General features: G+C 34.9%; 1 long non-coding RNA gene across 3 annotated transcripts; it reads left to right on the plus strand.

Annotated features, from left to right (window-relative positions):
* The first annotated feature begins 5,251 nt into the window (after positions 1–5,251).
* On the plus strand, positions 5,252–30,908 carry LOC140611698 (uncharacterized). 3 transcript variants are annotated; one of them, XR_012012843.1, is made up of 7 exons: positions 5,252–5,435; positions 5,792–6,004; positions 7,825–9,606; positions 18,709–18,808; positions 27,294–27,391; positions 30,218–30,348; positions 30,770–30,908. It is a non-coding gene; the product is annotated as an uncharacterized lncRNA (long non-coding RNA). The 3 variants fall into 3 exon arrangements; XR_012012842.1 differs by lacking the exon at positions 27,294–27,391; XR_012012844.1 differs by lacking the exons at positions 18,709–18,808; positions 27,294–27,391.
* Positions 30,909–72,089: the final 41,181 nt, after the last annotated feature.

Consider the following 72,089-nt stretch of genomic DNA (forward strand, 5'->3'; position numbering starts at 1 on the left):
CAAAAGATTGTATCATTACTCTTTGTGGCCAGTGGATTTGGAGTCTTATTTCATTTTTGAATAACATTTGCTTGGTGACATTTGCAACTGAAAGGGAGAATATATTTGGATGAATAAAAAAGAAAATATTAACAAATCCTGGAGTAACTAACAAAGTACAATTGTATCTATATTGTCCTCCCTGCCAAATCACACAGTCATATTAACTCAGGTTATACGTTCAAAGAGCTCACAAATCAGCAATTTTAATCATTTATTTTCTTTTTAAATTGTGTAAACTCACTTCTCTTACATATTTTTCTTATGAAAAAATTTCATTCTCAATATGCATAGTAAATTATGTACATACAGCATAGTATGTATAATAAACATATGAAATGGTGAATGAGCCAATATATTAAAATAAACAATGTTATTTTTTAAAAGCCATATTTATGTTTGATTAAATTATATGAGCGAAAGTAATAACCATCCAGCCATGCTACATATAGTCTAACCTCGGAGTTACTCTATTCATAAGAAGTGTGTGACCAATAAGCTGTTTTTGAAAAGGTATATAATTCTTTGCTCCAATGTCTTGGCCTTTTGTCCTAATCACAGTGGGTGTTCTAATTTCATTTGCCAGAAATTCCTCCTGGATGACTCTTCCCACCACTGGTAACTCCAACAATGTAGAATCGTTATGGTCCAAATCATAAGATTGCTTGCACTGGCGTGGACCTGGGCTAGAGATACTGCCCTCTCAGAGCTATCGGTTTTCATGCCATCCAGTATATGAGCTGGAGTAGTGTCCCTAGCCTGAATTCTTGGATCACTCCTGGTATCAAGTGGCAGAGACTGGCTTCGCCAGAAGTAGATACTAAGATGAATTTTGATGTGCAAAATATGGGATGCCCTACAATGGGCATGGAATTTGTACGAGGTAGCTCATTGAGACTGAAGTAGATTCTAGATTCTGAGGGGTTGACAGTTGGAAGAATCAAGCAGGTAAGCAGCTGGTGGAAGGAAAATCTCTCTGATTACCACATCCATTGTAGACCATTGCTGACTGTATTTCCTAAGCATGGAAGGCTATTTCCCTGATTCATTGTAGGACTTGCTCCTGTTTGTAATTCAGGTATTAGCTAAAATTTCACTGTTTCAAATAGGCCCTTCTAGACCAAGTAATTTAAAGTGGATTAACATTCTGTCCCTTTGATCTTTATAATAGCACTCTTTTTGTTGCTGTTTATGCTAACACTGTGTAAATATGGTGATTTTTAATCATAGATTTGTCTACTTTTCTTTCTCAAACAGACTGGATGTTCTTGAGGTCAGTGCCTGTGCACAACATAGGATCAGATAGAAGTGGTTGTGTAATTTGCTAGGCCGAGTGTAAAATTAAAATGTGGAGCTCCAGGGTGCCTAGGTAACTCAGTTAAGGTGAGTGTCTGACTCTTGGTTTCAGATCAGGTCATGATCCCGGGGGAGTGAGATCCAGGTCCAGTCAGGCTCCCCATTCAGTAGGGAACCTGCTGGAGATTCTCTCTGTCTCCTACTCTTTCTGCCCCTCTCCCCTTCAAAATAAATAAATAAATCTTCAAAAGAAATGTGGAAAAATTTGTTTAAAAATTACTAAGAATTTTAAGACAATAACAGCACAGCATTAGACCATGTGTGAGGTACTTCTGAGCACAGAGCCCTGTGTGACTGCAGGGGTTGTATCCATGAAGTCAGGCTTAGACCTGGTAGAGAGCAGACACTTACTATGTAGGTGCTAAATAAACAAGTAAATTATTAAAAGAATCCACTGCTTTGAAACATTAAGAATAATTAAGAATAACTTGAAAAATTAACTGCTTTGTAAATGGCTACTTATTCTGCCAGAATACTATTGATGATTGTTTTTCTTATTTTTCTGATGAGTCTATTTTCTGAAAGAAATTTATTGATTTATTTTTTTAAAGGATTTAATTTATTTATTCATGAGAGACACACAGAGAGAGAGGCAGAGATGTAGGCAGAGAGAGAAGCAGGCTCCCTGGGGGGAGCCCGATGTGGGACTCAAAACCAAGATCCTGGAATCATGAGCTGAGCCGAAGGCAGATGCTCAACCCCTGAGCCACCCAGACATCCCCTGAAATAAATGTAAAAGAGACATCTTTCATCTTGAGCCTCACAAGTAAGGTCAATACACACTAAAATTATAAATGTTTAAAACTGAATATACTGATTTTTAAAAATCATTTATACTCAGATTCTGAAAATGGATTTTTTGGTCTGCAATTATTATTTTTCCTATTAAAATATTTGTGTTGGGATCCCTGGGTGGCGCAGCAGTTTAGCGCCTGCCTTTGGCCCAGGGCGCGATCCTGGAGACTCCGGATCGAGTCCAACGTCGGGCTCCCGGTGCATGGAGCCTGCTTCTCCCTCTGCCTGTGTCTCTGCCTCTCTCTCTCTCTCTCTGTGACTATCATAAATAAATAAAAAAAAATAAAATAAAATATTTGTGTTGATATATGAAAAGATAAAGATTCCATCATTTATAAAGTGCTTAAGGTCAAATATATTTGAAATTTTTATGTTCTTTATCTTTTTCTTTTATTGTTTAGTATCTGACATCTTTTACATAATATAACAATTTGGAGATTTATGCATGTTAGTATGTGTATCATTAACTGATTCTTATTTTATTGCTGGGTCACATTCAATTGTATAAGTATACCACTATTTATCCAATCTTTTGATATATATTTGGATTATTTCAAGTTTGTGTCTGTTATTACTAAATTTGCTGTAAATATTCTTTCCTAAGTCTTTTCGTGGAGATATATTTTCATATCCCTTAAGAAAATACAAAGGAGCTGAATTACAAAGTCATAGAGTAAATATGTAGTGAGCGTTATAAGAAATTGCCAGTGCATTTCCCACATGGTTACTCTCCCACTTGAAATATTTTATTTCAGAGATCCAGTTGTTCCACAATTTTTTTTCTTTCCATATTTTTATTTAAATTCTGGTTCCACACTTCTGTGACATTTGGGTATCAGTGTGTCTGATTTTTCCCATTGCAGTGGAAATTTCATTGTGTTTTTGTTTTGGATTTCTCTGCTCTTAGTGTATCTTGAGTCCTTCCACTGACAGAAATTTCATTAAACATTTTTTTTTTAATTTTGTTTGAAAACTCAAGTTGTTAGAGTAGCAGAATTTTCTGAGAAAAGCTTGAGTTGTAACTTGATTTAACTTGTCTGTGAAAAAAATATATTTTAAAGGAGAGCAATGAAAGTCTATTTCAATCATAAAAAGAGGTAACATGTAGGATAATTGCCTTTTGAAATGTAGAGAACATTCATTCTGCATTCAGTTAACTTAGTATTCTAACTCCAAGAGTTTTCCACTTCAATCAAAGGTTTAATAGTCCATGTAAATTAAAGTATATTACAATTCTATAATAGGATTATAAAGAAAAATCCATTTTGTTTTGGTTGTTTTACTAGGTGTTACAAGACAACAGGGCTTATTTCAACAAACTTGAGAATGTTTTAACTTTTCTTGACTAGTCCAGAAAATGAGCTATGAGACATTTAATTATGATATCATGCAAATGTGTGTCCTAATTTAAAGAAGATAAAAAAAAGGGATCCCTGGGTGGCGCAGCGGTTTAGCGCCTGCCTTTGGCCCAGGGTGCGATCCTGGAGACCCGGAATCGAATCCTACATCGGGCTCCTGGTGCATGGAGCCTGCTTTTCCCTCTGCCTATGTCTCTGCCTCTCTCTCTCTCTCTGTGTGACTATCATAAATAAATAAAAATTAAAAAAAAAAAAGAAGATAAAAAAATACTGGGAAATGGTTCTAGGATTAAAGTAGCTGATGGTTGGGATAAAACTGAGGAGATTACATTATACAATTTTAACAAATGTAATTTCAATTTTGGGGAGTCAATGCAGTGCCTTCAAAATTACTAAAACCAACAGACACATGTGTACATATAAACACATCTGAATGAACATTTTTATACTAAGATAATAATATGACTTTTATTTTCAGGAGTTAATCTAGACAGCTAAAATATATTCTCAGGATTTTTTGAAGTGTTATTCTACTGACACGCTTTGTGAAATTTCACACTGAATGAGGGAAAAAATCTAAATTAAAGTGAAAAACATAATATACCAAAAAAGAGAGAAAACAATTGATCTTCCTTTGACTAGTTGAAGCAAGTTATATGAAGCTATTTCCATATTGAATTTTTAAATAGAAAGCTTATCCCCAATTCCCATGAAACAAAATGTTTTTTAAAAAATGAGTGAATATGGTTTTGAATGGTATAAAATGATCAACTTTTCTGGATGCCAAATTATTAAGTTGCCCTGGGTGGCTTCAGGCTTTTCTAGCCCTGAGCTAAATATACAGTAGACAAGTCATATTGAATCATTTCTCCCACCAACCACAAACAGGAAATTGAATTTTATGCATAAATATATATCTTAAAATTTTCAAATAGTTACTTAATTAATAGATTTTACTGAGTTACACAGAATTCAAAAACAGATTTCCAATCTTAGTCAAAATCAGTGGCATTGGCTTTTCAACAGATATGGAGCTGAGGATGGAGGGACGGGGGATGATCAGGCTCCTAACAGACCTCAAGGAGACTCTTGAAGGTTTGAAAGAAAGTAAGGAAATAGTTAATTGGGGTCTTTATGTTATGTATTGGTGGAAAGTTTGGCAACACCATAGTCTGATAATATGAAAGATAGAAAGGACTCCTAATGATTTATGAGTGAAGTGATTTCCATGCAAAATTTTAGAGCACCAACTGGCTTCTTGTAGCTATACAGAAATGTTCCATACAAAACAGAACCGTTCAGTTTTCAAACAAATGTAGAGATACTATAAAGAAATGTGATGTACCAGGCCTGGAGGTAAATTTTTTCTCATTCTCAACCTCTTCAGGCAGTGAGATTTCTCCTTGTAGAAAATGGTCTCAGGGCAAAGATCAAAACCAAGTTATTATCTTGAACTTATGACAGGTTTAAAAGTTTAGTACTTGTGAATTTTGTCGAATTGGGTGAATTTTAATTTGAGACACAGGAAAAATACAACATTTTAAGAGAAATTATAGCAGACTTCACTGAAAATAAGTACCAGTTCAAAACGAAGAGAACTTTGGAATTCTGATTTCTTATGGGAAGGAAGCCAGTTTGAAAGCTACTTAGTTGCATTCACATGCCAGTCTCCTAGAAAAGGTAACTCAAAGGTAACTCAAGGGTATAAGACAAATTCACAGACAGCAGAACCAAGAGCATTTTTCCAGGGAGAATGACTATGCCCTGAGGAACTGACAGCATGTGTACAGATAGATTTTTAAATCTATGGATGAGTCATGGCAATATGCCTCTCTCTTTGCCTGTAATTGAATTGGGTGTCTATCTTCCTGGTTCATTCACATCATTGTAAGTTGCATGTACCAGGGCTAGTTCATTTTCCCTGTAGTTCACAGACCTTTAAATTCAGAAGAACTGAAGCACCCATGGCATGCAGTCTGCACCTGAATTTGATTTAGATAATGAGATCCTGGACCTCAGTGCTATAATCTGTGAGGTTTTGAGGATTTGGGGAGTTGATAATATGGGAGGGATGGGAATAATTTATGGACAGATGGCAGATTGCACTGATTAAAGATGGCCTCAAATTCTATTACTCCAAAAATTCTTCTTCTTGAATCTGAGCTGGGCTTGTGACTGTCTTGACCAATAGAATGCAATGAAAATGTTAAGGTAAATAGCAATTTCTGTTTTTCTTTTCCAAGACCCAAGCTAAAGCAGCCACATGAAGAGGCTTACTTGGAAGACAACTTAAAACCTCAGCAGAATGTCCAATCAACAACCAGCATGGACCTGCCAGTCATGTGAGAAAACCATCATGGAAATGGGTTCTTCATCACCTTTCAAGCTGACAGGCCTGGTTTTGTACCTGACTTTAGCTAATAGCTGTGCAAACTGTGTTGTTATTTAGCCTCTAGGTAAGTTGGCTTCTTCATTCCTTAAAGTTTTATGAGGATTTTATATTTTAATGCATATAAAATACTGAGGACAATGTAGTAAGTGCTTGATAAATATTAATTAATAGGAATATTTAAATACCAAAAATGTATTCTAGCTCCATAAAAAGAACTATGAAAATGCTACTCCCAGGAGCAAAGTAGTGTCAGAAAACTTCCTTAACTCATTTTAGGATGTTATTCTGACCATTTGTTGCATTACCTACTGTTTAGTAAGCTGAAACTGTCCTACGAGGGCTTTTAGGATGAAAAATCAAAGCAAAAAGTACCACTCCAAAAGAAGTTTGTATACCTTCCCATGAATGATATAACAGGAGTTTATAAGATATCTGTTCAGTCATTCAACAAATACTTTTTGAGCATTTTCTATGTAGTAGGCCTAAGTGCCCTGTCAAATTATATTGGAACTTAAAAGAAAAGGGAAAATGTATGATCTTACATAAATGTGTATGTTAGTTTTTATCATTAATTTTTCCAGAACGTTATAGCAATTTGGAAATAATGAAAAAAAATTAAGATTTTTATTTATTTATGAGCGACACAGAGAGAGAGAGAGGCAGAGATAGAGATAGGGAGAGAAGCAGGCTCCCAGAGCCAGATGTGAGACTGGATCCCAGGACCCTGGGATCACAACCTGAGCCAAAGGCAGATGCTCAACCACTGAACCACCCATGTGACCCGAAATATTGAAATATTTTAAAGTAAGCTATTAAAACTCACAGTAAGTTTAAATATTTTATATATGCTCACAAATGAATTTATTATAATTTTACTTTCCTTTTAATATAAGTGAATTCATCAATAATCTTTTCAAAACTTACTTCTTTAGGAGAACACATTGGCCTAAGTCACAGGGTTGGCACATACAAAGGCCAGTTTCTCTGCTAAAGACAAGTTAGCTTCCATAGATGATTTATTACAAACATCTCACACTGAAGATAATTCATGGTAAAAGTTTTATTTCACGGGCTCTCATATTAAATCCTCTTTCACACACATGCATAATACATATATATGGGAATATATGTATGTGCACATGCATGCAGAAAAATCTATATAAATTATTATAAATCACATGTATTCAAACATTTCTTTTAGGCCTAGTGAGAATAGGTTTATACTTTACATTTATGTCATTTTAATTAACAGCTAGTAAAATAGTAGTACACCCTAAATTTAATATTGTTATGGATTCTCTGAATACTGTTTAATGGGCACTTTATTTAACATAACAGTGTCTACTGCTCCCTATTCTCTTACTTTTCTTCATGGCCTTTAGCCTTATCTCTTATATTGTTAGCAAGTGCTTGCTTACTGTCCATCCTCTTACACAAATGAAAATTTCTGTAGAGAAGGGGCTTTCTTGGGGATCCATGGGTAGCTCAGCGGTTTAGCTCCTGCTTTTGGCCCAGGGCGTGATCCTGGAGTCCCAGGATCAAGTCCCGTGTTGGGCTTCCTGCATGGAGCCTGCTTCTCCCCTAGCCTGTGTCTCTGCCCCACCCCACCCATCTCTCTATCATGAATAAATAAATAAAATCTTTTAAAAAATTTTTTAAAAGGAAGGGGCTTTCTTATTTTAGTCACGACTTAGTACCCAGTGTCAGGAATCACATCTTTCCCATTACAGATACATAAGTGTTCATTGAATAAATGAATGAATGAGTGTAATAATGTTTGCTCCTTCCAACCATCTGTTCTCCTTTCCTCTTGTTATAGTATTTCAATTTTCTTTGGGAATTTTTATTTTCTTGTTCTTAATCCATATCTTACCCTGTTTCTAGGAACCTGGGTGCCCTAGCCATCTCCAGTTACAATGATCAATATGCAGACACTAGAGCCAAGAGAGCCAGTAAAAGTCAGGACAAATCTGGAGTTTCTGTTGGGAAGAAGCTATATCTACTGGACTTGACTCTGCCAGCATATCGTCAAAGCTAAGCACCAATAAAACTAATAGAGTACTGATTACATTGCTTACGTCTGCATACGCAGCCAAGCTAAAGACAATCTGCCCAGTTATGCCAATAAATAAATTGTCTTTTTTGTTGTGGTTGTTCTTTACTTTTTTTGGCTTGGTTTTGCCTAAGTCATTTTGAGTTGGTTGCTCTTTCTTACTATTATTTTAACTATTGTTTTATGTATATATGACTAGAGAATATTACATATCAATTACAATGTGGTCTAATTACTAAAATTAATCCATATTAACATTCCTCAAGGTAAAAACTGAAGCAAATTTAGACATGAAAAATACATCCCAGTACAGTTATTTTTTTTATTCCATTTGAACCTTTAGAGTATTATGTTAAAGAGTAAAGACAAGATTTTAGGAAACAATATTATATTTCAAGTCCAGAAAATTATCCTTTTTTATGTTTATTGAACAATATCTGTGATAGTATTCAGAATTCAAATTATAAATGATGGTACTGCTACTGCCCTGACTTGGAAATATGAAGGCAGTCAGATGTGAAACACCAATGCTGTCAGCATCATTATTCATACAGAAAACCAAAACAATGAGACAGTTCTCTGTTGTTAGCCTCTCTTTAATCGCTTTTATATGGATAAGATGGTCTTTTTAGTAAGGACACACACACCATTAACCATTTTTAACTTCCAATTGAACAATATATTATGGTACTTGTAGCATCAAATATCTAAGTAATTACTTGTGAATGTTCATACCTGTATCATAAGGATATGCAGGAAAGTAAACAGTTTAATATGTAACAGTAAAAAAAAATCTGTTTAATTTTATTCATACTTAAGTCTAATGCTTGAAAACTATTTCTTTAGAAAATATTTTTCAATTTATTTATTTGAGAGAGAGAGACAGCATGAGCTAGGGAAGGGATGTGGGGAGGGGCAAAAGGAGAAAGAGAGAGGGAATCTCCCATAGCTTCCCCACTGAGCAGGGATCTCCACATAGGGCTTGATCCCAGGACCATGAGATCATGACTGGAGCGGAAGGCAGACACTTAACCAACTGAGGCACCCTGGTGCCCCAACTCTACGTATTTCCATGTGGAGGGTGAAACTAAGACATCCATGATCCCTACCATTCTATTAGGGGAGCTATTTTGGAACTTAAGAGTTTCTTCTGTTGATACAGGGAGAGGTGATTATTCCTATTGAAGAGAAAACACTAAATTGAAGTGGTGCAGAGGCTAGAAAGAGTACAAGAAGAAAGTGGAGATGACAGTGGAAAAGAGAATGTTTCGGGAAGAGAACCTTCTTTTTTTTTTTTTTTAAGATTTTATTTATTTACGCAGAAAGAGAAGCAGAGACACAAGCGGAGGAAGGGAAGAGAACCTTCTATGGGAGACTCTCCTACCTACTAACAGAGCCTGTTATACCGTCTGCCCTATGAAGTCTAACGTGACAAGTGACAAAGTGTCCCCTCTGGTTCATCTCTACTGGGAGCTTTGCAAAGATCAGCTTGAACTTCAATAAAAGAAACATGCATGCCAGTATATTTGGGTTATTTCTGGGCAAATTTCTTCTGTCATCAGAAGCCAATGGTCGACAGTGAGAGATAGTTTCCCAGGCAACCCCAGAGATGAGTAAGGCCCATGCTTCTAAAGTTCTAACCTGGGTTGAACTTGAATACTATATTTAAGGAACTTATTGGCTGGATAGTATGTTGTAAAAAAAAAAAAAAAACACTGACTGGTAGTCAGGAGACACAAGATATAGCTCAAGGTCTTCTGATAAGTAGTTGAGTAACCTATAAAACTGGTCTCATCTGCAGATGATGAGACATTGCTCTTTTGACATCACTTTTAAAGAAAGCCCTAGCATCCAGCACCATTTATCACAGAGAAACTGAACTAGTATCAGGGTGCATTTTCATACTCAGCAAAAGTACTTTCAAAGACACAAAGGAAATCCCAAAAAATAGCTTGAAGCAGAATTGTTGGCTGTGTAAAAGGAGCTCAAATTTACCTGAAATATGAATAGAGAAGGGCTACCAAAATGACAGTAATTTTGTGGCTCTAATTATAAAATTGTCTGAATTACAGTACTATTCTTCATCTGCACTATTCCAATAAGATTACAATACAATATATCCATGAATTATTTTCTATATGAATTTTGAATTTTTAAAATTATCTACAAAAGAAACATATGATTTGCCTTTCAGAGATTTTTTAAAAAATAGTTTTTCAAATAACTTCCTATAAAATATATCTCTTCCCTTATCTTCCACCATATACACAAATTCCCAAACTTCTCAAATGTATTATGTTTATATAGTGAGATGACATATATACACCCACTACATTCAGGTGGGGAAAGAAGGCAGCTCCATTCATTTCTATGACTTATTTACTGTTCCACATGGCCTTACTTCTACTGAATAATGATTGAGGAGAGAAGAGACTTTTAAAATGTGCCAGTACATTAGTCTCTTTCAGTTTAAATCTCTTCCAATTGCAATCTTCTCTTTGGAATATCTTGGTTTGAATAAAATTGCTAAGATAAAAACCCATTTTTTTCATGAAATATATATTAAAGTATCTGTCATTTTATCTCATTTGAAACTTCAGAGCATTTTGTTAAACAGAAAAGTAAAGACAGACTGTCTCAGCTTCCCTGTGTTCTTCTGCAAGATGATATTCAGGAAGATGGGGTTTTTATAATCTTAGGAAGAAGGCCCACATACTATCTAGTTTTCAATATTATGCTTTCTGCCTAGATCTTCTTTGATTTCAGAGCCTGGTTCAGACATCCCCCTGATCAACTGCATAATCCTAGATGCCTATTAACTTTGGAAAGTCTTTGTCCCTTATGTTGTTTTTGTTCAGACTGTAGGTATTCATGGTTGTGTTGATCCTCCGCTAGTCGATTGATCCTTTCAGCATCTCTGTTTCCTCACCAAAGAAATAAGAACTTCAAGCACCAATAATTCTCACCCTTCTGCAGGGTATAGTAACCAAGAACATGGCCCCCAATTCATTTGTCCACCTCTGTCTGTGCATGATTCTGATCCAATGTTGGAGTTTTCAAGTGATTGGCCACACAAGATGTGTTTGAGAATCATGCCTAGCAATTTGATATACACAGTTGCATTGTTATATTTTTCTAGATGTGGCCTAGCTCTATGCTTGCTGCCCAAGGTTGATTTTCAAGATAGTAAAGAAAGACTGAGGCATCTTATCACATAACCCTGCTTCCATCCTCCTCTCCTTTTCCAATCCACTGTAGTGAATTAGTAAGCTTTTCATTGTTCCCTACCGGGAAGGAAATTTCCTTCCATCATGTCTTACTCTGTTCCAAGGTGATATTAGCTGTTCCCTTTTCTGAGAATCATCCTAGCAAAAGAAGTGAGAGGAAAAGAATCTGGCATAGTGTGGAGAAAAATTTCAGAGTCAACTCTAGTAGATACACGTAGTTGGCTGCATGTAGATATGTATAAACTCATAGGTATAAACTCAAAATATGGATATGGATAGACAACATTCTTTTGTATCTGAATGTCTCAATGATTAGAAGGTGTGTCCCTTTTCTTTGGAAGAATCTGGCTCAATCTATCTTAATAACCTGGAAATCTTTTTGAGAACTCATGAATATGAATTAAATTGTCAGTGTTCAAAAGAACATGATTTGATTCCCTTCTTCTCTGAAATCAGGCATTCATAGAGAATGGTATTTAAATGACAAGTCATAGGATAATTTGTGGCAGTCAGACGGCTTTATTGTCTTTCCCAGCTAACCCACCAGAGGGAGGGAAATGCATATATAAGGCATTTATAATCCCGTCCTTCTAGATGCTGATTTACTTCAGCAACAATGGGAAATTGGCCTTTTGACATGGAAAAATTATTTTGTAACAACAACAACACAAGGGCCAAAGCAATAACAAAGGCTTAGTTATAGGAAAACAATCGAGGATAGTTTTGTGAATATTATCTGAAGATAATTTAACAGACAATTTTTCCACAAAGTTAATTGCTACAAAAAGTAAGGCTGCAGACAAACAGCTAATTGGTATAAACCAAAAAGAGATTCTAAGAATTTCTTGCCTAATGAGGTTTCTGCAACATGATACAAAAAGTCTCAATGTTGCTTAGAAAAGGCAATTTTCCACCAAACCTTCGGAGAACTTGTAAACCTCTATTTAACCTGGTTCATTTTATTTCTTCTTATTTTTGAACTTCATAAAATCTTCAAAGAACAATTTGTTATTAATCAAATATAAAATGTTCTTTCCAGCTCACCCCCTCTCCATCTTTCTTGGAATTCCACCAAGGCAGAAAAGCCTGACAAGTAATTTTAGTCCTCCTATCTCCTCCTTCATCTAAACTGGTATTTACTGTTCAATATACAGTCCAAAGCAAATTCCCTATTATTCTTAAGACATAATCATGGAAGTGTCTGATTTGAAATGCAAGCAAGGATGATAAAAAATACAAGTAGGAAGTTGATAGACAAAATTCCCTTATTTTTTACTTAATTTGACTTCCAGTTTATTCAATTCTCCTAAAAAGAATAGGAAGAGTAAAAGGAGGGTAGTGCAAATATGGAAATGACCCTCAAGAAAAATGGACAATTCTTCTTTTAAGCACATTCCTCTATGTGTGTAAGTTTAAGATAAGGAAACACAATTGCTTCTAAAAATAAAAAATAAAGATTAGGATTCCTTCTTTGTATGCTCTTTTAGTTTCAGAATCTATTCTCCTCAAAAAGGAAAGAGATTTTCTTCAGGATTCCATTGTTTTTAGAATAATGTTCTTGACAAAATAATGAAACTGATATGTGAAACATGTCAAATGCTCATTACTGATGGTAACTCTAGGGATTTTCTTTTCTCTGTTTCTTAAACATACTAGACATAAATGACAGAAAGAGACACCTACCTCCTTAAGTTATCAATGAGGGAACAAAGGATATTGCAAAAATAATTTTATGAACATATTGTGTTTGAATAGTTGAATATTCTTGGCTACTTTCAATTTATAATATGAATGAAATAAAATGACAAAAAATGAAGATTATTGTTAAAATCTAATAAGATTAATAAATAATAGTATGAAACACCTAAAGTTATCTATAAATTTATGTGTATAAGTATACTAAAAATATAAATTTATACATTTTATATATGCCATATATAAATTTTTATGTACATATATATGATGATATATGTATGTGTCATGCAGATCTATCCATTTTTATATATACAAATTTTGATATACATAATATAATTTTTGATATATATGTAGATATATATGATGCAGGCATATGATGTATATGTTACATAGATATGCATCTACATATCTCTCTATATATGTATATGTGTTATATATACATATATAAAAAATTCTGGTGGATTATGTGTATATCAAATTGTGTGATCCTTCAATACTCTATTTGTATTGCCTCTTTATTATCTAATCTACTAAATTTGGGGATTTTTAAAAAATATTTTATTTATTTATTTTTTAAATTTTTATTTATTTATGATAGTCACACAGAGAGAGAGAGAGGCAGAGACACAGGCAGAGGGAGAAGCAGGCTCCATGCACCGGGAGCCCGATGTGGGACTCGATCCCGGGTCTCCAGGATCGCGCCCTAGGCCAAAGGCAGGCGCTAAACCACTGGGCCACCCAGGGATCCCTTAAAAAATATTTTAAAGATGCACTTATTTATTTGAGAGAGTGAGAGAGTTGGGGGAGAGGCAGAGGGAAAGAATCTCAAGCAACTCCCTGCTGAGTACAGAGCTAGACATGGGATTCAATCAAACAACAATAAAATCATGACCTGAGCCAATATGAAAAGTTGGTTGTTTAACCAACTGAGCCACCCAGGTGCCCCTAAATTTTGTTTTTATTGGTTTTGCAATAACTATCTTCTATTCCCTAAATAGCATACATTGGTCTTCTGTATTTAAAAAGTCTGAAAATTCAAATTGGACGAGGTTAAAACCAATTATAGTGTGTGTGTTTTGTTTTGTTTTTTTTGTAACTAGTGTATCAGGATGAAATCTTAAATAATGTGACAGTGAAAGATAATTTCAGAACAAGAAAATGAACATATTGAGAAACATGTTACAATTTTAGATCTAATAAGAATCGCTTTTACATGACTTTATTTTAAAAATAAAATATGTCAATGACCAAATAAGGAAAAAGGGAGTATCTATCATACTGAGGACCTATTTCACAGGCACACTAGAGGATTATTCAAATTTCTAGAATACACCTGTCTTCAAACTCAGCATCCACAAAGATTACATGTCCACTTGCTCATTTCTGTGCAGTTGACAAGATAATTTCAAAGGCCATAGTTTTAGTGTTCTGTAGGCCACTGATCCATTTTTAACTATTTAAAAATTATGATTATAAATACAGTTTCTCAAATGTTCTCAAAACCTTGCTTGAGATTTTACTTATTTCCTCACTATTGAGTTCTAAACTTTGTCATGGTCATTCCCTATTTGTATGAGAATTAGGGTTTTAATTTTTTTAAATTATAATTTTATACTTCTGCAGAACCCACCAAGATACTGAAATCCTCCAGTTGGATTTATCTGATGAAGCCAACCAAGTGCACTTCATGGACAATTGATGCTCAGGCACATTTTCTTGGCTTTCAGAGTGATTCCCAACTAGGACCAAACTTTACCCTTGTTCACATTCTATTTCTTTAGTTTTTGTTGTTGCTTTTGTTGTTACTGATATTCTAATTTCCTGGTCTTTGGTTCGGTTTCTGGTTAAGTCTGTTACTCCTTCCCTCTTTTGTCTAAGTCATGCTTCTTGCTCTCTTTCTACAATAGGGACCAGTGAGTCTATCTTGTCTCAAAACATTGAGATGGTCTTCATTGCATGTTGAGGGAACTCTAAGTAAAAATCTGATTTGTTCAAGGCCAATACGTTTTTCTTCATTAGTGGCTGCAGCGTGTGGGAATCTGGTTTTAGGACAATTTGGCAATTTCTATTGACATATTAAGTGCCTATTTTTTGTTGGAAAAGGAACAATAGAAGATATAATTTATAAGTCTAGTTTTGATTATTTTGCCTATTTTGGGGGGGGAGCTCAGACAATTAAGAAAATATTTTCTGCCATCTGTAAGTAAGAACGGCTCTCAGCAATCTGATCCAATTAGTTTTGTATTTGGCATTTACTTATGATCCATATATGAGGTTGGACAAATGAAACTATAAGCACTCTGTATGCCTACAATTCAGAAAAGCCTTTAACTTTTTGTGTATGAAATATTTTCCCACTTTCATAGGTATTAAATATTATTATTACTACTAAAAGTAACAAGATATGTTCTGAGTAGCATAAAGAGATTTTTATGTACCTCATGAATCTAATAATCCCCACCAAGTATCTAAAAAAATAAAGAAAACAAGCATCTAATTCTTTAAATGTGATAGCCTTTTAAAAGATTGCTTCTTTCAGAAACTACTCGCTCAGAAGAAGCTTTATGTAAGAATTCAAATAAATATGAGAAAAGTTGAAACTCTGGACAAGTCAGATTGATTTCATAATTTTTTTCTTTCAAGGGAATAACTATTTTTTCTTTGTATAAAGTATAATATAGGGCAGCTCTGGTGGCTCAGCAGTTTAGCGCCACCTTTGGCCCAGGGCCTGATCCTGGAGACCTGGGATCGAGTCCCACGTCGTGCTCTCTGCATGGAGCCTGCTTCTCCCTCTGCCTGTGTCTCTGCCCCTTTCTCTTTCTCTCTCTCTCTCACATACTCTCTCTCTCTCTCTCTCTCTCATGGATAAATAAATAAAAAATCTTTAAAAAATAAAGTATAATATAGAATTAAAAAAATAGTCTGTATTTTCACTAAGAAACTACTTAACCTGTTGAGTCTTTAAACTTAGTATATTGGTTTGCCTGTTAGTTAAGATAAGATAATATCTACTTATTTATGATGTTGAAATGATTAAATTTTATTGAATTAAATGAATGTGTAATTATGAACACATTTTATATAAAGAATAAATGTCTCAGAAGCATTGAGCTTAAATGTAATTTCGAAGACCCTTAGTTACTTTCAGATCTCACACTAACATTAAATAGAGGTAATTTGTGGATATGATTTTGATAACTGATTTTGATATTTTCTAAGTAAGCTAGAATACTGACATTTTGGTCACTAAGTAATTGATTATGTTTGTGTATGTACATTTGTTTCTTTGTGATGTTACAGAATGCTCATTCTTATGGATCATATGGATGGATACATTCATTTTGCCAATTCTAAAAGATGAGGAGGAAATATGGGAGGATGTAGGACAGCATATCGTGTGTGCTTATGAGTATTTTTGGTTTGCTAAGATACTTTGTGTGGCAAACAATTACCAAATATCTACCTCCCAGTGTGCTCTGTGAAGCAGTTAATATTTTGAAGACGAATTATAGTTAAAATGGGTGATTAAGACTATGCTAGAAATAATAGTAGCAGAAATGTTTCAATGGGTATTCAAGGCAATGGAAAGTGTTTTTTTTTTGTTTTTGTTTTTGTTTTTTTTTTTTTTTTTATCAAAGACATTGATTCTAGGAAATTGGTAAATTGTCTAACCACATAGAAAAGAAGATTGTGAAAATCAAAACCTTAACAGATATATAAGGTTGTAAGTAGTGGAAAGAAGCTTCTACTCATCTGGATTTATTTTATTTGTAAATGATGAGTCTGAAAAGAAGCAAAGAATTGTGTTAAAGTTTAATAAAATTTTTTCAGTTTCAATAGATTTATCAATCAATGAGAATTTTATAATTTTAAAAAGGAGCATGTGAATATTTTAGTGCCAAATATATATATAATAAATACTATATATATGTGTGTATACACATATTATATATATATATATATATATATATACACACACATACACATATATACACACACATATATATATCATGAGTTTTACTGTTTAAGATCAGGTTCTGTTTCTCATAGCATGTCTTTCTCCAGACTTCAGATTAATTGGTTCCCCTAAAACCTCATTTCTCTAACACATGCAAGAAAAGTTGTTAGTATTTGTGTTTTTTTTTCAGCTTTTTTTCTTTATTTAAGGGTAGAAGTGATATTCCTACAAGCTCTGTACCACTGCCCTGAAACTGGAATTCTTAAGTCTGAGCATTTTAAATACTGAATTTATATATTTTTATAAGCATCTTTTATGAGAAAATGGGAATATATTACCTATAAATGATCAGAAATGTCATGGGTCATTTTTGAGTTATATCTATAGACAAGAAAAAAATTAACCCAACTGAAAAAAAATCATTTAAATATTTGGAAGCCACTGCCTCCACCAAAATAGTCCTGTACTGATGCATCCCTCAAGTTTACTCTGGTTTAATGCAATAGGAACTTTTGTGAATTCAAACCACAGATCAATAAATTGCATTTGTTCACTCAGTACTTTATAGGAGAAGAAAGAATCTGATGAGATTTAATAATTCACTTATGTATTTACTCAGGAATGGTTCATTAAACTGAAATTGGTGAATTAACAGTGGTTAAATAAAAAATAATGGAAGTAAGAAATATCTAAAAGAATTGAATCGCAAAAAAGCCCAGTCAGAAAATGGAGCTGTTGGCAGGCCTGTTTTCATTAGCTTCCTGGCTGCAGTGAAGCTAAGTCCCAGTGAAAGTAGTAGTGCGACAAAGGTAACGTTGGTGGTCATATTGGCCTTGCACGGCTGCTGCTTTGCTCACCTCTGATTCCACATCCCTCCTTTGAGGCAGCTTTGCCTTTCTATTTCCTGCAAATGGTTAAGGCAATGTCCTCTGGAACTTTCCTTCTGCATAAGTCAGGGGGGATTTGTGCCTTTCCCCCTCTTTTTGCTTTTTGTTATTTTTGTTGTTCCTTTTATTTGTCTTGTTTCCATGTGCTTGATTTCAGTCCAGTTCCATGTGTTAGGAGATTTTTTCCTGAAAAAAGAAAAGTGTCAGGAACAAATGATCGAGTGGCCTTCGGTGCAGATGTGATGATTCCTGTGATACTAATTACACAAACCTTTTCCCATAGTTTCTATATCACTTGTGTTACCTGCTCAGATCTAGCTTAAATTTGGAGTTACCACTATTATTCATCCATTGCCTGATCCCTCCCAAGTGAATGTGGCACGGGAAAGAGGTCCTAAAGGAAAGCTTACCAAGTATGGCCCTGAAGGTACAGCTAAACCGTTTTCCAGATGGTTTGGATCGGTGTTTTTTGACATGCGATGTGAGAGGTGTTTATGATTCTCTCAGCTTCGCTAAGATGCTGATTCATCTGTCAAACTTTCCATTGTGTTCTTGGGTATCCTGGATACCACAGATATAAAAAAAAAAGAAAATCTTTGGACAAACTTTATGGCTTACCTCAGATTTGGAAGACTTAAGATGACTCCCTAAGTAGGCTTCTATATTGTGGTAGAGAAATCCCGGGCTTTAGATTCGGAAACACGCCTTCAAAACCCCAGCTCTATTACCTATAAGCTTAGTTACCCAGAGCAATCATTTCTCCTCTATGACCTTCATTTTCCTCATGGATGAAACAGGAGTAATAATAACTATTTCGAAAGAGTCATTAGAAACTTAATATAAGAATACCTATTAAATGCCTATTACAAAGTTTAGAATCCTGAAAGCATGCGATGTGGCAAGTATTATTATTAACCATATTGGAATTATATTATTATTTTTACTCAGGAAGCACTCTCATACCTATCCCCCAGTGGACAAGTTGTGAAGTATTTGTTCTACCATGAAACATTTATGCCTATGATGTGCCTCTAGCCCATCCTTTAAAGTAAGTTGAATGCTGAACAAACAAGCACACTTTGTTAGAAAGGTAATTTTGATATTCAGGGAAATTTTCTTCACTTCTCTTAAAATTTTGAAGCACTTGGGTGGCTCTGTCTTGGTTAAACGTCTACCTTCAGCTCAGGTCATGAGACCAGGGTCCTGGATTCGAGCTCCACATTGGGGTCCCTGCTCAGCAGGAATCCTGCTTCTCTGTCTCCCTCTGCTGCTCCCCCTTTTTGTGCTCTCTCTCATCCTCTCTGTCAAATAAATAAAATATTTTAAAAAACATTTCATAATATTTTCATCTGCCACTCTTCATATCTTTTGGTGATCCCCTCAAATACATTAAAAAAAATCAAGACAAAGTAATAAATGTTAGTCATTGTATGTTATGCTAAGATGCCACCAGGGCAAAACTATTGCATGCATGAGTAGGATATAAAATTTTGCTCTGAGTGACAGAGCTAATTAGCAGAAATATGTAAGTTTTCTCCCATTATGGCTTCCTATCTCTAGTGATCTTAGGCATTTCACTGGGCTCTCAGCTGCATCTTCAATTATGTATTTGACACTTTTCCTAATTCAGTTTTCAAGGTCTCCCCCAGATTCTTGTTATTCCTCCTTGACTCTGCCCCATGGCTTGCTTTTGGATTGAAATTTAACATAACACCATCCTACTGATCATCCAAATGGTGTCCTCCTTGCTGGGATCAGTAGATTTCAAGGAACATCAATACTCTGCACAATCTTAGCTCCACAAGTACTTTAAAGGAATTCTCTGGATCTCTCTCTGAAACACCATTTTTCTGTCCTTGTGTAGGAGAGCTCAGTGTTTAACTGAGGCTAACCAACCTAAGTCGGCCAGCCCCCCCCTCTGTTGATCACCTCAGGGGCACAGGAAAGGTGTCCCATGTGGTGTGATGTTAGGGACTAACTCAGGTTTTGATGACATCTTCTCTTCTGCAGGTACTATGGATTTTAAACTCTTCATATGTGTTTATTCACCTTCTTCTCTCAAGGACAACTTTTCACAAGTAATCTCTTGTTTCTCTGGAGTCCATACTTATTGTTATTTAAATACAGTTCCTGGGATGAGGGATTTGGGTGTTAACTCAACAATACAAATTTTCTACATATTTTACCTCTGGAAGGAAACATGAAAGAGTGACTGTATCTCTGGCAGGAGAGTTCATTCTTGATTTTCCATCATATTTTATTTATAAATAATACAGCCATTAATCTCTTTGGAAATGAAAAACAAGTTAACGTCTTCATAGTGAAAAATAAGAAGAGAGCATATTTCAGATTTGTGCAGGTATTTATGCAGATAAGTTAGAATTAAAAATCATCCCTCTCTGTCATTTTGCTTGACCAAAATACACTAAGAATAGTCCTTAACAGCTTCCACTGACAGTTTGTGCTTTGGACTCTGGCCTTGGAAGTCTGCACAACTAATTCTCCAGGCTTGTGACCTTAAGTGCCTCTGGCTAACACTGACACGGGAAGCCACATAGCAAAAAATCTCCAGGACTTCCTTTGTGCTTTTTTGCCTTTCAGCCTTTTAGTCACAGCTATAAATCCTATAAGCTATATACCTGAGAGCAGCATGAATTACCTCGGTCCTACTTCTCATTGTTCTCTGAACCATGATACTAGGCCTATGGAAATTTATTTTTACCTATTTTTGAGTAGGCCTTTGAATTTATTTGAACAATTTGAAAAGGCACACAGCGTTACTAAGGAAACCAGTATTTGCTAAATGCCACAGTAAGGGGACCAATGTGCTAACTGCTTTATATGTTGCTCTGCCCTCTGGTTTCAAGTCAGCTGGGGACTTCTATCAGCATCCAAGTTGCTGCTATGGAAAAGGACTTGAATATCTGCATCCTTACTCACCTCCAACAGCGGGAGTGAATCATTCCTTTCCTTTGCAATAAGATCCAGGGGGAGGACTTTAAAGTAATATGCATCAGCCATTGTCATGGTATGACACATATCAACAAATCAGGTTCTAACAGGAGTTAAGAGAAAATGTCAATTGAATATATGAAAAGGCATTATGAGACATAGGGAAGAGAAGTAAAATGGTAATGACCCAGAAGAAAATCCTTCCTGAAATGAATTCAGTTCATGACACAAAAGAAAATGTAGAACACATTTGTTTCTTATTCTTGGAAATATAAAAGAAAACTTTAATTGCATTAAATAAGGACAGAATAGATATGAAAAGTATGACACTCAAAGAGAAATAATTGCCAAATAAGATGTTCAGTGGGAAGAGTAAAAAGTAGATTTACACTAAAGACACCAAATTAACAGTACATAAAATAGACTTACAAAGCATGTCCAGAATCTTAAAAAAAGTGAAAAATATGAGAGAAATGAGCATACATAGAAAATTAACCATAAAAATTCAAGTTATGATTTAAAAAGAACATGGAAACTTAAGTATAAATTAATTATCAGAACTAATAATCAAATATATAAGTCAAGACTTTATGATTAGATTAGCACTCTGAAGGCCTGAAGATTATACAAATGTGTGCCATTAACATGGCATTTAATGTAGACAACCAACACTTGGACTTGTGAAAAGTGTGGGAACGTTCAAGGAAACAAATCAGTGATCAAAAATGAATAGGAGAGATAATAATGAATGCTTTCAATGTATTTTAAGAACAATTGCCTGTAGAACACTAACATCAAGTTGGTTTGGTAAAATAAATTCCTAAAGAAAATTATTTAATATTTCTATAACTTTCACCAAAAAAGAGTTGAGTCGTGATCATTTCAAATGTTGTCAAGCATTTGAAAATACAAATGTTCAGGTATAAGAGCCTCTGGGGCAATGCTCAATGAGACACTTTAGACCATTATAAGAGAATTCAGAAAAAAAATACTATTATTTTGTTAGTATTAAAAAATACTAAAGCTTTTTAGTATTGTAGGAGGGGGCCCTCAATCAAACTCAGAGACACCACTCTTGCTCTGATCCCACTGAGGACAAAAGTGACCTGCACACATTTTTGAGAAACACAAATACCTACTTGGGGTTGTTTATTCCTATCTTTAGCCATAACGTTTGATTTCCAATGCCTCCCTTGGCTTAGATTGACATCTACCTAAGCCACCAGGTATCTGCTACTGAAGGAGGTATAACCTATTGTCAAAATAACACAGGAAAGACAGAAATAAAAAGAAGTAGATTTATAGATAGATAGACAATAGATAAAGACAAATTGGAAAGCTGAAAGGGGTTAATAAGGAAAGGAAAGGAAAGCAATAAAGATGTCTTTCTATTTTTATTTATTTTTATTTTTTATTTATTTTATTTTGAGAGAGAGAGAGAGAGAGAGAGAGAGAGCTGGGGGAGGGTGTGCAGAGGGATAGGGAGAGAGAGAATCCTAAGCAGGCTCCACACCCAGCATGAAGCTGGATACGAGTCTCCATCTCATGGCCCTGAGATCCTAACCTGAGCTAAAATCAAGACCAACTGAGCCACCCAGGCGCTCCAGACAAAATGCTTTTTGTCAGAAGGATTAAAGATTGTTGTTTTGTTTTATACTGAGATCTTTGAATGACTACAAATTTAGGAATGTTTGTGAAAACCTTAGTGATTAAATTAAAAGCACGTTATCTAACTTCTGCATTATAAAACACGTGTGACCGTGGTGACAGACTGCTAGTTTACTGCTTTCTAATGTTTTCTCCCTTTGTTCTCAGTAATTGTACCTCAAAATTATAGCTGAGCACATGATTACAAGGTAGAAGCTAAATCCCACTGTCCCTTTGCATAAGTGTGAAAATATAACTAAGGTTTGGACAATGGGGTAGAGATGAGAGAGGTGAGTAAAACTTAGGGCAAGTGTGTTAGAGAGAAATCATACCTTTCTCCTTCCTGTTTCTCCTGTTTTTGGCTGGTTGGAATAAATATAGTATATAGGTGACATAATGGTTAACTCTAGAAAAAGAATAACGATAAATGAAAAGAAACCATATGCATGTATGTGTGCATGCATGTACACATAGGCACAGCTACACACACACACACACACACACACACACACTCATTGTCCTCACATCAAAAAAGAAGCAATCCATATTGCAGAAGATATAAGACAAATAAAGCACGAAGGACAGAAAAAATAATACGGTGGCTAAAGTGCAGCAAAATATTGCTATTAATTCATAAACTAATTATCAAATAAGAGACTTAGAAGTTACATAACTAATTAAGTTATTATAAAGGTGTCTAACAAATATTGATCTATTTAAGAAAATACTACAAACTATTTTATTTTCCACCCCCTGTTAAGAAGTTTGGCTAAATTCAGACATTTAACCGCACCTATTTACCTTATTTCCTAGTACTTCTTGGCTTGTTTGGTTTTGTTCTTATGATAGACTTCTGAAGATTTTCCTATTGAAGCCTCAGATCATCCTTCATCTCTTTAGAGATCTGTTTATAGGGATCCCTGGGTGGCGCAGCGGTTTGGCACCTGCCTTTGGCCCAGGACGCGATCCTGGAGACCCGGGATCGAGTCCCACGTCGGGCTCCCGGTGCATGGAGCCTGCTTCTCCCTCTGCCTGTGTCTCTGCCTCTCTCTCTCTCTCTCTGTGAGACTATCATAAATAAATTTAAAAAAATAAAAAAAGAGATCTGTTTATATTATTTTTAATGGTTTTATATCATTGAACTTCTGTGATCATTGCTTCTCCAAAAACGTATATATATATATATGGCAGTCCATCCACACACATGGACTGACATATGATAAAATTCTATTATATATATATATATATGGGATGTATATCATATATATGTATATATATGACAGCTGAGGACATATTTTAAGGGATTAAACCTCAGTTTAGGAATATACCATAATTTAAATATACATATACTAGTATTTTCTACATTTCTCAGTCTTTTATATTAAGAACCTCTGAATTATAGTGGGCAATGGCAAATCTGGCATAAAAATAAGTCTAGGCAGGTGTGAAGGGTTGGAAAGAGTCAAGAACATGAATTTAGGAAAGAAAATGAGCTCAATTGGAAGAGTGATCATTGGGATAGGATCATTAAAAGAAACAGTAAAATGATAGAGAAGGAAGGTCAGCTCTAAGGATGAAACAAAATCAAATCTATCATATCTTTCCATAGTAACAGAATGCAGGTCCCATTCTCCAAGGGGGAAATGGAGAGAACATAAAAATAAATAATCAATAAAATACTGAATGCCAGAAATCCAAAGGAAAAAACAACAAATATCATAGCTGATGAAAAATTTAAACCGTCCATGGTGCACAATGCATTTGCAACACACATACTCACATTCACAACATACACCCACACCACATCCACACACATGGACTGCCGTATTGATAAAATTTCATGCACCAAACAAAGCTTTTCAAATATCTGCCAGAGAGAAATAAAGATAGATAGATAGATCTTTAAGACAGCTTTTATTTAATATCATTTTTTTTCTGCTTTTAGCTTTATTTAACTTCAATACAGTAACTGTAGTACTTTACCTTTTGGTCCTTGACTGCTTTCTATCGCTGTTTGTGTAATAACTAACTTTACTCCAAAGGATGAGTTTTGTCACTTATTTTTCTGAGAGATATAAAGAATCTTGCTAATAAAATAATTGAATCATTATATTTAAAATTATTTTTTTCTGAAATTGAGAGATTTAACTGGCTTAATTTTTTAAATTTCTCAAGAGTAAGTTGTACTCCTGTCTTATAAACGAAAATAGTTTGAATTACAATCATTATATCAATATCATAATATTGAACTTCATTAACAATTAAATTGTTTGCAAAATAAAGTAAAATAAAATTTTACTCCTGGGAAGGGAAATCTAAATAATTTTCTCAAAAATATCACATTAAATTATATTGGTGTGAGAAAAGTAACCTAAGCCTATTAAAACATTCTCGATCCATTACAATTTTATTATAGTTGAAAGGATAGAATAATCTACATATTTTGTAGCATTTGTGCATTCCAAAATACCCACCCAGAAGGCCCTTTTCTCTGATGGGAGGGTGATTATTTTTCTGTGGTCTTTCCCATAATGCTTCCATTGTTCCCCAGAGCTCTCACAGGAAGCTCTGGGTTAGCTATCTAAATATAGAAAACTATTCTGATATTTTATCAGATAAACATGATACGTTCACCTGATTCTTTTAATCTGCGTTTTGGACACAGAACATAAATAACAGAAACCTGGCTAGGCCACGCAGTCAACTCGGTTAGCAGCAGAACAGCCGGGCAAGAATTCCATAAGGAGAGATCTCAGCTGTCACTGCCCCCTTCATTTTTTTCTGTGATTTCTCAGTTAACATGGTATTAATCGTCTCTTCCTTTGTGCCTCAGTGCATCCAAAATCACACCAGGCACTTTTGCACAGTGAATTTAAGGGTTCTTAAGTTCTCTTCCAGGTAATTTCTAGATATCAAAGTTAAGGGTTGGGTTGGCTGAACTCTGTGATTGAGCTTTCATTATATTTCAGAGAGAGAATGGGGAGGACTTTGATATGGGAAGGGAAAGGAGTGCCTTTGTTTTGTAGCTGACTGACTTTCAGCACTCCTCCTTAATTCATGGGGATCACAAACATTGACCCTAAGAGCCCCTAATTCTGAAAGATATACTTTCTACACATAGGTTGTATCTTCCATGTTAATCCTGCTTGTTTGTTTTGAAGCTGTTTCTGATATTAGTAGATGATAGTAGATTTAGTAATTTCAATGTCCAAAATGGGGTAGGGATCATCATCCAGGACTTAGAAATTAGTATGTCTGATAAAAATTATTCTGTGAGGCAATATATGATAGCAAATTTTTTAATAATGATGTAACTAATAAAACGGTAAGCGAATTTATATTGTCAATAAAATATGGTAAAAGCCAAAAACAATAGTAATGGTAAAAAACATTGACAGAGTGTCATAATGTCTCCTCTGGTCTTTAATTTTAGCCATTTAAATAATAAATGTGGCTCATTGTATCCCAAAGTCTCATAAACCTTGCATGTGCAATAATTGGGATTTACATTTAACATTATCAAAATAATGAAACATTTTAGTATTTCCAAAATATAGAGGTAAATCTAACTTGTACTCTGGTGAGTAGTAATATGAAATATGAGATGCCCATTCTCTAAACACATTTTAATTTTCTTAATTTTATCCATGATTCCAAGCCATAGATACAGTTTGGAAAGATGATTTTAACATAAACACTTAGGAACATATGCCCCTCACTGTGTTAAAATTTATTTGCCTGGCTGAACTTAAATACTTTAAAATAAGGGCATAAATATTTAAGAGTATAAAGTAACCTAAGTAAAGAGTATAAATTTTGAGTAGAGAACATCCTGCTTTGGTACTGAGTAAATAAAGTATGTGGCACATTTTCAAGCATATTCCTTAGCTTTTTTCAATTGAATGTAATGAAAAAATAAACACTGAATATTTGGTTATTTCCTATATATATTAAAAGCAAAATAAGACAAAACTAGGCTTTGGACAAGGTTTCAAGGGTGATAGGATCACAAAGATTTCACACACACACACACACACACACACACACAGCTAAAAGAGGAGTAATTGAAAATAGTATATTCATTAGTGGTAATACATGGATATATATTGTGGGTGGTTTCTTTCAATGTGAAAATCAGTGATGATGTTCCCAGATCGCTTGATTCTCATCTCAGATCCATCAAAGAATTGGAGAATCTGAGACTAGAATGGGGAGATAAGAGTTTATTGAGTAGATCAGTAGATCACCTTTCAAGGGTGAAAGGGTGCCACTGCCCAAGCAAGAGTAGCAACCTCACGGGAGAAGCTCTAACTGTATCCTTTTAAGCCTGTTTTCTGCAAATTTGTAAATTTACATGAAACAAACTGTTGTAAATTTAGCTCTGATTGACATTTTTGAGTGACAGCTGGTGGTTATATAACATTTTGGCTTCTGTGCATGTGCCTACCCATGATACCTTCTGTTACAATTGTATTTATTTATGTATTTCATATTTATGGACTTTTAATGAGCTTTGTGACCCTAAAGGTACTTAAGAGCAAGTTGCACCTATTGTGCACATGCTCAGCTCTTAGAAGTCCCCTGATGGCTTTGGAGGCAGCTCTGTGGCCAGGCCTCTCCTGTTCTGTTAACCCTTGAGAGGGCTCTGAAGGTGTGGCTGTTAACCCTTGGCGGTGGCACCGAGGGTGTGGGCAGCATCTGCTTTATCTTTCTGGGCTCAGCCTAACCGACTGCCTAACAATGATAAATCTATAGATTGAAAGCTGAATTCTGATTTTGTCGTGTTGCTTTTTTTTCTGCTTTTTCCTTTGCACTGTTATTAAAAGCACTCTTATTTATACATGCAAGCAGCAGAATGCGATCTTTCACTTGGAATACACGTGACTTCTTGAGAGCAGCAATTTACCGTTTCTTATTGATTCTTTTGTTACCAGTTCCTTGAGCAGAGCCTGATGGACACATTACACTCAAAGAATGTTTGTTAAATAAATGGCTTAGTGGAAGGCAGCTTAAGCAGAGCTTCTATCTTCTGGTATGACATATATTTCAGTACAGTGTACTTCATACACCGCTGGTCACAGAATTTTCTTAAAAATTTATTTTAAAATGACACAGAAACACAAATATACTTTGGCAGAAGCATCCTAATTTGATCCTTTTGGGAAAATATTTTTTGAAAATGCCATATTTGTATCCCTATACTTTTATGAACTATAATTTAGCACAAGCAACATGTATGTTATGGAGGTTGGCCATCTTACTAGGACAATAGTTTCTCATAGTAAGAGAAATAAATGCAATGTAAATAAAATCATTATGCAACCATTCAGTAACACTGGCTTTCACCACCTAAATAATTATTGCTATTACAACATTAATTTATTTCATATGTCAAAAATTCTTTATAACTGTTTTGATAATCATTTATTGAGATTAGTATTTCAACACGTTTATGCTCAACATCAAAGAAGATTTTCTATTGTTGTCATTATAACTAAGCCTGCTTTTGTTCAGATATATTTATTACCAGGGTTAAAAAAAAAGAAAGAAAAGAAAAGAAAATCAAACAAAATATTGCAAAGGTAACCATTAAGAACTGATTCGACATTGCCAAATTTGTTTTCTGTTTGTGATTTCAAGTTTTTCTTTCTCTTATATGTAGCAAGAATTTACAGACATCTGTTTAACAATTTGAGTTGAGGATCCTTAGAGATTTTTATAATTTTCCTGCTGATGTTTTATGATTGCATCACCCATACCAGTTTTATCAGCAATTTATTTTCTTTTCATTTTTCTTAAAAGACTTTATTTATTTATTCATGAGAGACAGAGAGATGCAGAGACACAGGCAGAGGGAGAAGCAGGCTTCTTGCAAGGAGCCGGATGCAGGGTTAAATCCCAGGACCTCAGGATCATGCCCTCAGCCAAAGGCAGATGCTCAACCGCTGAGCCACCCAGACATCCCATAACAATTTATTTTCTAAAACATTTCTATCACTTATTTTATTTCCATAGTATTCAATTTAAATTTTATGAGGGTGCCTGGGTGGCTCAGTCAATTAAGTGTCTGCCTTTGGCTCAAGTCATGATCCCAGAGTGCTGGGATTGAGCTCCACATCAGGCTCCCTGCTCAGAGGGGAGACTGCTTCTCCCTCTCCCCCCTGCTCATGCTCTCTCTATCTCTCTTTCTCTCAAATAAATAAAATCTTTAAATTTTTTAAATTTTTATGAAAAAATATCTTCCAACAGCTATATATCATTGTTTTATCTAATATCGAATTACATTGTGTAATTGCAATATTAAGTAACCAGCATCCACAACTTTGAGAAAAACCCATATTCAGCAAACTCTGGTAAACCAGAGTCTTGGAGCCTACTAGCCTGTAGTATTCAGCATTTTATAGACACAATGGAGACTTGGTTCTGCAATGTTGTGATTTATAAGAAATATATATTTGGTCATTCCAGATGAGCAGCAAAGGTGTCTTTTGTTAGACTAATGAGGTAACTTTTGGAATGTACTGAAGGCTGGGAGCCAAATGACAGAAGAACCAACCAAGTTATTAGAGGATTAAAACTTTCAGTCTCATTCCCTAACCCGTGGAGAACAGAGGCACTGGAGATTGAATCCCTGGCCAATATATTGGCCTATGATTTAATCAACCATGCCAATTATAATGAAGGCTCCAAAAAGTTCTCCAAAAGGATTGGGCTTGGAGAGCTTTGGGGTTGGTGAACACGTGGAAGTTCTTGGAGAGAAGTGTGCCTAGAGAGCACGTAGAAACTCTGTGACCTTTCCCCATACCTTGCTCTAATCATCTCTTTCATTTGACTGTTCCTGAGTTATATCCTTTCATAATACACTGGTGATCTAGTAAGTAAATGCTTCTCTGAATTGTGTGAGCTGCTCTAGCAAACAAATTAAACCCAAAGAGGGAATGATGGACACCTCTGATTTATAGCCAGTTAGTTGGAAGTGCAGGTAGCAACCTGGACTTTGGCATCTGAAGTCCAAGGAGAATATTGTTGGAACCTCCAATCTGTAGCTGATCTGTTAGGAGCACAGGTAGCAACCTGGACTTGTGATTGGCATCTGAAGAGGCAGGGGTGGAGGTGATCTCAGAGGGCTGAACCTTTAACCTATGGAATCTGATGCTATCTCTGGGTAAACAGGGACAGAACTGAGTTCTTGGATACCTTGTTGATGCCTATAAATTGCTTGCTGGCGGTGAGGGAAACCCCTGCCTCTGCCCACGTTGGAAATTGGTCTCACAACATGAGAGTTACTCTTGACAACCAGTTAAGGAGAACTCAGTAAGAGAGCTTCCATAATGTTTTCCAAATTCTTCACAACTTATATGTATTATTTTGTTAATAAGAAACTAAGAGAAGAACATACCTATGAATAAGTGATATTTTATTTAAAAACCACTAGAATGAAACATACTCACAAGAGTCACAGATTATATGTGGTTGATAAATATCAAGTAACCTGTGTCCAAGCTATTTAAGACATATGTTAAACTTGCAAGATATCTATGTTAAAAATAATGCTAGAAATAACATACCCAGAAGCAGATAAACCTGATTTATTGTATTTTATACATAATCAGTGAAAATTACAATTTTCAGTAATTCTGTGATCTTTGTGGAAAAACAAGAATTGTCCTGCATGACCAGATATACTGAAATATAAGTTAAAAAGAAAGTTAACAAGTCTTATACATATGAAATGGGTCAATAACAAAATTAAGAAGTTATTATACTGAATCAATATTTGTGTTCTAAAGATTTTTAAGCACTTGAAAAACATAAAAATGGCAAGTGTACTTTAATATTATTCCCCATTTGTTTCAAGGTTGTCGAAGATGACCCAATATTCATTACTGGAAAATGTTCTCAGAGTCTTTTTCGAGGAGTCATAAAAATTCTAACAAACTACTTAGTGCTGAAATGCAAGACAGAAGTCTCAGAGGAAAACAGTCTAAGGTCAGTATAAAGAATCTGACAAGGTTGTCCTACTCTGAAAAAAAAATGAGGGCAGAATCAAATAAAACCACTTTACAGATCTAGTCACATAGCTCATCAAAAGATTCATTTGATTTTTGTTTAATTTATTTAGATGGGATTTAGGTTATCTTTACAAAGAATTTACCATGTTTATGTTGCTCTCTGTTAAAAATAGTTCAGAGCACCTAATATTAATTCTACTTACATTATTAAGATTATTGCTAGATGTTATCTTTTATGAGAAATACCCAGGAGATAGAATAGATAATGGAGAACTGTCCTCTCACTTTCCTCAAAGTTATAATTTTAGTAGGATTTAAATCAAATATTTACTACTCACAGGACACCTGGGTGACATTGCCAAATTTGTTTTATGTTGATGATCAATAATTTCTTACAGGTGGAGACGCCTGGGTGGTTCAGTGGTTGAGTGTCGGCCTTTGGCCCAGGGAGTGATCCTGGAGTCCTAGGATCAAGTCCCACATCGGGCTCCCCCCATGGAGCCTGCTTCTCCCTCTGCTTGTGTCTCTGCCTCTCTCTCTCTCATTAATAAATAAATAAAATCTTTTAAAAAAGTATTACTACTCTCTTTATATTTTTGTTTCATAAAATATAGATTTTTGAAAGATTTACCACTGCTTTTTTAATAAATTAATAAGAAAAAAGGAACATTTTAGCATCATGAAATTAGCATGACTTTCAGACAAATGATTAAGAAAATGGCTTTGATTTCTGTGATAAGTTCAACTGTCCAGTTCTTAAATCACCTCTAGCCATATAATAACACTTCCACCAAACTCCTGGTGTGACAGGGAGAGGTTTGTGGCAGGAACTACAAAAGTATACTAAGAAGATGATTTGTCCTACTGAATATGGATGCAATTTATCTTCTTATTCACTTACTGAAACACAGCTGTCTGGGGTGGTTTCTGAGTTAAGCTGACTGGTAGCTAATATAATGTCTGATCTGATTTCACTTTTTCATTCAAATATTCATAAAATCACACAAATAATAAATGTTTGAAACAGCACCAGAAACAAAGTCATTAATTTGACTGGTTTATTATGCACTGTTAATAGGTTGTTGGTTTCAGTGGTCAATGTGATAGCATAATTTTCTGCGCTTTCACAGAATTTCCATTTTAGAGGGAAGAGAGAGATGAGAAATGAACAAATACATAACAGTAAAATCCTTCCATAAAAGAGAGACTGGTGCTTCCAATTTAATTGTGTAAAATGAGCGTTGTAGTATATCAAAATTAATGGTTTAAACCGCCTTCAAATGTACAAAATTAAAGACAGTGATAGTCCTTGTCTTTCCACTGTAGCCATTCAAGGCATGCTTTTGCTCATCAAATTCAGCATTTTCCCAGTTACATAGATTCAGTAATACACTCATAGGAGGCCCATCTGTTTCATTCCTGGAGGCTCCAAAATCATTTTGCCTGTCAGAAGACACAGATAAAACACTCTAATTGCCAATCTGTCTCTCCTGCCCATTATAGTAATTTTACCCACATTGCCTGTTAAGTGTTATCAACTACTTTAAGAGATCTTTGTTATGACCCCAGAATCCAGAAAGTCCATTTTAGTGATGGTCTCTCCAGCTACCATTCCCTGCCTTCAGAAAAAAGGCACTGAAGGGCCTTTAAGGATGCTAGGGATCCTCATACCCATGTTCCCAGCACTTTATTATAGCAGTTATCCTCTTGGCGCTCTTCCCACAACTACTTCTTACTGGCCCAAACTATCCACAAACCGTTGGCAAGTGAGTCCGGTAAATATATTTGCAGAAGTCAGTTTCCTAAGATAAAACCAATGCTGAGGAAGTTCAGAGAATTAATCATAGAGCAAATAGGTAAAAGAACACCATAATCATGCATAGATCTCGTTTGTTTTAGTAGATAAGGATAGCCAAATGTAGTTAGGAGGGGATGAGGATTAGCCACTTCCTCCATAATCTCAGTGCCAGATAATAGCAAAATCAGATTTTAGAGTGAAATTTATCACAAATTCCCATATTGCTCTACGTCTTCATCTTCTTATAATGAAGTACAAAATCATTCATATGTTTCTTCTATAGGCTTGATTATGTTTCAGCTTTTTTTTTTTTTTTTAATGTTCTCTAAGCATAGTTTGCAATGGAAGGGTCACTCATAGGTGACAAGATGACATTTTACAGACAAAATCTATGTTACTTGTAGTTGATACCAAGCGGCTTTTGGACACAGGATCATTTAGAATTCAAATTACAGCGTTATCCCTAAGGATGCTCACAATGCAATTTCTAGGATGTTTTCCACGTGCATACCAAAGTGAAATGTCTTCTCTTTTAACTGAACCAGTTTTAACTGGTGCACATATTATCTCTAAAGTGACCTATGAAAGCCCATCTTTAATAGATATTAAACTTATTATAAAACTACAAATATCACTAATAAAATTTACCATTTCCAAGATTCATTACAGTAGGTTAGTGAAGTCACGTTAAGGACAGAAATAATTCTTATAGAGATGACCCTAAAGTATGACCCTTTCAGAATAATTCCAGCAGATCACCTCTTCAGTGTGAATTCCTCATCAGGTGGAATGAGTTTTCCCAGAATATAGTTTAAATGATGAATATACACATTCCAATTACTGTCTGTGCTGAAATATTTTAAAATGAATTATAAGCATTGCGATGATTTTTTTCCTTTGATGGTGGGGATTGGGTTCTTCATTTTCCAAATTGAATCCAGTCTCTCACCTTTCCCTCCAACTTTCAACAATGGAGGGAGTGATGGAGCGTAATTAAAGAACCCACACAAGTGACTAGAATCCTCGCTTCACCAGCTATCCTAACTTCTTTCAGACAGAATTTCATTATCTTTTACATAGTTTCTGCCACTGAATCTTACTTGATTTCTAACCTTGTAGTCTTGCCAACTTCCAATCCGTTAATTACTTATGTTTGCCAAAACATATAAATTTTTAATTTCAATTCAGGTAAGGATAGTCCCCTTTTAGAAATCTATCAGCGACTCCTCACTGCTTCCTCCTAAAAACTAAAACCTAAAAATTATATTCAATGCTAATAATGATCTAACCTCTACCTCTCTCTTGATTTTTATTGCTTAACCTTCTCTGCCTCTTTTTTCTATATTCCATCTATTCCAAATTACTTATATTTCCCCAACATGCTACATTGTTTTAAATGACCAAATATTTACATACCTATTCTTTTTGCCCAAACTCACTGTTTCTTTTTCATCAGGATAATCTCTATTCATCTTTTAAATTCAAGTTACTTTCCCAAAATATTTTCTTCTGATGGCCTGGGTCACAATAGGTCAGATACCCCATACATGAACCTCTGGAACGTCACACAGTTTCTTAAAATACGAAGCTTCACCACTATATCTTTTTACCTTCTCTCTTCCAGTTGACTGTGAGCTCTCCAAGGTCATGGATCTTACCTATGACCTTTGAATCCTCAAACCTTAGAACACTATTTAGCAAAATAGAAGTATAATAATCACATCTTATTTTGTATCCATTGATTGTAAATCTATGATTTAAGGCTTGTACTTCCATTTTCCTTACGTTGGTTTCTTTATCTATAAAGTAGTGGGTAGCAGTACTTCTCTTTGCCTTCACCTGGTGTCTTATCTATCATTTTCTTTATCATGGTCAATGTACCAAAAATCTGTTTAATTCGTTTACTTTATAATGTAGCGCTTCAAAATATTAATGCCCAAAGGATTCTTGCATTTGAGATAAGAAAAAAAGAACATGAATCCTTGCTGCCTTTAAAAAGAATTGAAATTTCTGAAAGTGTAGAAGCAAGATTAATGTCCCTTCAGAATAGAATTGGAAGAAAATAATTTGAAACATATATTTATGATAGCATAGAAAAGTTGTAGATGGCATTTCTTTCAAACAACCAAGATGCGTTGCCTTCAAGGCTGACTCCTGGAGTGAAAATCAGAATGCTACTGCTCAGAGACATTAGTGCTGAGCTTTGATGTACTAAGAGATTTTCCTAACAAGCTTTCAATTTCACAAACTGTCTCCCTTAATGCTTTCAAAGTCACCCTAGCTAGACTGAATTGTTGTTCCTTTGCAATGGCGTTCTGTTTGTTGTTGTTGTTGTTGTTTTTTCTTTTTTTTGCCTGTCTCATCCTAGTGTTTTTACATTATGTTTTCGTTATCTGCCTGCTTTTCACACACACACACACACACACACACACACACACACGATGGTACATAGATACTTATTTTGGGGGATTTATTAATCAGTTCATATACCGAAAAATGTCCTTTCTCCATACTACCTTTAGACTTCCCATGTGGTTTATAAAAGTAGTATCAAAATTATTACTATCTTCTAAGTTGAGGAGAATGGCCTGCCCCATCAAACCAGATCATGGAATTTGTATATTCACATATTTATAAACACACACAATAGTTATACATACACAATTTAATATATAATCTAGATTGAAACTTTTATAATACATATTATTAAATATATAACATAAAAATATTATATATTGTATATAATCATATATGAGTATTATGATCATATTATATAAAGGATGCACATTGAAGGTTTTCAAATTTTAGAAATTTACAAGGTTTCTGCAGCAGACATTCTATGTTCCTAAAGTCTTTCATTATATATAGTATATGGTCTCAGTTCATAAGATACTTTTAAATAAATCAATGAGTTAGGAAAAACACAAACATAAATACTTCAGACACTGGACTTCTTCCAATTTCTCAAATGAGTCTTTCCTTTTTCCACGTAAGGGCCTTTGCATGTGATGCATTCTCTACCTGAAAGTGTTAACATTTGCTCTTCCTCTGGTTTCAGCTAACTTTTGCTTCTCAGGGAGGTCCTCCCTGAACTTTCTACCTAAATTTTCTCTTTTTTACCTTCTCTCATAGTACTATAATTTGTCTTTATATAGTGTATATCAATTGGTTTGTTCATGGTGGTATACCTATTGCCTAGCACTGTGCTAACTCATCAAAAATACCTTCCTTCCTTCCTTCCTTCTTCCTTTCTTCCTTCCCTCCCTCCCTCCTTTCCTTCTTTTCTCTATTTACCCATCCATTCATCTATTGGCTGAATTAATACATGAATAAATTTATGAATGAGAGAGAAAGAGGGGAAAAAAGAATAAAGAATAGTGGGAATTCCTAAAATTCAACTGTATAATAGCTTCCAACTTTTCCCTGAGACAAGGTCACATACTGCCTGAAGAGCTCAGATGATCTGGGGTATGAATGACAAGATAAATAAAAGTATACTACTTCCCTACCTGCAATTCTTCCTCTCTAGACAAAGGAGATCCATTGCTGTGTAAAGGACCTCCATTGGTTGGAAGTCCTGCCTTGTGACCTTGGCACTCATTACTTTTCCTCATTGTTGTCACCTACCCACCTAAAAGCCATATTCTTCATTCACCAAAGCCTTTGAGAACTTCTTTGCATCATGGAATGTTATCATAAAGTTGAGAGATTTCCAAGTCCATGGAGAAAATTCATCTAAAAAGCAAGTATTAAAATGTACAATGCTTTTTAATGTGATAATTTTATCTCCATTGACTTTGGCAAACAAAATCTAGGACCTATCCTGGGATCTGGCCATCACCTGGACTAGCTCTACCTTACACCTTTAAACTAGAACACTTCACTCTGTTGAGAGAGCCTTTCTCCTTTTCTCTCACAATCCCTGTCCCACACTGACTTCTCTTTAACCTCATGAGCAGTCTTTGGAGCTCCCCATTTATTTCCAATCTGTCAACTCTGCCACTGTTCATTCTAGCCATCTTGGACAAGCCATGCAGCTGACACTTGCCTTTTTGTTTCTTTTCTTTTTTTCTTTCTTTTCTTTTCTTTCTTTCTTTTTTTTTTTTTTTTCTTTTCCGGCTTTGACTGCTAAGCCCCTTGAACCTATTCCTAAGGTCATTTTTATAGAAGCCAGATACTTGCTGTCCCAGATTCTGGTGTATAGAGTTTCCTAGCCTGCTCCACTCAAATACATCATGTCAAATTAAAAATTAGTGATGTCAAACAGATGAGAAAAGCTGGCACCACAGAGAATCCATTTTGGCCAAGGAAGCGTGAACTGCAGCCAGTTTCAGTAGAGTGGAGGACTGAGGTTCTTTGGATAGCAAACAATATCCAATGTTGGTTCTCACTGTGTTGTGATCTGTGTAGATCACCGATGCTAGCTCATTGTCATCTATCCTGAAGTGTTTGTGCCCTGGAAAGGCAGCTGTGTACCTCCCCTGTACCACTTCACTGGGTGACTCTAGGTGCTTTCTCTTTCACACAGCTTTTAACCTTTGCATTCTGGTTAATCCTTAATATATTCCTTTTCTTATTAAACTAGCCAAAATTGATGTCAACTAATTACATTTACTATGGAGGCATTCATCTGCTGGAGTTTAAGAGTATAAGATTTGGACTCTTTGGTTCAAGTGCTGGCAATACAACTTAGTAGCCATTGGACTTGGGACAAGGTATTTCCCTTCTCTGTGCCTTGGTCTCTTCATCTGTTATGTGAGGAAAATAATAGTAGCTATGTCTTGAAGGTTCTGTGAGGAGGGCTTGGCACACTACAAATATTATGTATTTGCTATTATTATAATTAGTAATCACATTTGGTTGATCATATAAACTTCTTTCCCACCAGCAACTTGAATTTTACTGTGCCTTTATTTTAATACAGCTTACTTATTTATTTATTTGCTTATATACTTATTTATCTACTTGTGGTATTTATTGTAGCACTTATTTAATACATATTTCTAATATAGGCACCTAGAAAAGCCTGAGACTAAATCTACATTAAAAATACCTTCACCATTACCCCCATTTGACTTGAAGTGAGCCTTTTGAGGACAAGGCTGCCTTGTGGCTGGGTCAGATGAAAACTCATTTAGGTCTTGATTACCACTTTTCATTGGTGGGAGGTCAAAATCTTCTTATATCCCTTGAAATGACTACCTGATAGCATCATCTGCATGCTCATTCTTTTATTTTTAAATAATTTAGGCCAATTGATATCATTTCTTCATAATCTTGCCAAATTTCTTAAATGTGTGACTTTCATGCTTTGTCTCCACTTCCTTAAGTAACCCCCTTGAATATGTCTTGTGGCTTCATTGCACTGAGATCAGGCTCCTTAAAGTCACCAAAAATCTCCCAACTGCCAGATTCAAAGGATACTTTCAGTCCTTACAGCACTATAACTTGCTATATCATGTGACAGTATTGCATACTTCATCCTCAAAACTCCTTAACCCTTTATTTTTAAAAAAATTTTTCTTAAAGATTTTATTTATTTATTCATGAGAGACAGAGAGAGAGACAGAGAGAGAGAGAGAGAGAGGCAGAGACACAGGCAGAGGGAGAAGCAGGCTCCATGCAGGGAGCCCGACGTGGGACTCCCCCCCCCCCCTCCAGGATCAGGCCTGGGGCCAAATGCAGGCGCCAAATCACTGAGCCACCCAGGGAGCCACCCATCCTTAACCCTTTAATCTCCATAATCATATGCTCTCCTAGTTATTTTCACATCTCTGTGCCTCTTGTTGACACATACTCCATTGTTCATGCTTACAATTTTGGTATTCCATATGATTTAACACAAAACACACACTTCTTGACCAATCTTCTAGTTTCAGGTACCACCAACACATTGATATTTGCAAATGCGTATCTCTCACCCTTACCTATCTCTTACCCTTACCTCCACCACATATTCTAGGCATTGTGCACATGTAATGCCTTGAAAGCATATGTATGGTTATTTTTAGGTAACTGGGATAAATACAGCATTTTGTAGTCAGCAGAGACCATCTAAAGGTGATATGCATGATGATTGAAGAAAATGTTATGAATGTCTGAGTAGAAGAAGGTCAGAAAATTGACAAATATAAAAAGATAATTGTCTGGTAATTGATATTCTAATTTCTTTGTAAAGACTTTCCTACTTTATCACTTTACTGTAAAATAAGCATGCAAGTTGCATGACCACTATTTGTGAATGTAAGAAAAATTATAGTGAGGATAAACAATAAAATGGCAATATCTACTGCAGCCAGAAGAACATTATTTAATGGTATTCAACATAAAGGGTTAAATTCTATTATTTCTGCTCAGCAAAGGATCTGATTTTAACTCAGATCCCCTCAGAAAGTTGCTTCCTCTACCATCAGAAATGGAATAGACTTCTCTATCCTTGCAGTGTGACCCAGAAGGTAAAAGGCACCAATTAGGCACAAAAGACTGAGAGAAACACCATTTCATAGTACTTGAAATTAAGAATTGGCATTTTTCACAGCATATCAAGAGATGTAGCTTCTTTAACATATGCAATTGGTACTTTGCTGTCCAAAATCTGACAGCAGAATAAGTGCAGGAGAGTAGCCTGAGCAATCACTGTGCTGATAGAAGAAAGTGACACCCAGGGCCAAACAAAATGGAATGGAAATATTATGTGTCATCAGAAGGTGAGCCACAGAACTTGCACAGAGGTAGAAGAAGAATTTGGACTGAAACAGAGATATTATGTCAGCATCTGATGATAGGCTTTACTACATCCTTAGTAAAGAAAAAATAGAACATGAAAATCATGCATATAATTTATATGTTCCTTATATTGATGATGAACTTATGATGAAGTTTCTATACAGTGCATATTTCTCAATTCAGAATTTTGGTCCAACATTAAAAGAGTAATTTTTATTGTTTTCATAAAAAGTAAATTAAATGACCACTGCAGAAACAGAGACATGGGTTAGGTAAGACATTTCCTGAGAACTGCAGTGAAGTTTCACATGCTCAGAGCAGACAAAGCCAGGCCAGACAAGCAAGAATCCATAGACTGGTGTATTACTAAGTTAAGTTTTATTTGAAAGTTATTTTCTGTGTGTTTGACAACACCTGAATGGATAATCCTTGAGGACAGCCCGTGTGGCTCAGCGGTTTAGTGCTGCCATCAGCCCAGGGCATGATCCTGGAGACCCATGATCAGTCCTACATCAGGCTCCCTGCATGGAGCCTGCTTCTCCCTCTGCCTGTGTCTCTGCCTCTCTCTCTCTGTGTATCTCTCATGAATAAATAAAATAAAATCTTTAAAAAAAAAAGGATAATCATTGAATGAAACCCTACCCCCCATAATGCTATTATATCATAATTTGTATACATTTAAATGGTTTATGAATATATTTTGTACTAAATTTAAAAATAATAATTTATAAGTACACAATTTATATATGAGATTTATTTACTCATTAAATAAGTAAATGTATTAAAGCTGTACTGACACAAGAGTGTTTAAAGAAATAATTTTTGGCAATAGCATAAAAGGGTGAATGGATATGTATTTGAACAACATTTTTGTATATTTGAAATTAAAATGGTATTAATACAAACTAGACTGTTATAAATTAATATTTTAATTATAATACCCACAGAAACCACTAAGAAAATTGCTTAAAAATACATGAATTCATTAAAGCCTCCGGATATAAAAACCAACATATAGAAATTTGTAACATTTCTTTTCTTTCTTTTTAATTTAAATCTGATTAATTAACATATAGTGTATTATTAGTTTCAGAGGTAGAGTTCAGTGATTCATCAGTCTTATATAATACTCAGTGCTCCTTACATCATGTCAACCAACAAAGATTTTTAATTATTGTTTTATGCAGTTGTATTTTTAGTATGGATCAAATAAAAAGAGACTTAAATGAACAAATAAAAAGTCGTACTCAATTCCTACTAATTGCATACTCGATTTTAGGTGATGCATATATATCAATATTTTTTTCAAAAAAGATTTACTTATTTATTTAAAAGAGAGAGAGGTGAGTGGGGGAGGCCAGAGAGAGAGAAAATCCTGAGGCGAGCTCCCCACTGAGCGTGGAGCCTGATTCGAGGCCCCATCCCGGAACCCCGTGATGGTGACCTGAGTCACTGAACCCACCAAGCCACCAGTGCAACCCTGGATATATCAATTAATTAAAACAGATGGAGTGTCTGCTTTCTTGGAGTGCTTATTCTAGTTGTGAAGAGAGTAAAATAATACACCAGTCAAAATCAAAATCAGTATATGCTATAAAGCCAGGGGTAATAAGGAAAAGTAATAGTAGTGAGGCAAGTCTTTTCTGAGCAGATGACATAAGGGCAGAGACCTAAATTAAGTAAGAGAGTGAAGTGTGAGAAAGCTGGGGGAAAGAGCCCTAGAGGCAGAAATGAGAGCACCTATGATGCCTTGTGGTAGGAAGCCCTGAGAAGCACTTCTCCAGTGGGAGAAATGGTGAGAATGAAGGTTACCTTCAAGAATATCTCTGAGGCTTGTCTTGAACTATTGGATAAATGAAAGTCTTAGTTACAGAGACTAAGAACAGTTGGAGAGGACAAAGCTCTGGGCTAAATTAGATAAAATTCATTCAGGAAAACAAATAACCCCTCTAGGACTTATAACAAAGCAGCAGGAGGAGATTTAATACAGAGAATTAGAAGATAAACCATAGGAAGGATCCAGGGAGCAAAGATCAGGGAAAGTTGCTATGAGCTTCAAGACATCAGGGAATGCAGAGATGATAGCAAATTGCCACAAATGATTTTGATTTCCTGGAAGACCAAAATGAGTGAGTTAGAAGGAGTTATCCAAAGTTTTTTTTTTTTTTTTTTTTTTTCCTGCCTGAACAACATTGACCATGGATCAATAGCCGTATATCAGGATAAAATCATTCTGTTGGTTGCTCCAGTAAAGAAGCCATATCTGGTACCATAGCTGATAAAGGAGTCATCAGTTGATTATATTTATGATATTCCTTGTCATTTTTCAAGTCATATTTAGATATACCAGATAGGTGAGTTAAATGAAGACCTACCATGAAGATCTACCACGAAAGACATCTTTCAAGTCTTTCATGGGGGCACTAAGTTCTGTCATTTTTCTGGGGATATAGTACTGATTTCAGTTTTCCACTTTATTAAACCATAAATTAACGGTGTGGGGAAACTAGTTTCAGGAACTTCCACTTGGTCCTCCCTAATATAATAAATCTTAGTTTGAGGTACACTTTAACTAAAGAAGGAATTTGTGAGCTTCCAAATAAGGAGGAAAACTCATGGGTAAATCCACAAACACTGAGTTCACTCTAACATAGACTCCATCCCAAACTCCAATTATCATCAGACTGTCACAATCCCCTCCCTGATTCACGGGCCACAGTGATGTTTTAGATCTCTAAACATTTTCACTTCAAATACATCATTAATTCTTCAAAATTCTGAGTATTTTCTTTCCCTAAACCGCAGCCACCCTCTTAAATGGCCATGGGAACATTATAGGAGAAACAGGAAGATTTAGAGTACATGTACTTGGCAGTGTCTCTAGTATTTCTTCAAACAGACCCATCGTCCACTTCTTTCAAGGGATATGGAACAGTAAATTTGCTCAAGCCTGGAATTGGGAGAGAATTCCTTATTGTCCATTACAGTGACTCAAGCAGGTATATTCACCAAACAAGAGACTTCTTTTCTTTTCTTTTTTTAAAAAAGATTTTATTCATTTATTCAGGAGAAACACAGAGAATGAGAGGCAGAGAGAGGCAGAGAGAGGCAGAGAGAGAGAAGCAGGCTTCACGCAGGGAGCCCGATGTAGGACTCCGTCCTAGGACTCTGGGATCACACCCTGGGCCAAAGTCAGGTGCCCAACTGCTGAGCCACCCAGGCGTCCCCCCATTTTTTTAAGATTTATTTATTTATTTGACAGATAGAGAGGGAGCAAACACAAGTACAGGGAGCTGCAGAGGGAGAGGGAGAAGCAGTCTCTCCTTAGCTGAAGGCAGACACTTAATGACTGAGCCATCCAGGCACCATGAGAGACTTTCCTCTATTCTACAAATTAAGGAAGAATTTAGTAGTGTGCTCATCTATTTCAGTTCCCCAAACCCCATGATCAATTAGCCATGGTCAAATATTGCTGCTTGCCCAGTTTACTGACTTCAGCTCAGGCTCCGCTTCCCATTACCCCTATCACGCTTACTGTGTCATCAGCAATTAAGTGCTAGCACAGGCTCTGCCCCTCCATGTAAATATCAGCAAGCCATATTCAGGGCAACATTTCTCACCTTCATTCCTGCTTACTGAGTACAGTCCCAGAAGTTAAGAATATCCCTTCACCAATGTTCTTAATACCGTGGTTAAGCTAATTGTCCTTTGGTCCCTCCCAAAGGAAAATAGTTGGGTGAGCAATTCGCCCTCCTTATTCTGTGTAATCATGCCTATCTCTAACTGTTTGGATTACTTGCTCTAAAAGATAACAAACGATTTCTGGCAGCTCACTTGTTTCTAACAAAGACCACTATTTTGTCCAAGATTTGGTTAACCAACTAAGTGAACTGTCCTTGCCACTCCTAGATGCTTGAGCTAACATGGAATTATGAATGAATGGCGAATGTTCCTATGTTGATAAACATGGCTCAGTCTAATATTCTTTCCTCCTTATTCTCACATCTTTAGAATCCATTCTTATTTTGTTTTCTAGATTTCTACTGGAATACATTTGTAAAAGTTTGCAATTCTTCTGACATATAAGTTGCTTTGACCTACGTACGATCTCATTTATTTTACTGGTTTCTATGACTGCAAGTAAAAATGGTCATATATGTGGAATTTATGAAGAATGGATATCTCCTCATTAGATAACTGTATTAAGTAAGGACACAGGAAGTATTTGAGCAGTGAAAGGATGACTTTGGAAGGGAAAGAAGGTGGTGACTCTAACTGAAAATATGTTGGAAGTTTTAAGGTACTTAGACCCATTGGCATTCACCCAAATCCTCTGCACTCCAATTCACAGGTCCCTCAATGAGACCTAAAGTTTTATGTAAGGTTAGTGATAATATTGTGAATGAACTCAGGCTATAATTCAACAGTTCATAGTGGACTGATTGTTCTCCACAGAGATATGTGGGAAGAAGGAGGGGACATGACTCATGGAATCACATTACTTCTCTGAACCATGTCTTGGTTTAAAAATATAGGCTGAGGGTATCCCTGGGTGGCTCAGTGGTTTAGCGCCTGCCTTTGGTCCAGGGCGTGATCCTGGAGTCCTGGGATCGAATCCCACGTCAGGCTCCCGGTGCATGGAGCCTGCTTCTCCCTCTGCCTATGCCTCTGCCTCTCTCTCTCTCTCTCTCTCTCTCTCTCTCTGTGTCTCTCATGAATAAATAAATAAAATCTTAAAAAAAAAAGAATATAGGCTGAACTTGTCATTTTCATTCTGTTGCCCTGCAGTGTGTTCAGTAGCAGTCAATCCTCTCCAGTTTTTTATATGCAACTTTTCATGATACCATTTTATAGTGACAACTGTTTTATCATCCCAAATCTGCTTCTGATGGAAATCTCATTTCATGTAACTATAGGACATAATCTATCTAATTAATTTGCTACTGCATACCATAAAAAAACAGTCTTTCCCTTTCCATCAATGATGAGAACTTTCTTGCCTTCCTATCTAACTAGAACAGTAATCAGTTCATTCTGTCTTTGAGGGTCTATTTCTTCACTGATTGAGAAGGCAAAAGTTTGACCCAAACATAGGCACCACTCTGATACCATAAACAAGTCAGTGCATGGAATGAAAATCTTAGAATGAAATTGTTAATGGCTGGGGAACAAAAAGATGAGGGGAGATTACTGCTAGCATTAGGCAATCACTAAGTACAGACGTTGTGGAAACTGCTTACATTTATCTCAGCTGCCTCTGGCAACAAAGTAAGTAAATCTTAAGAGAATGGGAGGAAGGTACTGATCAAACTTTACATATATCACATGTTTCCTTGTCACTGCCACTGAAAAATTGGTTCTCCTTCTATATATCATTCAAATTCCAGACAAATCCTTCTCATTGGCAGTATCTATATTGGAATTCTGGTAAAAGATCCTGGGAAATAAACTTCCAATTTTTCTAGGCTCTGATTTCTGTATTGGGGGAGAGTGTGGGAAGACAAGAAACTAGTGCAAATGAATGCTAGTTAAAAAGAAAAGAGAAAACGAAGTTTGGGATACCCATTAAGCATGGATGAAATGATGATGACTAGACAGTTGGACATACAGCTCTGGAAATCAGGAGAAAGGTTCAGGATAATAATCTACAACTTCAGGTACAGAGTACAGATACAATTGAAAGTCATAGTTGTTTCAGAATGAGAATCCTATGAGGTACATATACGTAGAGAATAGAAGGGATTCACTGACTATGTCTTCGGCCATTTCAATATTACAAATGAGAAAAAAAAGCATGGATTATTTATTCCACCCAAGATACAGAGGCCAATCGGGGATTGATGAGAGAGAAAGGCTAAGAGAACATGGATCCCAAATTCAAGCAAGTAACATGTTTTAAGAAGAAGCCATTAACCACGTTAAATATAACTGAGAGATTGTGTAAGACAAGGACTCTGAAATGACCATGGGTTTTAGAAAAACAGAGATTATGTTACTCTGACAAGAGCACTTTTGGTGGACTGGTGGCAGAATGGAGGCCTTTTGTGAATTTAGCATTGAATTAAGAAGTGACCACTAATCATTACACAAAACACATTATGTTAGGATTATATAACCAGCGGATACCTTCCTCTTGTCATAAAAACTATACCCAACTAACTAAATAACTAATCCTGTAAATCCATTATGGCTGTAACCAAATGGCTTAGAAATTAAATAAGACTTTCAATAATCCAATTGGTGGATGATAGGGTCTTGGACTTTCCTGGTTGATATAGAGGTAGAGAAAAGTGGGCAATTAAGAGTTAGGGAGGTAAGTCACCTTAGTGAATAAATCTGTTGACAAAGATAATATATAAATCATCCAGTTGATTTGGTGTGAGGCACTAAAAAGAAACTTTGAATAATTTCTCATGGTAGAATTAGTCCAGATTCCCATATTAACAATGTAATACCTTCTAACTGAATAATATATCCTGAAGAACATAATACTTAAAGGAAGTAACTTTTGTGCCCTGCAATGTATTAAGCATATGCATGTTTGACCCTCCTAATCCTTCTTTGTCAAATAATATAATTGAGGCTTCCAGAGATGATAATTTGTCCCCAATCTAGGGTTCAAACACAAGCCCACCAACTCTTTCCACTTTGACTACCTTTGGTTTTAGTTTTCTCTATTCCTGGGAAACTGGTGTATACATATATTACATACGCAATAAAATACATATATTAAAATATATATGTGATAGAAAGATCCTTCCCTATCATATTCTAGATGATAGATAGGATTGAATGAGACAACTATGGAACAGTATTTTATAAACCACAGAACTGTAGAACATTAGAGGCACAACAGGATTTACAGATCATTTTTTTTCATATTTTTAAAGTAATGACTTTGAATTAGATATACCACTTTTTCAGTGCACTGTTTTTCTGTTTTTATCAGAATCAGATATAAAGCAGGTACAAACAAGAATACTAGAATTATGACAAGCTGGTGATTTTAGGCAAATCCTTCACTTACCCCGGAAAAAAAAGTGAAGATGGTCAACAATGTATTTTCAACAAAAAGAGATTCCCAGTTCTGTGAAGCATACAGAGATGAATAAAGCATCAGAAATGTAGAGCAAAAAGCTTTGCAAGAGAGAATGAGATTGACTCTTCTGGATAATGATACCAACAAAAGATTCCAGTGGCATTCTGCACATTTATACATAATTTCATTGGTAAGCTAAAAAAGCAAAATGTTTATACTCTTAACCTATTTAAAGAAAAAAGCCTTATGAATTTTTTAAATAGGACTTTAGGAGGGAGTTCTGAAAAATCAATAGGCTGAGCAATCTGAAATGTCAAATTAAATACTTACTTTATAATTAATTCTACTGTGAAACCTATTGACCTGGTGGCTAAACAGCTAACATGTACAGAGAAGGTAATATCACTAACTTTTAATATTTTTTTTGATTCTCAAAGGTAATTACACAAAATTTCAGATGTGTTATTTCAAATGGGAAACATAAGATCATACAATGATCTGAATTCTATCATCTCAGATTTTTTAAAGTTTTAAATATTTTTATTTATTTATTCACGAGAGACACACAGAGAGAGGCAGAGACACAGGCAGAGGGAGAAGCAGGCTCCATGCAGGGAGCCGGATGTGGGACTCCATCTGGGTCTCCAGGATCACGCCCTGGGTGGAAGGCGGCACCAAACCGCTGAGTCACCGGAGCTGCCCCATCTCAGAAATTTTAAACAGCATGAATTAAATATCAGATGCTCAAAATTTGGCATGAAATTAAAAGCTGTTTTATTTTTTGTTGTTCTACTGCAATCAATATGATTTATGTTCAGAATATATTAAGTATATCAAATACAAGAATACTTAGTAAAAAGACTGCATATATCTAAAATCAGTATTTGACTTGCTTATGTAAGTTCCTTGTGTCATTTTCCCTCCAACTTTATCTTAAATCTTATATCCATTTATCTATTTGCGCATTAAATATTTAGTCCAGGACAGAATGACAATAAATATGGACGAGCAAGCTAATGTCATAAAACCTGTTCGTGATTTTAAAACTTTTAATATTGTGCTGTATGCCTAAGTGTCAATGGTTCCTTTATAAAGTAGATAGAAATCTGTGAAAAAAAATGTCTGAGTTTTAAACCGTATGTCTCCAATAAAATACTTGCATAACTAGAAACGTGGCAATGTTCCAGTGAAGTTAAAACTAGACATCATCAGGAACAAAGCAATTCAATTATAATAAAGAGTATGGGACCCATCTGTGCTATAACATAGATGATAGAAATACATTAGAAATATTGACGATAGATAGATTTCACATGAGAGGGGAAAATAATGACTTCCCTATTGTCACTTTTTTAGACAGTAACCAAATTTGTTATTACCAAGTTCTCCAGCTTTGTCTTGTTATGTTTTTCCAATTGTCAGCATTAAAAGTTAAAGGCACTGTTCTGAGACTGGATTTAAAACAGTCATGACAATGGATGCTTCCAAACTCTTCCAAGTAAATATTTGTAGCAAGTCTTTTAGCAGAATTCATAGTAGTTTACTCACGCTACTTGATTTGTATGGTCTAAGCAGCAGAAAAGAGAAATAAAAACAATCCTTCAGAATGTGTTAAGAATCAGAGAGAATCAAACTGTTTAAACAATCCAGAATATTTGAAGAATTAAGGAAAACCAAATTTCAATTTGTAATCTCCTCACTAAGTATAAAATATGAGTGTATTTATGGCCCAACTTGAAGTATTTTTTTTCTTTTTATGAATTTATGGTGTTTATTTCTGTATGTGAATTGCCACATTACATAAAACCAAAAAATACACCCTGACCATTTTGGGAGACATAGCATCCTTCACATGTAAATCTTGGTGCCTCTTTATCTTGATGGCTAGTGTATGTATTTTGGTCATAACAATAATTTGTGTCAAGCTTAACTACTTTAATTCCTCTCAGGCCTGTAATGGCCATTAAAGTAGTAAATGCTGTGGAGCATTATATTAGCCTCTAGTTCTAGAGACACTGATCACTTGGCAGGATTAGAGGTGACAAGTTTCAGCTATGAATTATTTTACATCTCTTAAACAACCTCTCCTCATTGCAAGCAAATAAAGGAAACAATAAAAACTTTAAAAAAATTATAGGGCCAAAGGAATTAAAAAGAGCATAGAGTAAAAGACAAATTATACTATTATAATTTTAAACTGTTTTTCAAAGATCTATGTATTACTCTAAACATAGTTATTAAGTGAAATTATATGTATTTTCACATTTATAACATGTAATATCAATATAATTTTCACACATTTTATATATCAATATAAAACTCCAAGTGGGAGTAGAAGAGCTACTTAGTGATGCTAAAGAAAGAAGAGATATTTCTAAACCAAGGTGTCTTTTTCATAAAGATTGTATTTATTTATTTATTTATTTGTTTGTTTGTTTGTTTGTTTATTTATTTATATATTTATTTGAGAGAGAGAGAGAGAGAGCCAGAGAGGGAGAACATAGAGGGATAGTAAAAGGGAGAAGCAGACTCTCCCCTAAGCAGAGAGCCCAACATGGGAGTTGATCCCAGGACCCTAGGATCATAATCTGAGCCAAAATCAGGAGTTGGTTGTTTAATCGACTGAGCCACCCAGGTGCCCCTCTATATGATCAATATATTATATCAAACAAGATTGGGCAGTTTATCAAGTATAAATTTATAAACCATGAGAAGTTTGCATTAGAAACTTCTGTGTGTTCCTGGTAAAGAGCTGTCTCAAAAACTGTAAGACCTCGTGTGCAGCTCTGCCTTGGTAAGTACTCTGTAAGTTAACATTTAAATGTCACAGGTGCCATTAAGTTAACATTTAAATGTTACAGGTGCCATTGAGATTATATATGTTAAATAAAAATTTTAAAGTGCTTTGTGAATTTTGAAAGGCTATAAAATGTTAACGATTTTAATACTACTTCACGTGATCTTGAAAAAGAGACATAAACCCCAGTATTTGAGTTAATATTTTTAAGGCCTAGAAAAAAGATAAATGTAATTAAGAACAAATAATAATTATAGGAAATTTAGATTTGTCTCTGTAATAACCTTTGCTTTTAGTTATTTCCAACAATATAAGTAATAAATACTATTTTGTTTGTTCTTTTAGATCATTTCTATAATATTGAGGAATATGTAGATAAGTTACATGAAAAACAGGACAAAACTCTCACAACTAAAAAATATTAGCAATAGCTTTTTCTAGTAGGAGTTACAGGGATTTTATTTACTTCTTTTACATTTTTAATTATGATATTTTCCATAAATTCTTTGTTATTTTTATAACAAAACATTTGTCTAAAATGATATAAAATTATTTAACTAATAATACTTTTATGTTCTTAAATATTCAAAATCCACACTGCCTATCTGACTCTTGTTCTGTTCAGCATTGTTTGCAGAGGTCATCATTCTTGTCCTCTGCTTTCAAGAGATCTCATCATTTTATTATGTCAATTTTCAAGTAAGTTATAAAATATGACATTAAAAAATCATCACACAAATTATTAAGTATCATCTGTTTTCTACACTTAAATATATTAAGATTTAAGGAACACTTACAAATCCATTGCTTATTTACATTGTTACCAAAGATGCTCTTGTCTGCCAAAAATATAACTTCAGTCTTCCATCTTCTCATTTTATGATGGATTCAAGTATAAGGTCAACCTTAATAACTGAGGCTTGCCCATGTATACTATGAAAATAATGCTCTTTTTTTCATGCTTTCTTATTTTTCTTGTAACAATGCTGAATCATTCCTGAGTCATCTTTGACTAGCAAGTCCTACTATTAATTTTATAAAGTGAACACAAAACTGAGTGTTGTCAAACATATTAGATGAGTTTTTTAAGGGTTTTTAATGAAGTTATATATATAATATTTCTAACTAATATATTTTATTAAAAGCTCATTAAGTCTTAGAAATCATTTAAGAATATAAACTGTTAATTAAATAGAACTTGACTTTGGTATGAAGCATACTTTGATAATTTTCATAACAGAAGAGATATGCTTTTACAATGATCTCCTGAGCCAAGATGTTTCTAATTTGATGATTCTTCTGTAGCTGCTGCATGTAAGTGTTCCTGAATGTTTACAAACCTCCTAGAACTGGTTTCCACTGAAGTGTTCTTTTGTATTATGGCCTCTATTGAGACATTTTGACACAAACATCAACTTACAATTCATTATTGTATTAATTCTAGGTTGATAAATGAGGACTTTTTCTACCACATAACCCAAATCCCTTTTTATGAGAGGGAATTACATTTAATATCAAAGAAAAAGCTCATTTAATATCAAAGAAAAGCTGCTCGTAATTATACTGGTGTATTTCAATTTATGAACATAGTGGAGAAATTTAATGTCTCAGGATTCTTTAAATGCCCTTGTTGGTAGGAACCATACTCAATCTATAATCTCCTCCAGCAACTGGACAGAGCCTGATTTTATAGAGTGTGTCTAATTATGACATTCCTGGAGGAATCCAATAGTTTTAAAATTTATTTCCACTCACCCTTATTTACTAATTAATTTATTTTTTTATCTTGTATTATATTTGTCTCTGTAATTCATTTTATATTTCATCTTAAAGAGAAATGTCATGAAAGAAGTCACAAGGAGGACTGTGCTCTTTTAAAAAAATTACATATAGCAATGGTCATACTGGGAAAAGTTGAACATTGGGAAGGCAATAGACTTCAAATAATGCATATTCATTTAAAAGTAAATATTATTTTTTCCTTAGAATTTCTACTGATTCCCATTTTTTAAAATTTGAAGAAATCACATGGCTATGACATTGTTCCAAATATTTTAAGCAAATTCACATATAAAGATCCTTTGAAGTATCTTACTGGCTATCAATGTGCTTTCTTAAATTTGTATTTTGTGATTATTGAGAGATGAGGGAAGGAGTGCAAGAGTGAGCATATTTATGTACTTCAGTAAAAGAAAGCAAAAGCTTTACATTCTTGTAACTATTGATTATATAATTCCTTTAATTTTTGATATTGCTAGATGTCATAGAGGCAATAAAGATGGAAAAACTGGTGAGGTTCTTGGTACTTAGCTCTCTATACTAATAAGAAAGGAGTCTTTGATTTTGACTTTTACATAGCAACTTTGACAGGATGGACCAGTCATCAGTAGGTTTCTTCTATCCCTAGGAGAAAAGGAACCTGGTCATAGGTCCCTGTGAACAACAAAAAGGAAGACCAGGAAAAGGTAATCTGTCTCAGGAGAGTTACTACCATTTCACCACACAGCATCATGGGATCTAGAAGGAAATCCTTGCCTCAGAAAATAGGGCAAACGATTAGAAGGAACAGGTAGTTAGTAACCGGTTCTCTTTGGTTACTACTTCCTCCCCTCTCTCTACTGAGGTAGGTGCTAGAAATGCTTAATAAAACCTACCTGTGTGGCTAGGGTGTTGGAGATAAATTTTCTCCCTTCCCCCATCTTATTCTTTCACTAGCTCTGGGACTTTTGGGACATTGGATGGAACTCCAATTACACAAAGATATTAGAATTATACTAGACACTTTTATTGAATGTTTGGCCAATCATGACATGTAACAGATTAGGAACTCTCCTAAAATGTAAAACACAGCATTCATCTTCCTTAGAAATTACGTATATAGATACGTGTTATATACCATCTAGTGAATTGAATAGTGTCCCTCAAAATTTTTTGTCTACTCAGAACCTCTGAACATGACTTGATTTGGAAGTAGTCTTTTCAAATTTAATTGAGGTAAGAATTGAGGAGAGATTATATTAGAGTTGGGTAGGCCCTACATCCAAAGAAAATATCCTGATAAGATGTAGAAAACAACACAGAGAGATATACAGAGGAAAACCATGGAAAGACTAAAACAGAGATTGGATTTATAATAGCATAAGCCAAAGAAACCCAGGAGCCACCAGGAGCTAGAAGATGCAAAGGATTCTCCTCTAGAGCTTTTACAGGAAAGGTGGGCCTGTTGACATTTGATTTTGGACTTCTGGTCTCCAGAACTGTGGGAGAATAAGTTTCTGTTTTAAGCCACCCACTTTGTGATAATTTGATATGGTATCCCTAGGAAATTAATAGAGCCATCTAAAGGTCACTTAGACAAATTATTTTAGGCGTGAAATGATCCAGGAAGGTCTTTGATGATAATATTTTAGTTTTAAATACTTTTTGACTACTACAAACATTCAAACAGTAAGATACTTATACATACCTGTGGTTCTTACCATTTTTGTCATGATTTTTCATGTTATAGTTGAAACATCTTTTGAAGAAACTGGCCCTGGCTTGTGTAAATCTCTGGAGTTTCCATGTCCATAAGAAAACCAATTAAAATTTCTAAAAGTGCAGCAATTTCATCTAAACAATGAGGGGTTGAATAATGGATGCAAATAAAACCAGAGATGACAATTAGTGTGAGCTTAGAGCTTATTTATTAGGAAAACATTTAGGTACATGGCTGGTGGAATGTTCACAGTCCCCTGGACTATATATCCGACACTCGGAGAAGTGTCTTTGAGCTGTGCATGCAGAAAGCAAAACAAATTGTGCTTCAGGAGAGGCACCCAGAGCTTCTGATACCTCTTATATTAAAAAAGGATTTGGGAGTTGACAGGGACCCCCTAATTGATATAGAAGACTTGTATTTGCAACTGGGCTCCAGCCTTGCTGGTGTAAGAAACACCCGCTCATGGAAGGCCACTCTAGGGCAGCTTGCTGACCAATCTAGGGTTAGGTTGGCTCCTGTTGTACTAGCAAGCTATTAGAAGAATGTTAATGCTGGATTAACATGATAGTACATAGAGAGACTATTACCCTGAATTCAGTAGGTAGCCTTAAAATGATGTCTACTCTTAAAAAAAAAAAAAAAATGATGTCTACTCTTAAAGTTTTCAGGGGTAATGTAAACAAATGTCATCAGTACTTAACTTGATGACCTGTTAAAAATTAAACCAGCGTACCAATGTACCTGAACTGTTTTTTTTCTTTCCATTATGAATGGCACTTCATATTAATGTATTACCATGGGTAAAACATCTAAAGAAATTTGACTTTTCACATTATTTGTTGTGACTGTGTTTTATAGCTTTTCCTAGACCAATAGTCCCCTACTATTACCTATGTCACGTTTCATTCGATTCAAAATGAACATTAAGTAGCACTTCAGTTCCATTTATATTTGCAAAACAACATTGCAATGTTCTGAATTTCACATAAATAAATGTCAAAACGCTTACAGAATATTTCAGTGTTACTGTAGATCTGGGTATAGTATGTCATGATACTTGTGTGTTATTGTTGATTGACGTAATGATTTTTTTATTGTTTAATGATTTTTTTTTTTTTTTTGCTTTTCCAAGATACTAGATAATAAAGGACTGCAAAGCACCAGAACATAAATAATAGGAATGAGGAAATAATAACTTCAGAATTTTTATTGACTTAAATCATAATTTATCCTTTTAGCTCTATGACCTTCACTGGAAAGCTCAATGACTTTGTTTTCCTTAACCAGAAATGATAGCTTCTTTGTAAGCTTAGGACTTCCTATCATTATTTTCCTAAGATGCTTTTGTATAATAGTATCATTCCTTATAATGGAAACCTGCAACTACGTTGCTAGGCAACATTGTAATAGAGACTTACAGCTCTCACTTGATCCTATTTCAGTTTTCCTAGCTGAAAGCTTTCAATCATTGACAATCTGATTCAAAAATTAATTTTGGAGTGCCTGGGTGGTGCAGTTGGTTGAGTGCCTGGTTCTGGTTTTGGCTTAGGTCAAGATCTCAGGGTGGTGAGATTGGGTCCCACCTTGAGCTCCTCCCCCAGTGTGGTTTAGGCTTGAGATTCTCTCTCCCTCCTTCTCTGCCCCTCCTGCTCATTCTCTCTTTCTCTCTCTCTCTCAAGTAAAACATAAATAAATCCTCAAAAGTAATTTTATCCAAGTGAGACAGAAGATGGTAAGATCATCAAAAGTGGTTTCACTCAAAGTGAAGACAAAGTAAAATGTGTAAGCCTATTATAAAAGTCCTTCAGAATATACTAGAAAGAAAAGACTGGTCATCATATATAAGTATTGCTTTAAGTAGGAATTTCGAGTCACAAAACATAGAAAAAGTATTGAAATTAAAAAAGTAATTTCTATATTCAGTTCATATTTTTTTTGCTTCTGTTTTAATTAGTAGTGACTATCTTGAAGCAATAATACTGAGTGATTTAGGAGGTTGTAGTAGTCTGTAATATATGGACTATTTGAAGGTGGAAAGCTCCCCTTCTGTGGTAGGCTGCACAATAACCCATCCCCAAAGCTATCCATATCCAATCCCTGGAACCTGTCATTGTTATCTTACATAGGAAAGGGGCTTTGCAGGTGTGCTTAAATTACGTATTTTTAGAGAGCAGATGAGATTATCTAGGTGGATCCAATGTAACCATAGAGATCCTTATAAGATGGTTGCAAAGGGTCAAAGGAAGAAAGTGATATGATGCCAGTAGCTGGAGAAGTGATGGGATGCTAGTCCCCTTCCTGAGGAATGTACATGACTTGATGTACAGCCTATACAAACTGGAAAAATAAGGAAATGGATTCTCCTCTACAACCTTCAGAAGGAACTAGCCCTGCTGGCCCCTTCAGACATTTACACATTTCAGAATTCTAACCTTCAGACTCATTATGTAATATAATAAATTAGAGGTGTTTGAAGCCACATAATCTGTGGAAATTTGTTATAGCAGCAATAGAAAACCAATGCATATTTCTTTGGTTCCTACTCTTTCTAAACCTAGCAGTTACTATTCAGTGTCCCTGTATTCATGCTTCCTTCCTCACCAGTGACCCCCCTCCAGCAAGGCTCTGAGAAGGCAGAGGCTTTTCTTCTATATATATGATAAATCCAGCTTGGTGGTGGGCAGAAAAATAACATATTATCAGATTATCTATATTCATGTTATAATTAATGTTAAACATTAATGATGCCAAACATAATGATGTTTTAACTGAAGTCATATCGTTACACTTAAACATACAAAAGGAGTTTAAAAATTATCTCATTCTTTTTCAATAATAGTACCCTTCATTTGTATAGCACAAAATTTCAAAGTATTCAGAGGTACAGGGTCTCATTTGCTCTTCACAACAACTTTATTAGGTAGGCTGTTCAGGCAATAGTATCCCCACCTAAAGATGCTGCACAAAGTAAAGGTAAGTCAACTGCCCTACATTGCAAACCAATCAAACAAGAGCCCAAATCTGAGACTTTCAATTAAAAAATCTACTACTCATAATCTGTTTAAAAATCTACTTCCTTTATCTCACTGAGCTGGATATATTTCACTTACGTGTTCTTGTGTATTTTCCAATGTATAGCACATAGAGGATTTAATCAAAAGAATTGGCTTCCCCTGATCACAAGGCTAATTACTCACCAGAATCAAAACATAAACTAAATTTTATGATTTAACAAAAACTGGGTAAAACTGAATCAACTGTCACATAAAATGAACCTTGCATGCTGGTCTTGGGTTGTTGTCAAAGATAAGTCATCTCTCAGTAGGACTATTCAGTAATGTAAGATGTCCCCTTGCAGGTGATGTAAACAATGTATTATAGTGGCACAAGGTCTCCAAGGGGATGAAATAGAATTTGTCACCCATAAATCCAGGATGAGATGGAAAGTCTTAGTGAATAAGGCAAGAAATATTATATAGTTAAAAAACACACACACATATTAGTCCTGCTGTGATGCACAAAATTAACCGACGGGTAGTTACAGTAACAATGAAGGGGCCACCCATATTCATGTACACATCCATATATTTATAACATCTTTATCTTTATAATATATTAATTCAAACTACTGGATTCAAAGATTCATAGGGGAGATGGAGAATCAACATTGTAATCCAAAAGAAAGGTCAGGACAGCCAATCATAGAAGGGAAAGTGCAGGGCCATTTCAGAAAATGGGGAATTCAGTTTAATTTATAGGAAACATAAGTGAAAGGGAACAATAGAAAATAAGATTGTAAAATTAGGTTGGGAGAAGCCTTAAATGGCAGGTTATGTATATATATAATATATATATATATATTTATTTATTATATATATTATATACATATAAATAAAATTTGGGGGGGCAGTGGACATTTTTGTGTATAGTCTGACATAACAAGAACATATTTTAGTAATATTTTTCTGAATAGAATGTATGTAGGATGACTTGGAAGGAAAGGAATAGAAATGGGGAGATTACTATAGTAGGTCAGATAAGATAAAGTAAGGGTATAATGTTATTTCTATTTCTTATGATTTAATAAACAATAATAGCTAACATGAATATAGCACTAACAATATGCCAAACACTTCTCTAAGCATTTCCATGAGATAATTCATTCAATCCTCCCAACTAATTCATGAGTAGCTATGATATTTATCCTCATTTTACAGATAAGGAAATTATATAGAGGTTAATAAATTGGCCCAATGGTATACAACTAGTAATTAATAAGGTTAGCACTTTGAATAGTAGTAATCTGACTTTAGAAGTTATAACTCTATACAATACTGGTAGGTAATAAAGAATATACAATTTTGTAAACACAAAAATAGTTTCTTTTGATAGCTATTTATCATGTCCTTCCATTCCATGTGTGCTTGTACATGTGTTATATTTATTTTTATTGTTGGTCTGAAAGAATGCATCTAGGTTCATCTTAGAAAGAAGCAACATACTTTAGAAACAATGTTCAGGATTGTTGGTCATTATTATTACTCTTCTATTTCTCCTCACTGCTTCAGTGACATTTATTGAGCACTTTCTATGTGTCCAGCACTGTGGCCTTCACTGACAGATATAGTTCTTGCTCTCATGGAGTGTGAGCTTTTTTAGGTTTTAAATTCTCTATGTGTTGCACTACTACTGGTGGACTTGCCATATTCTTTGTAGAGCAATTGTCACTGTATCTGTCTGCATTTTCAAACTGGTATCCTCTTTTATATTATATTTAAAAGATTAACATACTATAATATAGACAAGAGGTGTTCAAAGTTATAGAATGCTGAGTCTCAACTACTTCCTTTTTTTGTATTCAAGTATAATTAACATACAGTTTTATATTAGTTTCAAGTTTACATTATAATGATTTAACAATTGTATACATTTCTCAGTGCTTGTCAAGATAAATGTCCTCTTAATCCCCTTTATCTATTTCACCCATTCCCCAACCACTTCCCCTCCAGCAACCACCAGCTTGTTTTCTGTATTTGAGTCTGTTGTCTGGTGTCTTTTATGTTTATTCATTTGTCTTGTTTCTTAAGTTCCACATATGCATGTTTCAGTGGCTTTCCAAATCCTGCTGAGACTCTGCTATTTCTTGATCATCTCCACCTCATGTTAGAGTGACATAATATTAATGCAGTGGATTCTGTGAAATACATATGAAAGTCACAGATTGTATACAGCTGCAAATTATGGATTATTATTAACATTATTTATTCTCACATACTGAAAAAAATCTAATTTTTAGCAATGAAAGGTAAAACATTTTTGTGTCAATGGTATTGAAACTGGGATTGAACTGCTTAAAATTGTTTTGTCTTTATCTTTGCTGTGACATTCAGCTTTTATTTAATGATTAAGTGCTTAATTATATATATTTTTTTGCTTACAACTGTCATATGTTTAGGGACATTGAATGTACATGACTTATTGAATATGTTTTTATACAATCAAAAAATTATGACATTTTCACACCCCATTCAGTATATTTAGCTCACTTTTCAAGTTTTTCTTCATTGAATATCCCTTCTCATATCACTGTGAAGGACATATTTTTCACTTTTGTATTCTTCATGTTCATTCTTTCAACTTGGGCACACAGAGAACATCTTATGAAAAAGATTACAAAAATATAAAGACAAAAGGATCGAAAACTGTTTTGCAGAACCATATAAACATATGAGGCTCCATTATGCACATGTACAAATCATGAGACTTCATTTTTTCTCATACATTTTTTTTTGAAAAATACAACATTGGTTTGATAAATTATTTGGGCATACATTGTAAGCAACATTTTGGTTTTGTTTTTAATTTAATGAATGAATGAATTAAGCCTGTAAGCCAATTATTTTGACATTATAAAAACAAAGCCATTAATTGTTTCCTTTGCTTTTTTTTCCTTTAGTAGTCTAGGTAAACAAAAATGAATTAATCATAATCCTTGGTTCATCATTGTGTGAATGGCCCACTTTTATTTATCCATTTATTCATTTACTTTTTAAAATTTTTAATTAAAAACTAGTAAATATGCAAAATTTACAACTTATTTTAATAGCTTTTTAATCTATAGTTAGTTCACTGGCATTAAGTATATTGACACTGTTGGGCAACCATCACCACAGTCCATTCATGGAGGCTTTTTCATCTTATAAAACTGAAATTCTGCACAACTAAGAGTTCCTCCTCCCACCAAACTTTAGGAGCCACCATTTTACTTTCTGTTTCTATGAATTGGGCTAATCTAAGTACCTCATGTGAGTAGAATCATACAGCATTTGTCCTTTTGTGACTAGCTTATATCACTTCACATAATATCCTCCAGTGTCATCCATATTGTAACATGGGTCAGAATTTCCTTCTTTTTTTTTTTTTTTTAAATCTATTTACATTCAATTTGCCAATGTATAGTATAACACCCAGCGCTCGTCCCATCAAGTGCCCTCCTCAGTGCCCATCCCCAAATATTTTAAATATGTAACATTGTTAGACCATACAAAGTCATTAACAACAGTCACATAGTTCAAAAGTAGGGGTGAAAATTACTCTTGTCAGGGGCCAGGCAGTCTCTGGGCCATAGCATACAAATAACTTCTCCTAGTTACTTTATAAGCTCCCTACAACTACTCAGTTATAAAAGAAACCATAATTAGTTTGTCTTCCAGAATTGCTTCTTTTATAATAGAAAGTAAGACATAAATAATTTTCCCTCATTATCTTTCTTTACAGAGTCTTGATTTGCATTTGGCTAGTGCACCATTGAACAATCGTAATTGGATCATCGTTTTATTCACCTAAAAATAGCTATTGAAACATTATACACAATCATTTTGTACCAGACCAAGCAAGTCATTTGTGAAAGAACAAATCCTTCTATAAGCAATATCATGTAGTCTAGTACGCATTAGGAACAAATGACTAGTGGTGAGTAGCAAGTCCATAGAGAAAACTGCACTTTTTAAAAAATTTTTTATAAGTCTAGAAAGGACAGAGAAGATCTTTTTAGTGTCTGGTACATTAATCAATTAAGAAAATTCAAATATATATTTTTGTTTTGAGGATAACTTTTGCTCTGTGAATATTGTGCATCACTTCTTTATATGAGAGAAAAGAAATTGCCTTCACTCAACTCATTACCACTGACAGCATATTATATGAGAAGATATTAGAACACGAAATAGCAAAAGTTTCCCATCTCAAAGCAGTTTCAAAGATAGAAGGAAATTACATTTTGTTCACTTTCTATTCCCATTTCTAATCACTAATTTCTGCAATCAACTACAAGGGTGATGAACTGTAGAATTGGGAAATTTCATTTTCCAGAAATCTGCTCATAAAAAGCATGTGAAAAGAAAAGGCATTAACCTCTCTTCAGAAGTAACAGGAGGAATCTAACTTCCGTCTGAGTGGCAGTTGCGTAAGTTCAAGAAGCACAGATGCAAGATGTTCTTTGTCTGATCAGCTATCTAAAAGAGGAGGTATGTTTTTTAGAAAATTTTCCACAAGAGCGAAACTTCTAGAGGAATTGAGTCATGTTATGAACTCTTGAAGTTTGGTTTGGGTTACCACAAAGGGCTGAACAGTTATTATGAATAATAAATATCTAGTTTTATTTGATTCTATCCTACAATGATTTCCCATTGAGCTACACACCTTGTCTTATCTACTCTTCATTTCTTCAGGACTGTAGAGGGATGTCAGGTCCTCCTCAATGTTGATCCTCATTCATTCAGCTTCTCACATGATGTTAGATATTTTCCTCTTTGATCTCTCCCAGGACCTTGTTCTCAATTCTATGATTGTTTTTACCATAATACTATGTTTACTTTCTCACACGTCAGTATTAAATTCCAAAATATAAATTTCTTAAGACATGGATACAATCCTCTATTCATGTATCCCCCTACCTAGTATACCATATGATTTGGGGTTTTCCCAAAATGAACTCTGAGTCACGGATTCAACTTCAAACAGTTTATTCGGGAAGGGCATAGAACCCTGGCATGAAAATGGGGCAAGTGATACAGAATAGAGGAAATGATTAAGTGGTGAACTATTAAGTATATTAAATGTTTGGGAAGACTTGAGGAAATGGTCCAAAATCTAGTCCTCAGATTTATCCTTCTTGAGGAAGGGTGGAGTTGGATAACTGAACACTACCTACTGAGAGTGATTGAGGGCTGCTAATTCCTTGGCACTTCCAGCCTGCTGCCTTGCACTCATAAACACCACAGCTTTTTGGCATTTAAAGAAAAAAGCCCCTTGGGTGCATGTCTACAGATCTTGACACTTGGAAGTCTACCTGAACACATCAAGAGTATCAAGGGATGTGAAATATGCAGTGGATGTTAAAGTCTACATTGTGTCCTGCTTTGATTTATTCATGTCTTGTGTTAAATTTCCTCTCTCTCATCCCTGCCTCTTTAGTATGGCTGCCAGTCACAATTTCTAGGGAGGACAGAAACGTAATAAAGGACAGCTTAGTGGAACAAATTACAGTTTCCACTTCTGCAACTGATATCCATCATCTTTCTCCTCTCCTACCCATTCCAGATTCCCCTCACTCTCAGCCAGCCCTTCTGTTTTGGAATGTTTGGCTGATGGCATAATGCAGACTTCATTCCTGATGAGCTGGGGCCCCTTGCTATTATATCCTTGGCTGGCCAACGTCGCTCCTGCTCCAGGTGCCAGTTACAATTACTACCGGACATGGAAGTAAAAAAGAACTGTTCAAGTGAATCTCCTTTTCCACATTATAGAGCAGAAATCTCAGCACCACGTAATAGTCAGGATCAGTTTTCTATGCTGGCATAAGAATGCCTTCTTGCCTGTTGGTCTACTGGCCAATCGGGTGTAGCCATAACTTTCATTCTGGTGTGCTAAATTTAGTGGTGCTACCAACCTTTCCTATACAATTCATTTTCTCCATTTTGTTCTGTGGACCCCACCTCTGCTGTGGGTGCCATGTGGGAACATCAGCATGGGACACAGAAATCCATCATCTCTGTACTTGATCCTATGGTTACATTCATTTCCCCCCCTGAGAACAGTGATCTCATATTTCAATGTTCTCTCAGGTCCCTGGCTAACCAGCGAAGCCATTTGCTGCTGCTCAGAATTTTGTGAACATATTTATCTCAAATCAGATCTGCATCTACACAAATTTGATTATTTGAAACTCTGCCCATTGAGATACATTCTCTCCTTACAGTCATTCAGAGATACGCGTTAGTGCATTGTAAGCTTGTGTCAATATATCTAATCAGTCATTATGAACAAGGTTTTAGTTTTAGTTTTTCTCTTTTCTAATAGGTAATAAGGAGCTTCTTAAGAGACCATAAGTAAAAACTGCAGAAGTAGCATCCATGACACAAGAATAGATGGCATGGTCACCTGCATTGTAAATTATTTCTACCCTCTAAACCTGACTGGGTGGGATTCAAAATGTTTAATTTCAATTGTGTGATGGATTACTCTGCATCCAATCACCTATGTGACTTGGTGGTTTTTGTAATATTCAGCTCATGATGGGCAGCTCTGCTTGCACAGCCACTTAATACCTCACGCTCAGTTGCCTGGCACGTGCTAGGGCTGAATAGCAAGTCAAGAACTACTTTTAAAATGGTGAATACTTCTTTGCTAGAGGTGCCATGTCCTTGCCCTTAAAGTTCCAGGATCTGTGCTGTAACACTTCTAGTGGGGCTTGCCAGAGAACTTAGCAAAGCATTTTTAATATGCCAGATAACTTTAAATCGACAGCTTTCCAAGCCACCACTAAATAGGGAGGGATTGTACTTTCGAATGTGATATGTGCTGTCTTCAAAATATGAAAAAGCCTACTAAACTCTCTGCATTTCTCTAAGGGGTAGGAGTTCAATATGTAATAGCTTGTCTTTTATCTTGGAGAAGATACCTTGACATATTTCTAAACTCTGGATGCTTAAAAACTATACAGGTGTGACATATTCTGGAAACTTTTAATGATTTATCTTCTACTCCATGTTACCTATATCTTGCAAGGGCATCCAGTGCACTTGCCCCTTACTTTTCTTTAGGTTAAATTAACATGGTGCCCTCAATGTAGTAGATCAGTGAGATGTAATGTGATGTTCAAGATCCTTTCTGACTTTCTTGTGACAAAGAGGGTCAACCTCATCCAATGACAAAACAATCTATATTGCTGCTTATTCCAGGTGAACATGAATGATTCTGATTCTTTGTGACAGGGATTAAAGGAATATATTTGTCAGGTCCTAGATTTTATGTAAAATCTTATGGTAAAGATACCACCTGCAGCACAATAGCTATGATTAGGACTACCACTTGAGTGATTTATGGTAGTCTGTCATTGCTATAATCCATGTGGCTTTTTTAGGGACCAGACTAGTAGACAGGGATATAAGTGATATCATGATCCCTAGATCCTTTAAGTTACTGAAAGTGGCACTAGTATTTACCATTTTATCTAGAGTAGAGCAATTAGTTTTGATTTACTACATCAGTCAGGGAAAAGATAGTAGTGTGAGGGCATCCTCTTGGCCTTTCCTATCATTATGGCTTTTATTCCAGAGGACAAGAAACCAAATGCATGAATCAAGACAATAACAAAATATCTCCACCCAGGAGAGGAACTGGGTAGGCCTGGAAAACAACTGGACACATTGTGAGATAGGCTTTGGTTAGGATCCCATTTATCACTTGGCCTTTATTTTATTTTTATAAGGGTATTTTTTAAAGATTTTATTTATTCATGACAGAGAGAGAGAGACACAGACACAGACACAGACACAGACACAGACAGAGGGAGAAGCAGGCTCCATGCAGAGAGCCCAATGTGGAACTCGATCCTGAGTCTCCAGGATCACATCCTGGGCTGAAGGCAGTGCTAAACCGCTGGGCCACTGGGGCTGCTCCACTCAGCCTTTATATGTCCCACTCTAACAGTAGAGCCATGATGGCATTTGAGTCTTCGAGTATTGTCATTTTACATTCTACATTCAATATCATAAAATTTTAGTATACCCATTTTCCAAGTGTACAGATATTTTAGGGAGTGACTAAAGGTTCATTTGGAGAATATGGAGGGAAATTGTTACTCAACATACTTGCTGTTTTGGGTTCTTTTGCAGAATGACCTAGCCTCCACTTTAAACAATGAGCTCTGGGTCAGTTTCCCAGAGCCACCTCAAACATAGACGCTAGATGATACATCATGATTTTCCACTGTGGCCACTGATGTCAGTCTTTAGTTCTCTCATTCTGGATCTTTTCTAGTCCCATAAGTCAAGGAAGACACTTTTCTCTATTTCACCTCTTGGGATATCATGGTATATTAGCTATTGTCGTAGATTGTTGTAGGTCAAGTCCCTTCAGATTATATCTACTTTGCTTCTGATAGTTAAATGTTTCTACATGACCCTTATAATTTCAGAATTACATTATCTCTTTTGACCTTAGAGAGCCCAATACCACAGAAATTTACCTTACTTTCAATTTTGATCGATTTCAAAGAACAGGCAAAATAGTGAGCTTCTTAATGGTGGTAGTTCCTTTCCCACTGTTATAATAAAGTAGATATTTCTGGACTCTATTAGAGAATATAGACAGCTGGTATGTCATTGGATCTTTGAGAATAAACTCTTTCCCTTTTGTACTTTCCTCAATACTTTATCAAGGCACTCTAGTCAAGCATCCTTATGATCCATTGCCAGGAAGCTTCTAATGTTTCCTGGAAGTAGATATCTTAGCTATGTTTTGCAACTGGTGTCTAGCAGTAGTGATAAACATTTTTCTTTTAAAGCAGAAGAAATACTTCCCTTGGGGCATGCTGAAATATGATCCTAGTTATTTGCCTAGAATGTGCAAGAGAAGATGGGATCAAATCTTAGAGGTCAATTACCATTTTTTGAGGCATCTGCCTCATGTAAGTCCTCTGCATGGTCCTCAGACAAGGACAGTTTTCTGTCCTTGAGCAAGGGGCAGTAAACCACTTTTGCAGTCCCAGGGCGTTCATGGAATGCAGAGGTTCAAGGTTGCTTGGTACATTTGCACAGATGTCTTCATCTAAGTTTCAAGGTCCCAATACTTATAAGTCATAATCCTTATTCTATAACAAAGGCCTCCTGTGACTGATAGGGAGAAAAAAAGAGCAAAACAAATAAAACCTTCAGTTTGCTTCACTCAAAATCTTATCCTGGGCCTTGTTTTTAACCCTTAGCCCCCCAGCTACAGGAAGTGAGAGTCTTTGGCTCCACATAAAAAACTTCTGGCTCTCCTGTTGTGATCTGAATTGGTGGTTGACAAACCTAAACTTGTACTTCCTTTTCTTTATTGCATCCTTGGCATTTAATGAGAGCCAATCAGTTCCATATCTCTTGAAATTTCCATTATTATCATTAAGCCAAATTCTTGAAAAATTGCAAGATCAGTGCATCCCCCTTTATCCCTATCCTATCCCAATTCAGTAAGGTGAGACTTAATAATTGTAACATTATAGCATTCCAAGGATTATGCTTCTACCAGAACCATCAATGGGTTTCTTGTTGTCATTTGACTATAATGATCCAGGAAATGTTTCTTGGGACCACTTCTGATAAACTTAGTGTGGGTTTTTCAAAAGCAGATCCAAAGACAAGATTTTGAATGTAAGTAATTACTTGGAAGCACAGGAAACATAATTTTAGAAGTGGGGGACATAATACAGGAAGGGAAAGCTGTCAATATATGGTGAGCTATTAAATGTGCATCAGAGCTATTTAATGTGAATCTAGAGCATGGTGCAATTCTGAAGAAAGATGAATAGCCTATCTAAAAATTATTCTATCCAAGGAATAAGGGAACTAGGGTATTTATATACCATCTCCCGACAGTAATCCATTGAGAGCTGCTGATAGTGATGATAATGGGTTCCATGATTTTCATGTGAAAGTAATTAAACTTTCAAAAGACATTGTATTTAAATGTGAGCTTTTATGTAAGTTTAAGAAGTTTACTGTTGAATACAGGCAAAATATAATGCAAAAATACAGCTTCCAGAACGATAGGATGGGTTTGACACATGGAGTCAAAGTTATTCCACAAATGAGAATTTGCATGATTTATTATCTCTGATAGTAATTTTATCTGTTTCAAACTTGACAAATTATTAAAACTCTTTGAGTGTTAGGGAACTTATTTGAAAGCAAGAATTTATTACAGTTCATATTATGGCTGCACGTTACAGACTCAAACAATAAATAGCACAGTATATTTACCATCTCTCATAACATGATGTCTGGAGGTGAGAGAGTCTCAAGAGTTGATAAATGTAGCCACTTAGAGTTAATGTGCCACATTTCTTCTTTTTTACTCAGCCAGTTCTCCAAGGTGGTCTCATGTTTCTTCATGTATTGCAAGCAGAGGTACTGAGTGCTCTCTGTTCTGGACTATCTTCTGATATTTGCATCATACAAATGCCTTGAAAGATTGAAATGATGTGTCCTTCTGGAGCAGAGAGTAAAGTTTACTTATACTCTTACCAAATAAAGATAGTTCTCTTTTGGGATTAAAAAGAGGTCTGCTTATTGAACATCATAAAAGACTGAGGTTAAGCTTAGGTTTCCTCTTCTGTGTTGAATAGCTCTGTGTGTGCAGGGGTCAGTTGGACCTCTCTGCATCTCTCTGTTGTTGTTGGGGCTCATAGAACTGGTGCAAAAGCTACAGTATTCTGGCTACTGATAATGCAGTGGGTATTAAATTGTGCTTCATTTGACTCATAAATAATGCGTCTTCTACCAGAAACTGTGGAATTGCGGTGAGTTAACTTGTTAGGTAGAAAATCAGTTAGAAGCTCAGACTTGCACAATTCATGAGACAAAGGGAATAAAAAGCTCAAATACATAAAAATTTACATCCTGAATGTGGAAATTTTTAAAACCATTTCACTGAAGAGTAGAACAAAGAAAATTAGAATTCTATTTAAAAAAAAAGTATGTATTGGGAGATGGCTGTTGGATGAATAGCAACAATAACAGCAACTACAACACATATACACACATACACAAACTATTTTGCACAAAGCTAATAAATACCATATAAAATCATTTTGATTATTAGATGTGTATTTAATTCTAGCCATTTAATAGATATTTAAGAAGTACATAAATCCTTTCATAAAAACGGATTCTGGTATGACCATTGCTTTTCAAAATAATTATTGAATATATAAAGTAATATATAAACATTTTAAAAGTCCAAATACAAGTTAAATACCCATTTTTGCTTCCCAATGGCTGAATAAATGCAAGTTTTTAAAATCTCTCTCTTCCCTTTCAAAATCTCATTGAATGAGAGAAGAAACATAAAATTTAAAATTTAGCAATATTAGGAAATGTGGAAGGTAGCAATTAGCAGATAAAAGGAAGAAGAATTTCTGAGTAGGTAAACAGAGATGAGAGTATGTGATACTGATAATCAATTTTATTGAAACCAAGATGCAAAACTAGATTGAAAGTATTATTTTTAATTATATGAAAGTATATGAAATGGAAATTTCAGAACCATTCTTATGCATAAATAAACATTTGCCAAAAATAGAACTACCCTATAATCCTGCAATTATACTACTAGATATTTACTCAAAGTATACAGAAATACAGATTTGAAGGGGTACATGCACCCTGATATTTATAGCAGCACTATCAACATAACCAAACTATGGAAAGAGTCCAAATGTCCACCAACTGATGAATGGATAAAGTAGATGTCAGTCAGCAAAATAAGTCAATCCGAGAAAGACAAATGTCATGTGATTTCATTCATATGTGGAATTTAAGGTGAACATATGGGGGGGGGGAGTTTGCATACAGAGAGAGAGGGAAACAAACCGTAAGAGTCTTTTCAGGATAGAGAACAAACAGGATTGAAGGAGAGAAGTGGATGGGGAATGGGCTAGATGAGTGATGGGTATTAAAGAGGGTACTGGCTGCTGCATGTAAGAGATGAACCACTGAATTCTACTCCTGAAACCAAACCTGTACTATATGTTAACTAAAATTTAAGTGAATTTTTTTTGTTTATTCCTTAATTTAAGTAATAATTTGAAGAAAATTGCTATAAGGTTTGTTTCAGTATTTGGGACAAAATAAATGTACATTTCCAATTCATACCTATGCTTAACAATAAATCTGGATAAATATAAGATCTCTATAAAAAATATCCTAACAGCAAAAATTCAAACCAAAACAAAATAAAACTCATTCTTTGCATGGTGAAAAGCTTTCAAATAAAAAAATAAAATGGTCCTTAAAAACAGACTTTGGATGTGGAGGGCCTTTCAAAAAAGGAAGGGAAAAGATCGATCGCTAAGGAAAAAGACTGGCAAATTTAGCTAAATAAAAAAGTCTTGTGCATGTCAAAATTAATCACAATCAATGTCCAAAGAAAGCCATAGTTTGAAAAAAAATGAAACTCCTACAAATCAACATGGAAAAGACAACTTAATAGATAAATTTGCAAAAGGTATGAAAAATTACAAAAGCTGTTGAAATTGAAAAAGATGCTTAACTGTGTTGGCAATAAAAAGGATTTGAAAATGAGATATTTTGGAACTAATTACTTGGACAAAAATACTCAAAATTGATAATACTGACTGTTAATAATGGAAAAAATATTTTTCATACAATATTTTGTGATTGAATGAATGAGTACAGTCCTTTTGCAGACAACTTAACAGAATACATAAATTGTCAAAATTTACTCTGTGTTGCTGCAGTGATTCCATGTTAAGAATCTGTCCTAAAGAACTTAGTATTCAGACATGCATTTTTTGTCTCTATTAGAATATTCCTTATACATCTGGTAATAATAGTCAACAACTAGAAAGAAAACAAAGTATCCAATAAGAGAGGAGAGATTAATTTGTCTGGACTACAATTAGTAGATCAGCCAATTCCTATCAGACTGCTGGATGTGTGGATAAACCCAGCCAAGACCAGGAAAACCTCTTGGCGAGCCTAGCTCTGCAAACCGATGGGGTAAATATATCTATTTTTTTCTGCCACTAAACATTGATATTTATTTGTTATGCAGCATCATTTACCTATCTTTACCTATCCTGACAACATAATAAAGGTACTATTAAAAATTTCCAGGAAAAGATAATAAACTCTAAATATTCAATAATCTATTCTATATTAAGCACATGGTGTATCATGATATAAAAAGAAAGATGTTGGGGAAGAGTACAATCCTATAAATGTAAACTAAGAACAAAAATAAATAGAACCTCTGAACAAGGTGATACACATTTACTTTTTCCAATTCAGAAAATTTATTACTATGAACACTTACCTGAAAAATAATTCTTATCTATAGTGTACTTATAGTGATACATGAAATAAGGTTTTGATCACAAACACAGCTTCATTTATGTAAGTACACTTCTATGATAAGAAAACAAAGGACTCAAAAAAAAAAAAAAAGAAAACAAAGGACTCATTTTAATCCTTCCATAAAGTTGATTAAATACATACATGAGACATTTTTCAAGCAATGAAATTCTAAATAATATATTTGCAAATGACATATGTATCATTGGATACTACTCAAAGGAAAACATTGAAGTCTGGAAGTTTAAACATTCATAAAGTTAAATTATGAAGTAAAAAACGAAAGGTTAGAAACTTGCCTAAAGTAGCCACTATGATATGTGACGATAATGCAATGACATGTAGTGACAAATATGTCACTTAAAATATGGATTTATCTTTAGGTACCTCATTTAACTATTTTTGACTGACCTATTCTATGTTTTATGTGAACTCTGTAGAGTCTTACCATTTCAGTTGTTCCAAGGCTTACTCAAGTTCTTCAATTAGCAGGTGTTCAGTTGATACTTCATAGTGCCCTTCCTTTTTCCTTGTATTGGTTCCTTTTTCTTGTACAGTAAGAGTAGTCAATATGTGTCCGTAGCAAATACCTTCATTGAATTTCTACCAAAAATAAAATTAATGAGAATAAGATGAAAAAAACTAATATGTTGTACAATCTCTATTTCCGTGAAAACTTATTGGTTAAAATTACCTCAGACTTGGAGATTGCTCAGGACTTGCAACGATGATAACATTATTTGCACCTTTTCTTAAGTGAACAACAGATTTTACAGAAAGAATGCATGATATAGTTTCAAGGAAATGTATTTCTAGAAGTCTATACTTAAAATAACCTGAGTTCTGATCTTTATCCTATGGCTTACAAACTTGACTTTAGTCATTTTTTTGTAATCATTCTAAGTTCTGGTTTCCTCATGTGTAAAGAGGGAGAATACAATCTTTTCATACATGCAGTTTATACATACATATGAGATGTCAGTATTAAATGAGATCAATGAAATATGTAGTGTGATTTCAGATCCACAGTAAAGAATCTAAAACGTCTACCCAATTGTATTGTCTCAGAAGTGGGAAATAGATGTATGACTTCTTAATTGTCTTTAAATACTGTCATTTGTCTTTCACATTTTTAAAATCAGAAACCTTTTCAGTTTCTCCAGTCTTTTGTCAATGCTATCAATGAGGAGGCTGTTCATCACTTCATGTTGCTCATCATCTTTCATTACCAGAAGATTCCTTTTAATTCATATAATTTCTATTTTAACTACCTAAGATAGCAAAATATAATCAAATTGCATTTTTATTATTACTCTGGGTTCTTAACCTTGGAGTGACAATCAAAGTTGTATCTAGGATTTTTCTAAAATTTCATAAAGTTCTAAAATAAAATAATGGTCATGCCTATGAATATTGAAAAAAGGCATTAAAGAAAGTACTTTTCCTTCTATGTCTTTTATCTTCCTCCTAATAGCTTCCAGGAAGTGTTAAACAACTAAGTTAATGTTTGAAAACATAAACATCCCTACTTCATGCCGTAATTCAAAATGATTTAATTTTCAAAGAATAAATATGTATACAAAAACTTTAAGGAATAAAAGGAAATATTGGCAAATAATTATCGGACTTATGGTTGTAAAGGTACTCTCGAAGTGTGGTGGCTAATCTGAAGAAACACAATGGACCCCCAACCATAATTTAGTTCAGATGTCAAGAGAGATGCGGCTGCACACATACCAAGAGGATATGAAAACATTTATTACTCACATAATGAGGCTTTTGGGGAAGGGCAGGACAGACTCCCCAAGCTGATCTGGAAACAGCTTGAGAGAGTAAGAAAAAAAGTTTGGCTTGGAGTTTTTATTATGGTTAGGAAGTGGGGCTTGGATGAGGGTTCCCACGTGCAAGCACAGGCTTGCAGAGTTTGAGTCTCCCCTGCCAAACGCCATATAAGAAAGCACCCAGGCTTTCTTAGTAGCTTACTCAGATGTAGGGCAGAAGGAAAATAGTGAGATCTGAAGCTTAAAACTTGTCCTAAGTCAAACACCAAAAAGCAGAAACAGAATCCTTATTGTATTAAGTACTCATTCAAACATAGATATGAAAATAACCATTGATAGAGTTTTGTAATATTCAACAAACATCAAAACCTTCTGTAATTAAAATTGATGATATTAAAAACTGTAGCATATTTTCAATGCTTATTAAAATGTTAATAACAAAGGTTTTTGACAAATGGATATATGAAAATTGCTAAGGAAAAATAGCCTAAGCCCACATATAGGTAATTAACAAAAGAAAGGCAAATGGCTAAACACACACACACACACACACACACACACACACACACACCCTCAACTGCATCAAAGAAAAGCTTTTAATTTTTTATTTTTTTTAATAATAAATTTATTTTTTATTGGTGTTCAATTTGCCAACATACAGAATAACACCCAGTGCTCATCCTCAGTGCCTGCTACAGAGTCACCCCCACCCTCCACCCTCCATCCCTTCCACCACCCCTAGTTCGTTTCCCAGAGTTAGGAGTAAAGACTACAAATTAGGGGTGGCTCAGTGATTGAGCGGTTGCCTTTGGCTCAGCCATGATCCTGGAGTCCTAGGATCGAGTTCCCCATTAGGCTCCCTGCAGGGAGCATGCTTCTCCTCCTGCCTCTCTCTCTCTCTGTGTCTCATGAATAAATGAATAAAATATTTTTAAAAATAAAAATAAATATAAGACTACGAATTAGATACAACATTTTTCTTCTGGGAAAAATGGCACAGATTAACCAAAAAAATTAGGTCAGGTGCTCAGTCTGATAAATGACACTCCTGTAAACTACTGATGGAAGTTGTGATAGTACACACTTCAGGAAGCAGTATCGCAACTAAATGTCAAAATCTTTAAAAGCATAAAAGCTCTGTTGTCTGGCAATTTAATCTTTGAAAATTTTATTCAGTGAAATAAAATAGATATGCATAATTATTTATCTTCAAGGATGACAAACATAGAGTTATAAATAATAAAAATAAAATCCAGGAACATAGAAACAATGACATGCCCAGTAATACATGAATGATTGCATATAAATTATGCTACATTTATAAAATGTACATTTATGTAGTCATTAAAAGTATATTTCAGAAATAAATTATATAATTAGGACTAAGCATAAACATTTTATAAAAACATGATGTATGTATCTAAAAATACATATATAGTGTTTGTATGTGTGTGTCTATATACAAAGAACTGAAAGATCTATTCGACACCTCCATTTGAACATCTAACAAATATCTTTTGAACTTCATGTTTTAAACAAACAAACAAGCAAGCAAACATTTTGGACAGAATTCTTTCCCTCCTAATTTTTTGCTCTTCTATCTCACCTCTTCTCTATAGATGTCACTACCATCCACTCAACATAGGTGGTGTCCTAGGTCCATCCTCTTTTCTTAATCCTC

This window comes from Canis lupus, chromosome 20, assembly GCF_048164855.1.
Source record: "Canis lupus baileyi chromosome 20, mCanLup2.hap1, whole genome shotgun sequence".
Classification (NCBI taxonomy): Eukaryota; Metazoa; Chordata; class Mammalia; order Carnivora; family Canidae; genus Canis; species Canis lupus.